Source organism: Nymphaea colorata, chromosome 14 (assembly GCF_008831285.2).
Source record: "Nymphaea colorata isolate Beijing-Zhang1983 chromosome 14, ASM883128v2, whole genome shotgun sequence".
NCBI lineage: Eukaryota > Viridiplantae > Streptophyta > Magnoliopsida > Nymphaeales > Nymphaeaceae > Nymphaea > Nymphaea colorata.
This window is the reverse complement of record NC_045151.1, coordinates 8,769,509-8,841,597: the sequence shown is the minus strand read 5'-3', so window position 1 is coordinate 8,841,597 and position 72,089 is coordinate 8,769,509. Positions and strand designations below refer to the sequence as shown.

At 37.9% G+C, this 72,089-nt stretch overlaps 2 protein-coding genes and 1 long non-coding RNA gene across 17 annotated transcripts; all 3 read left to right on the top strand.

The window, feature by feature from the left end:
- The first annotated feature begins 18,585 nt into the window (after nt 1–18,585).
- Nucleotides 18,586–25,259, top strand: LOC116267398 (uncharacterized). Its single transcript, XM_031649082.2, has 6 exons — nt 18,586–18,998; nt 22,091–22,243; nt 22,607–22,700; nt 23,314–23,396; nt 23,869–24,022; nt 24,872–25,259. Exons 1-6 carry the CDS (start codon nt 18,816–18,818, stop codon nt 25,105–25,107), a joined length of 903 nt encoding a protein of 300 aa, XP_031504942.1. The 5' UTR covers nt 18,586–18,815; the 3' UTR covers nt 25,108–25,259.
- A 6,225-nt stretch (nt 25,260–31,484) lies between these two features.
- Nucleotides 31,485–34,711, top strand: LOC116267766 (uncharacterized). The gene is made up of 4 exons (XM_031649657.1): nt 31,485–31,634; nt 32,043–32,750; nt 32,870–33,111; nt 34,536–34,711. The coding sequence occupies exons 2-3, from the start codon at nt 32,058–32,060 to the stop codon at nt 33,059–33,061; spliced, it is 885 nt and encodes a 294-aa protein (XP_031505517.1). The 5' UTR covers nt 31,485–31,634; nt 32,043–32,057; the 3' UTR covers nt 33,062–33,111; nt 34,536–34,711.
- Nucleotides 34,712–47,870: 13,159 nt separating this feature from the next.
- LOC116267530 (uncharacterized) lies at nt 47,871–67,905 on the top strand. Of its 15 annotated transcripts, none has more exons than XR_007572064.1 (10): nt 47,871–48,278; nt 48,344–48,485; nt 48,589–48,642; nt 53,798–53,952; nt 59,384–59,428; nt 63,265–63,465; nt 64,443–64,491; nt 65,221–65,377; nt 65,755–65,853; nt 67,788–67,905. It is a non-coding gene; the product is annotated as an uncharacterized LOC116267530 (long non-coding RNA). The 15 variants fall into 15 exon arrangements; XR_007572063.1 differs by lacking the exon at nt 67,788–67,905 and adding an exon at nt 67,123–67,508; XR_004175608.2 differs by lacking the exon at nt 67,788–67,905 and adding an exon at nt 66,395–66,576.
- Nucleotides 67,906–72,089: the final 4,184 nt, after the last annotated feature.

Genomic DNA, 72,089 nt, shown 5'->3' with positions numbered 1-72,089 from the left:
TCTCTTGTTTCAGATTCCATACATCCCCCTTCTCTTTTCTATTTGCAACTATTCTACCCTTAACTCTATTTTCTCCATTTTTCTCTTCTTCAACCTCCAGTTCTTCAATCTCCTCTTCCTCACCCTCACTTCTTCTATCCTCTATATTTTGACCATCACATTTTCAATAATCTCTTCTTCAATTCCTTTATTTTCAGCTCCCTTCCAATGGATTTTAATTATTCCTCTTACATAGTCAAAAGTGCACCCCTACCACTATCATGCATATATGGTACATATGTCCGAACGTGATTATGAACCATCTTTTCTAGAGCCATGGGTTCAAGTGGTTGAGCATTTTGAGCCTTCTTAATTAGCGCCATAGTGGATATGCAAAATATAATGTTTTAAATGTCAACCATATGTGTGGATAGTGACATCAAATGGCATGGTGATGCCAGAATGTTCAGTGATTTAACTATGCCTTTACAAAACCATGTTTATATCTAGAGTTCTTCGATTGATTAAGCCAAAGAGGTTGAGTTCCTATTCCAAAGACCAATTGGGCTTCATATTCCAAATTCCATTACAAAACCAATGATATAGTCAGAGATTCCATAGTTCCCATAACAAAACCAAACAAAATGTACAAGACAAAAAAATAAATAAAACTTACCACAACTAACAGAGTATATGAATTTCCAGGACGATGCAACACGCATGGTGCTCATAGGTTCTCCTAAATACCAGCTTGCGTCTTCTAGAGTCAAACATATAAAATGCTCCATAAAAGTTGTGTACCCATAAAAACATTTAGAAATTATATATTTGAATCACATAACTCAAATTAATTACAAAAGGATTGCCATGAATAGAAGCTCCCTAAAACCTCAAAGTCTTTAGCTTTGCCCCCATTTAAAGCATGAAACCACTTTCTTCTAAAATAACACTATGTTTGGATGGAGGAAAAAGAAAGGAAATTAAAAAATGAAAAACAAGAAAAACAATAGATTAACTAGGGAAGGGAAAGAAAAATAAAGAAAAAAGGAAAATTTTGAAGTAAATGTGTGCTTTTATAAGAAGAAAGAAAATGATGGAAATGGTTAAATATCATATAGTTTTAGATACATAAAGCAAAGGAAAGTAAAGAACCTTGATTTATTTATAATGAAACCCTAGTACCCCAAATTTTGATTTTACATCTCTCTCTCTCTCACTAACTTAGAAGTGTTATTATTATATTAAAATGACAAATTAACAAACAAGTCCTTTTTTTGAAAAGTTCACTTAAGTACAAAAAATTGAATTGAAACTTGAGCATGTTTTCTATTATTTTACTAAAATCTATGATCACACATGCACTTTTCAAATATATTCATGTTTTGTCATAAAATGTATAGTTTCCCCAATAATAAGTGATCAATTTTCTTTCCTCTGTGATTAATAGAAAAGCTACAAGTAATATTTGATCATTTTTTTTCCTATGTGATTAATAGAAAAGCTAGTCCACAAGTAATATCTTCCTTTGCATAGAATAAGGACAACTAAACAAGGTCCCAACCTTTTTCACCTTTTGGTAAGATAATGATATAGTTTAGTTTGTATATTTTTTCAAGACCAACAACTTCACACTCTAAAAATCCTTTTTTGAGTATATAATCAGTTGGCTTACTATCTCACATATAATGTTAGCTTCTCCGATTGCAGTAGCAACTTTTTAATCACATATTTTATTGTCTCAACTTCCTAAAATCATATTTTTTTATAGTTATTTTTTTTATTCTTCGAAACTGAATATGTAGAGGGTCCAACTTGGACTTTAAAATCATAATCAAGGTTAACAAAAGTTCTAGTATTGTTTCATTTTGAGAAATCATGCCTCTAATATATTAGACTGTATCACCATCAGTTTTGCTTATTAAAGTCATTTGAGGAGACTTTCTTTTGTGATCATTGATCCTACTCTTGTTGTTCTCATATTTTGGAATACATATGGTCATCTATTTCTCTGAAACTAGATTTATCTATCCAAAGAAACACAAAAAAGGATTAACTACAAGAAAGCACATTTTTAATAGAAAAAAATTATCTCACGGACCAAGATATCCTTAAATGGCTAAAATGAAATTTATTACCTCTCTTATTAGCTCCCATGACAGTCTATATTGTTGCTGAATCAATACTTAATCCACATTTTTATGAAAAGTCCCCTCAACTAAATGATAACTGAAAGGAAAGTGTGTTTCTCTCGTTCTCTTGTTACGAATTCTTAGTCGTCTGCTTTTTTTGCAGTAGTTTCTAGCCCTTTTCAGGTAACCATCTCTCTCTCTCTCTCTCTTTCTCCCCCTCTCTCTCTCTATCTCTCCCCACCTGTTGTTCATTTGCTTTCTCTTCAACCATATTTCCTTATGAATAGACATCTTCATAAAAAGTTTGGATATCTAGTTTTTGGAGTCCACCCTTTCAAAAGATCATTTTATTGCTGGACATCATGTATATTGAAGAAGAAAGGCACTCATACAAGCATTCCACGGTTGGAATGAAACTGTAACATGCGAGGTGTGCTGAGCAAGCCAGGTCTGGATTAGGGTCCAGACCTGGACCCATATTGCATCCATGTGAAGAGGCCCGACATCGAGGGCCCTCTCTCTATCGCTTATTGTTTTGGGTTTGGCACAGAAGAACAAAAGGTAGAAAAGAAGAACAGGCAGAGGTTGACGGTGGTGGAGGGACAGAGGCTGCGGAACGTAGGTAGCCGCCCTCCCTCTTCCCCTTCTTCTTTTTCTCTGCCTCTCCTCTCATCATTCTCTGGTCTTCTCTCTTGCTGCACTCTCCTACCAGTTTTCTCTCTCATCCTCCCCAGTTCCCTCGCGACTTGCCCTCATCATCTCTCACACACACACTCTCTCTCTTCCTCTCTCTCTCTCTCTATGTATACTCTCCCTCACCCACTCACTTGCCTCACTAACTCCCCCTAGTCTCCCGCATGCCCCCCTCTTGTCTACTTTTTTCCCTCGCACTCATTCTCGCCCTTTTGTCTCTCTCAATTTCTCTCTATCATTGCCCCCCTCTCTCTTGCATGTCTCCCTCAGCCAAACCCTCTATTATCCTCTCACCTAATCCCTCATTCTGGCCCAAACTCCCTCTCATGAACTTTGTCTCATACATCTACTCCCTCACTCTTGAACTCAATCACTCTGCTCAGCCGAGCCCTCTCCCTCTCAACCGAATGATCCCTTTCTCTCGACAAATTCGCTTTTTTTCTCTCTCTCTCCCTCTCACACTCTCTTGCTCATTCTCACTCCCTTTACATCTATTTTGGATTTAGCACTTGGAGGAATACGTCTTTCCCCTTATACCAGCAAAATAGGGGGTGTTGGTGGTGACAATAGCGAATAGTCTTTGGCTTTTGGTGATTGGTCGAGTGTTTGGGTTGGCTGCCAAGACACTTACAGCAGTTGGGACTCTATAAGAGAAGTAATCAAGGCCTAATCTAGCTTATTTTCTCTAATGCTCTCCTTAAGTACATGAATAATTATTGTTTAATCATGCTAGATTCAAGATTGAATGATTTAGGGCGCATGCTATAGATTTTATTACATAAGAGAAAGTTTAAGACTGTTTTTGGAGGGGCGCTAACCCATGCTATATTTTATTGGATTTTTCAATGCTCATGGGAATGTTGGGTTGCATGTTAAATTACAATTTGAAAGGACAACAAAACATGTAAATTATTATGATTAAGACATATGCTAGGATAGGACAATGATGATTGTTTCATTTGAATTTGATTAATTTTACGCTCTTACTAGTGAGCTAGTATTGTCGTCATCAAATTGATGAAGGAGAAACATGATTGTCAGGATGATGCTTCAACTAAGAAAGCAAGTTGAGAAACATACTACTGATAGGTGGAATCGAGGTCTTGGAGTTTAAGTTGATCGGTCATAACCTCGAAAAATAGAAAAACTTGTTGGAGGGTTCTGCGGGCCGATTCTACATTTCAGCACCATCTTGGGATGATAACCACGACATGATGATCCTATTTTTTACCTAAATAGATTTTGGAGTGAAATGGACAGAAAAACTCATCACTTTGAATTTTTGTATGTGGAATGGGTACATCGAACAGACCCTCAGTGTCAGGATCTAGAGCTCAAGGCGGTTTTGGGTATTTGTTGAAACATTTAACATCCAGCATGTCGAGCAAGTGGCTTGGGTATTCGAGGTGGAAGAAAGTAGCTGGCTTGGGTATTCGAGGTATAAGAAAGTAGCAAGCTGGCAGCACTTACATGGCCGAATTCAACCGACTTCACTACCTGCGGAGGCCCGGACCTCCCCATGGAATTCCGAAAACAACTACATCTCTTGCTCCACTCCTTTGCCGACATATTTGAAGAGCCCAATAACCTCCCCCCTCTACGTTCTCATGACCACGGGATCACGCTAGTTCCAGGGACATCCCCAGTAGCTATATGCCCTTATCGCATCCCATACCACTAGAAAAAGGAAATAGAAGTTCAAGTGCAACACCTCCTTGATGCTGGGTTTATCCGTCACAGTCGTAGTCCATTCACATCACCCATCTTGCTCATTAAAAAGAAGGATGGTAGCTGGCGAATGTGTGTGGATTATCGACAACTCAACTATTGGACGATCAAAGATCGATATCCAATTCCCATCATCGATGACCTTCTTGATGAACTACATGGCACAAAAGTATTTTCCAAGCTTGACCTCCAAGCAGGGTACCGTCAAATTCGTATGAAGGAGAAGGACATTCCTAAGACAATATTCTGGATACACCAAGGCCATTATGAGTTTCGGGTCCTACCTTTTGGTCTCACTTTTAGGCCTCCACTTCTGCTACAGGGGTATAATGGCCGTAATTGTAAAGGAACAGATGTTATTTACCTCAATTCATCCATCTGTCACTTCATCTCCCTCCTACTCTCCTCTCTTCCTCATCTCTTCCTCAAGGCATTTCCTCTCCCATGACCAGACTCTTACACCAGATTTCCAGAGAGATGAAAAGAAGCAAGAGCGACTAGTATGGTCGTTCCATATGTATCACTGCAATGGAAAAAAAAAACAGCACAGGAAGTAAACACTCCCAATCACAAATGTCCATTAGAACCCATCAAACCATAACATGAAGACTAACAAGCACATGTTGACCCGCATAAACATTAATGAACAATCTCATATCAACTCAAACAAAAAGTCAACACACAGATGAACAGTTCTAGGCAGGGGTAGAGCCAAAAATTGTCCATAAAAGGGGCCAAATTATAGTTTCAAAATTTTGATACGGGCTGAAATATTATTTTTTAAAATTTTTATATACAATAGATAAATTTTTTTAAAATCTACATATGAAATTTTAAAAAAAATTCTAGGTCGAGCCTCTCTTGCGTGCTTTAGTCATTCATATTTTTTTTAGATGATCAAGACTTTTTTGGGAGGAACCATAAAGGTTGTCATATTTAATCTCTTCTTTCACACTTTTTTATACAAAAAACCCTTCACTTGGGATGAGACATAGGCAAGTGTATCCTCAGTAGTACAAAGCTCTTTAATTGAAAACCACTTCAACTTTTACCCAAGTAAGCATGGCAAAGCTCTAACTCACGTGGTGTCAGTTCTTCCTTCTCGTAAATTACATCTTCATAGACTCTAAAATGGAGATTATGATGGATGAGAGAGAGAACTAAGGCCCATCTCCATTCTTCATTCATACTACCATTCCCCTTCTTGAAATCCACATTTTGAAAAAAAAACTAAGGTAGCATTTGTGTCACGGGCTTACTTTCCCGTGCGGCACGATGGTCGCCTATCCGCCATATGTCAAAGGAGGCAAAAGAGTGTGCAGATAACTTGAAACAACAAGTGCGTGTGGAAATTAAAAAATGCAAGGAAATGGAGTTAGACACTTGCAATGATCATAGATTGAATCCATCACAAGGAAAATATAAGCAAAGAGATTTAAAAGAAAGCTCAACTTTACTCACATAGGATGTTGAAGCCACTTACATACGATTCAAACGTTAGCTATTCAAAACACATAATCCTCAACATGCACGGGGGCCAGTGGGAGGGTGCTCCATTACAAGTAAACATAAGCATAAACCAAAGACATTATAATCAAAATGAAAGAAGACAAAATAGACTCAAACACAAAGGGACAAGCTCTCTCCTTCAAAATGTCGTCCTCAGTACTAACTGCTACATAGTAGGCCGAGACTTCCTTCGGTTTGCTGCTTGCTTGGTTGCTGGTGTTGTTTGTAAGATTGACTACTGCTGTGGGGTGCTCATCTCTGGGTCTTCACCATTAGCATCAAAGGGCTTCAAGTTGCAGTCATGGAACATTGAATTCACTTTGAAATCTGGCGGCATATCTAGTTTGTATGCTAGCTTTCTGATCCTCTTGACTACCATGAATGGTCCTTCATATTTTCAAATCAAGGCACAAATAGCTCATGAAAGATTCCTGTGTGCTTTGAGTATAACTTCATGAGGATCTAGTCTTTGATTCTGAACTCCACAGGTCATCGCTGCTTGTCGACCCACTTCTTCATCCTCTTGGCAGCTTTGTGCAAGAATGTTTTACCTAACTCTGTTTGCTCCTAATAGTCTCTTAGAAACTAGTAGGCAAAGGTAGGCATTTCCTTCTTTTAGGCAGCAAAAGTACGTGGCTTCTACTGCTGTTGCCGAGTGGTTATTTCAAATGGATTGTGTCCTAAAGACTCACTCTTCTGTAAGTTGTTGCAGAATAAGATAAAGCTAAAGTTGTATACTTGTAGGAGGCTCACAATGAAGTCAATAGAAAGGCTCTTTTATGGACGTTCAGGAATAAGAAGAGGTTCCAAGAGGCTGGTAGTCTTCTTATTTGTCGCCTTGTCCTGCTAGCAAATGAAGTACCTCCTCACATTCTCTACATCATCCCGTGTTTGTGGCCAATGATAGTCACATTCAAGGAGTGCTAGGGTCTGCTCCTAGCCAGGATGGGCTGCCCACAAGGTGTTATGTCACTCTCTTAATATCTTCCGCGGAAGATTTCCCATCTCGACACGAATGCACATCTGCCTCTAATAAGGAGGAGTCCATCCCATAGTTAGAATCTTCGAGTCTTCCCTGCCTCAGCCAGGGCCACTAGGTGCTTTATGGTGGAGTCCTACTACATGTCTTCATGAAGACGCTTGAGAAGAACACCCTCTAGTTGTGCTTCGGAGGCCTCTTCCTGAGTGGCCACTAGTTTTGCCTTACCACTTAGTACAACGATCATGACATTGGTTCTTCCTATCTTTTACCCCAATACAAAATTGAACTCGGCCAAGAATTCTTGCCAATAGGCTTACTTTAGGGTCAACTTCTTTTGGGTTTGAAAATAGTTCATGGCCACATCGTTTTCACAAATGACTTGAGCTTTTAGCAGATCATGTCTCCAGATGTAGAGGCAATGCACGATAGTTGCCATCTCTTGCTGCTGCACGAAGTAGTGCTGCTCCACATCCTTCAGCTTTCAGCTCTCATAGGAAACAGGGTGCCCTCCTACATTAACACTCCATCGATAAAAAAATTAGAGGCATGAGTATGGACTTCAAGGATTTAAATGGCATAAGGGCCTTCTTCAACCTATCAAAAGCATCTTATGCGGCCTCTGTCCAGACCCACATCTACTTTTCATCACCAAATTAGTGAGGGCTGTAGAAGTCATAGAATAACCCTCGATAAACCACCGATAATAGTTCACCAACCCAAGGAATGACCGCCACTTTTGAACTTTAGTTGATGGGTTCTACTCTTAGATGCCTTCACCTTCTTTGTACCCATCCGCAATTGACCATGCCTGGAAAAGTGACCGAGAAAACTTATTTTCCCTTAGCCGAAGAGGCATTCCTCCCTCTTTATATAGAGATCATTTTGCTTCAACACTTGAAACACCGTCCACAGATGTCTCACATGCTCTTCCAAGTGGTTGTTGAATACCACAATGTCATTGAGATAAACTATCATAAACTTGTTTAAATACGGGTAGAAAATCTTATTCATCAACATTGAGAGGGTGGCAGGAGCATTCATAAACTCGAACGGCATAACTAAGAACTCATACACTCCATAGCGAGTGACGCAGGTGGTTTTTTGTTCATCCCCTTCTACAATCTGAATTTGCCAATTACAATTCAACTTAGATAATAGTCGAGCTCCACCCAACTGATCAAATAGGTCCACGATCAATGGCAAAGGATGCTTATTTTTTACCATCACTTTGTTCAGTGCCTGGTAGTTCATACAGAGTCACTTTGAGTTCATCATGTTTCAATTGAAACAACACGGGTGCATTATAGGGAGCATTGGGGAACCTAATAATCCCTCTTCTAATCATTTCGTCTAGTTGATGTCAAAGCTCCTTCAATTCTATGGGACCCACCTATAAGGCACCATGGCAAGTGTTTTTGCGTTCGGGACCAATTCGATGGCATTGTCCACTTTATGCTAAGGTAGCAGTCATCTAAGGAGTTCCACATGCATCATTTATGTGAATTCTTCCAGACATGCGCAAGCACCTCTAGGACCAAAGCATGGAAATCATCAGACACTTCATTGATTGCCACCAAGTATGTTTTGTCTCCATGCTTTAGGCTCTTTTTCAACTAGATGGCGGACAACATCACAACCTTACCCTTATCTTTCCTTGCTGCAAATGTTGGAATCATACTAGGGGACCTTTCATCTAGAATGCCAATCACTCGTAGATGCGGCATGGGTACCATCTTCGCTAAACTAAGGAGCTCATGCCTAAAATCATCCAATGATGCCACTGAGAAATTAGCTCTCAATCTTCACAGCTACACCGTGGGCCATTCCATGTATGAACATTGCCTTTGAGTTCACCACCTTTATGTGTAACTCTCTATTTCCAAGGGTGAGGCACAATCTCTTCGCCTCTTCTTCTGAAACAAACTTGTGGGTTGTACCTGTGTCTACCATTGTGGTTAAGAACTTCCTGTTTACAATGATGTATGCATACATAAGTCTAGTAATTATCGCCGTTGTCAGCTTTGCTGCCCCCTTCAAAGAATTGAGGAGATGAAGTGCTCCCATCTGCGGGCCTTCAAACCTCTTGAGCCTGTACTGCGGGCCTTCAACCTCCTGAGCCGGTACTAAATAAGCATATTGTTTTGAGAAGCTTGCCTGGTTACACCCAACATTTGGACATTTTGAAGAAAAATGATTTCCACTACAATGTCGGTACTTCAATCTTTGAAGTGGTCGAAGAGGCTTGTAACTATTGCCATCTCGTCCACTTTTGCCACCGCTCTGTTGGATGGTTGTGTTAGTGTTCCTCTTTTCTTGCTGTCTAGTTTTCTTACTATTTACACCGTGGTTGCCATTTCCACCTTTCTTTGAGTTGTAGGACTTATATTTAAACTTCGACCACTTTGATGTGTCAACCAAATGTTCGGCAGCTGCAAGGGCACAACTCAACTCCTTAGGATCTTGCCTTTGAAGTGTAGATCCTCATCAGACATTTTTGAAGTCTCTAACATCTTAGCTATGAATGCCTAAATATAGTCATGAAGTGCACCTGTCTGCTTGAATTCCGTAAGTTGCCACCTTGCCATGTATTCTGTGTCTTTCAGCAAGAAATGCTCACACATTTTGTGCTTGAATTCATCCCAAGAATAAAAAGTTATCAAAATCCTTAGCATCTCGAGTACCGTTGTATATCTTTGTTCAAGGACCTTCATCCAAGGTGCGACACCTATGCCTTAGGCTTCCCCCATCCTAGCTAGCCGATTTTCCAGGGACCTATTTTGTGTCCTAAGGACTTGCAACTTATCCTCTATAGTAGTCAAATGAGTCAAAACATCTCCCAACTAAGAGTTCGTTTGGTCCAAATTCTTGTCAGTCCAATTATTGTAGTCCTTGAAGCTCCGAGCAGCTTTAGTCATCGAATGACTAAGGATGAAATGGTCATCTCGATCGTAGCCAGCTGAGCTTCCATTGTTTCCTTGGTTCCACTCATCACATGCTTCTTTTGCCGATGGGTCTGTGCTCCTTTTGCTAGAGAACTTGTTTTGTCTCCTGCCTTGCTATCGTAGATAGCAGCCAATCGTCTGTTAGCTCGACACCAACTTAACTCCCCACGCCCCTTTGTGCCAGATGTTCAACCTAGCTCTGATACCAGTTGTCACATGCTTACTTTCTTTGACCCGTGTGGCATGACGATCACCTATTCCTTGCAAGCCATAGGGGAAAAAAAGTGTGTAGATAACTTGAAAACAACAAGTACATGCAAAAATCAAAGAATGCAAGAAAATGGAGGGAGACACTTGTAATGAGCATAGATTGTAGTCATCATAAGAGAAATGTAAGCAAGGAGATTTGGATGAAAGCTCAACTTTATTTACATAGGACGGCTGAAGCCACTACATAGGATTCAAATGTCGACCACCCAAAACATAGAATCCTCAACATGCACTGGTGTCGGTCGCAGGGTGCTCTATTACAAGTAAACACAAGCATAAACCAAAGATATTATAAGCAAAAGGGAAAGAAGACAAAACATACTCAGACACAGGGGAACAATTTGAATGTTTGTTATTAAATACCCAGACATTAAAATGATAGATATTTAGTACCGACTACCAATGTGATGGAACAAAAGTTCCACCTTCCATATACCACATGGTTTTTGATTACCTATAACTTTTGTTCCAGGTATTTGGCTTCCATGTTTGTATGTGGATGGAACAAAAATTGTACCGGTTTCAAAGCTTACAAAATCCATTGGAACATTTGAGAGCATAATCTACCTACACAATTGAGGAGACATTTAGGTACTCTTGGCTGCCTTTCTGTGATGCTCCTACTTCTGTGAACTTTGGTAGCAGAGGAATGGAGGGCCATGCAACTTTTGTGAACCAAAATTGGGCTCTCTTGCTTCAAATCCCCAATGTTGTTGAATAGAGAGCCGCAAACAGATACCCGGTTTGTTGTTATCCCTGAGTTATCCATCTTCATTCTGGTCAAAGGCAAAGCTGGATGACTACTACCCTTAATAGACATGGCAAGTTCAAGCTTCGGAGGATCTAACGCTACTGCAGCCCGTCGATTCACCATCTTGACTCCATGAGCCTCGTTGGTGGATCCCCACTGCCAAGCTCCTTGCACCTGGCTTCAACCAATCTCTCCCCCTTTTCTCTAAGACCCTTTATCAGTTCATGTGTTTTGAGCAGAGAGTGCCTCCCAGGAATGGTTTTTGCACCTTTGAGAAGAGGAATAGGCAGTCCAGGCTCCAATATGTCGATATGGATGAACTGCCCCAGCTAATTTTTGTTGCTAAGGACGAGGTCGTCTTGGTCAAGAGGAAGTTATGTATATGGAGTGGGAGAAATCAGAGACCTCTATGTAGAATCCATGCTTGGGCCACGGGTTGTTCTCATCGAGATCAGTGGTAACAATGACAGTGACCTACAAAAGAGCTAATCTATGCTCACCTATGGCCTTCGTGCCCATGTTCATGGCATTCAGAAGTTTCAAGAGGATGCCAGGTGCTAAACTGGCCATGACATCAAGGGGAAGACGAAGTAGAAGAAAAGAGACAGAGGAAGGGAGGAGACAGAGAATTGATTACCAAGTAGCTGCTGCAGTGACTTCCACCTGCTGCAATGACAACCTGTTGTGAAAACGGAGAAGCTGCAAAACGAAGATGGGAAGAACAGTCCTAATAGGTGAAAATGTAACATGCAAAAAAAATTATTTGCCATTTGAGTTCCACCTAGTTAGGTGGAACTTAAATGCTGGTATTAAAGTTCCATATGTATGGTAAACATCTTAGGACTATTGCTTCATGTTTGATTGGAGTTGGAACTTTTGTGAAAATTTGAATTAAAGTTCCACTGCTGCAATGGAGTTCCAACAATTTAAACATGCCCTAAAGGGATAAAAAGAAAAAAGGGCAAATTTTAACTGCAGTTTGTGGGCTATTCGCATTGCCATCTTGCAACACATAGTGTATATTGAATGTGAAGATCGACAAGAAAGAAACAAGAATTTTATTAGCAGTTGATTATGCTGCCCTATATATTGACATATCACCTTACTAGATATTAAACATACTACCATAATGAAAAAGTTAAGAGCCCTATTCCTAACAATGTGAAATCAGAAGTTATTAGATGATAAAAAAGAATTTACTAATAAATTCATAGTTGGTGTTCATTTGCTGCCACTATGTGCAGCAACAAGAAGTACAATTTAAAAAGTTTGCTTTGAATTGCATATGCAAAAGAATTTATATGATCTTGGCCCATAGCTAGATTTCAATTCTTGCTTTATATTGGCACAGTTTAATTTTCGTGAGCATATCTTTTTACATGTAATTCAAATATACAGTTACTCAATATATGATTGCTAGGAGATATTATACATTCCTGGATGATGTAATGCTAACTAAAATTTCTCAACAAAAAACCAATACGATGTTTCAAAAAAATGTCACATTTATAATGCAAACACTTTCCAAAAAATATAATACAATGTATCATAATCCCATCCAAAAATCACATTTACAATGCAAACTTGCAAAAGAATATGTGTTCTATTAATCCAACCCAAATAATCAAATTTACAATAAAATCTTCCAAAATAAATCATATATACAGTTTTGCTCCCAAAACTTTTCACATTTAGTGTCGTCTTTTCTCAATCACAAAGCCTTAATTCGAAAACCATGTCCACATTTTATACAGATAGTGTAGGACTGCAGAGCTGGGTGCCATAAGATCTACCTCACCTACTTGTTGATTTTCTTGCTTTACCACCCCTTGATATATGTACTTTTGAGTGGCAAGTCATTGTATTTGAGTTATTAGTCACTACTGAAAAAAAAGAAATTGTATTAGCAAAATTATGCGCATGAAAAATGAAAGACATGATCTACTACCTTGAGATACTAATTCAACACCATCATGTGAAATGACGTTTTCAAATGATAAAGGATAAATGGTGATGTAGAGCCACTATTTGCAACAATCGTATATATGGTCTCCAACTTCTGCATCTCCATAAGCAATCAATACCTGAGTCTTGTGTTAGGTATGACATACTACTTGAGTAAGAAAGAGTGACATCTGCATTAATAGGTATATATATATATGTATATATTAATTGCATATTGAAGAATAATATATATTGAATAGTCATAAATTAGAACATGTGTATATCCTTACCATAACCACTACCTAACAGCAATGAATGATAGTTGCATATTGAAAAACAATTATCTATCGAATAGTCATAAATTAGAATAGTCATAAATTAGAATATGTGTACATCCTTATCACAACCATAACCTAGCAGCGACAAATGCTTGCATGATTCTTGTAAATTTGAACAAGATGCAGCACTTGTAAGACCACTAGACAGCATATTTTGTTCTGGACGATATGCTCTTGATGGGTCGTCTTGTGCATATTGAAGAGTACCATTTATAGGCTCTTTGATTGTTCTTGAGCTATGTTTAAGATTACTACATCTCTTACACCTGGCCCTGTGTAAGTGAACATGATCCTTTTTTGTGTTGTCTTTGCCCATTAATTTTGTTCTTCTTTTTGTGGGTCACTCAACACTCCCTCATTTCGGGAGGTAAAAATAAGAGATTTTCGTGTGGCCAAAATTATCTATTAGGTAGAACATATATTACTCCTGCATATGCCTTGTGTTGTATGCTACAATTAAAACACATTTGTCTACATATGCCTCAGGATCCCCACCAAAATCTCCAATAACACGTAGAGCATGCTTGCATGGTATTCCACTAAGTTGCTTAGTATAACATATACACTCATGCTCCCTCCAATGCATTGTATTCCTGAAATCATTTTCTACTTCATATTCATTAACATCTGCACATATACACATAATAATACGTGTTTAATTCAAAGGAAAAGAGCTATTTAAGTCAATACTAATAAAAAATGATAAAATTTAACAATTACCGACCAGCAATATAACATTACATAGTTCCACCAGTGATCATGGCATTCAATTAATTTGGCTTTTCCTCTTGGCACAGCTCTACCTTCCCAAGTATTTGCTTTTTAACTCCTCCTCACCAACATCATTATGTGGTATATCTTAATGTGATTCACAATGTCAATACTTAGAAGTGACCTATTTTTTCTCATCACATAATTGAAAGATTCACTAAGACCAATGCCATTGGTGTCAACGTCAGTGCAATCGCCTTTGCAAAAATGGCTCATCACCCAAAAAACATCTCTCTATACCATCCAACCAAATCCATGCTTAAATATTGAATTTTTTTTAAATATTATCCATTGCTTGATCATGTGCTACCTTTTTTGATGTATTTGCTACAAATTTGGAAAGTTTTTGTAGTTGAATACTAGGGAATTCACTTTTAAAATTTCTGAACAAATGGAGGACACAAAACCTATACATAGAGTTACATTGTTAGTTGTCAAAACAAGCCATACATACCATGCAAACAAATATTAAATGCTCAACACCTACTATAATAATTTGTTATAAAATTAAAAAACTAAAAGAATAATGCCTTTGTTATACAAGTGGAAAAACTTCATCTAATGCATGCAACAAACTCTTTTGACAATCACTCATAATAACAGTGTTTTCATTTTTGGCATGCTATGTCTAAAAGTCTATAAAACCATATCCGACTTTCACATTTTTCGGCCCCCACTACACCATATGCCAATGGAAAACTTCCTTCATTTCCAACTTCAACAATACTACTAGTAGTTGACACCTATATTTTTCATATAAGAAGCACTCTACACAAATAAATTTCCATAAAGCATCTATGTATCATTAAGTGCATCCTCCATAACACAAAACATATTCTTGAATCGGTTGTTGTTTGCTCGACATGATGACACTATTTGGATTGGTTTCATATAAAGCTTTACAAAATTTTGGCACACTTCAAAGATTCATCATAATCACATAAAACTTGAGTCAATGCTCGAAATCTTGCTCTCCATGTTTTCATATATTGCATTTCAACACCATGTTTAGATTGAAACTCATTGCTAATATGTTTGATCTTCACTTCATTCTCTTGTCTCACTTGATTTAAAAAAAGTTCAGCAATAAATTCTTCAGAAATCATGTGCTTGCATCATACATGTAGGTAACACAAGTGTGGTATACCTATCTTTTTTACTTCAAATGGATATCCATCTTTACAAACATGAGTATGAATTTGCCACTTGCAGACATGACTTCTTCTAGGAATAGGCTTACACTTTGTAGTAATTTGTGTTGGATTATTATGTATATATTGTAGACCATGTCCCCTGTTAAGAGCATATTTGCACAAACACTTCTAAGTTCTTCTCTATATTCAAAAAGCTCCCTCATTTCAAATTCCTCATACAAAAGTGTTGATACATTATGAGTGTCATCAAACTTGCATCCTTCATGATCATAATCATCATCTGCATCTTCAGGTTGTGTATTGCTCATCATTTGAAAATGATAATGGCTCACTTATTTTAAGTACATCTTCAAACTCATTATCTATTTTGTGCATTTCTATTGCTTTATCTACTTTAATCTAAAATGTGAACAAATGTCCAAATTAGGGCTGTTGATAAGTTGTTCAGGAAGATGTAGTCAAATAAGCACACACACGCACACATATATGTCAAGACACAAAGTGAAGGCAACTAAGAAACACATTAGCTCAAATCCCAAGAAAATGAATCACAATTTCGATTGTTATATAAGTATCTGTAGGAACTTCCCCAACAGGAGCTTGTAGATAAGTACTGTAGAAGTTTTTAGGACCCATTTAGTCCATCTGGACAAGTCTGAAATTGGAAAACTTATCATGTCCTTTTTTGCCTACATATAGAGGTGTATTCATTTTGATGGGTTAACTGTAGGTTTTTTCCAAATTATGCCCATTATCACCTTCTCTTTAGGAAGAGTAAAATGTGTAATTTCATAGGTGGCACATACTATCCAATAACAAAAATAAATACACTCTTCATTTAATGTTTGATTGTAGGATGAGATACTTGTAACAAGAACAAGGAGTTCCATTCTATCAAATAACATACATAGAATGATTTAAATGCAAAACATATTTCAAATATTTCTATCACACCTTGAATTTTTTAACCCCCAATTTTTTTTTGTTCGATATAACACATCGATGTGTGACAACACAAAAATTAAAATAGAGCTATGCAAATCAAATGACAGTGGGGAAAATATTCTTTTATGTACCAAAATCAGTTCATGCAAAATGACTGCACTTCAATGACACACATGATAAAAATTCCTTCAAAACCAAAACATCAATATCTAAAAAAAACAAGACATCAATGAAATAAAACGTGATGCATCGGCATGACTATAGATCCAAAATCTCTTCAGTAGGATGTGACCGAAGCAGTCTGATCAACTTGTTGCTCTAGGACCACCAAAGCTTGAAAAAGATAAACAATAGAAGGCAGAACCTTCGTAGTATGATGACAAACCAAACAAATCCCTAACCCTCTAAGGTAATGGCTCAAATATGGAAGCTGACATATAAAGAAACATAATCACTATGATATCAAGATACACACATGTAGTCATATAACTTGTCATGGCAATCCTTCACATATTACACAATATGTAGGGACCGCTCAATAGCCACAATCAACATACTTATTAGTCATATTCAATTCATGTACATTCACTTCATCCACATTCGTTCTATTTACATTCAATTCATTTACATTTGATTCAGCTGAATTGACAACTCCTATGAGTGCAAAACACAAGTGCGTGCACACCATAGGTGACCTGCAGTCATTAAACAACTTTCGTAGTGGCTTGAAACAATACGGAACTGTTCATGTTGTAAAAGTAGAGCAATCAACCATGGATGTGTAAATTCGAAGGAGAGTTTCTCAGCCTTTCCTAGGACACCTAGGTTGAGAAGGTAGGAATCCAATACTCCAAACACATCACACAACAATATCTTGGGGTCTTGCATCGCTTGCGCACTGAATAGGTGAGACCAATGGCGAGGGCTTGGACTTATCCACAATCTACTCATCATGGTTTGGGGCTGGGTTGACGTCCACGACTTCGCCATCGTCGGAACTGGCCTCATCCAAGACATGAGCTTCGCTGGTCAGACAGGGTTTGTAAGAGTGTCCTCGAAACCACAGGGCGCTGCAGCAGTAGAAAGTGGGGTCCTTCTTGACTGGAGGGGTTTCCCATGGCGGTTTGGCTCCTCTGAAATTCAAATGGGCCTGCGGCCAGCTGTGGAAATTCAGGTGCTTGGCAATGGACTTCAAGGCGGCTTATTGAAACTTGGCCTTTGCCATGGCCTCCCTAATCGTTAGGGGTGTGTGAGCTCGGATGAGGGACTAAAGTGAGTTAGATAGTCCGCCCATAAAACAAGAAATGAAATACTTATCTGAGAGGGTGACGTTCTCACATAACGCATGGCCTTTTAGGTCCTCGAATCGCTTGATATAATCAACAACAGTTCCTGTCTATTTGAGGTGGTTGAATTCTGCAATCACACTATCAGAATCTTGATCTTCAAATCGTTTGTGCAACCAATCCACGAATTGAGCCCAGGTGAGGTCATGGTTTTGGAGTAATTTGTTGTATAGCCAGGTGTCTCCTTCTTCATTGAGATGGAATCGGGCTAACTTCACCTTGCGAGGTTCTTCAATGTCATTAACATCAAAGTACTGCTCACATTTCCGAATCCAATATCTGGGATTAGTAGGAGTGAATTTTGGGAAATTAAGACACAACAGAATGTCAGCGGAACGTCGAACCATTGGTGTGACTGCGGTTGGTGCCAGAGTGGTTGAAGCTGAGGATGCCGCTGTAATAGAAGTTGTTGCCGCTGTTGTGGTGGGGAGGCGATGTACCTAATAGCCCTTTGTCATCAGAATCTTTCCCAACAGTAGGACGTGAAGCAATCGCTTCTTGTAATTCGTTGAACCTCTGGTCGGCATATTGTACCATTCGATGCCAGGATTCCTGAAGGTGATGGCTGAATTCTTGGTGAAAGTCGGCCATGGATGACTCCAGCCTTTGGACGTGCTCATCGGGTGATTTGCTATCTGTGGCTTTGAAGCGTGTAGTCATCGTTGTCTCTGATGCCACTTGTAGGAGTCTTGGTCGTGGGAGAGGAAATATCTTGAGGAAGAGAGGAGAGTAGGAGGGAGGATGAATTGAGGTAAATAACATCCGTTCCTTCACAATTACGGGCCTTATACTCCTCTAGCTGAAGTGGAGGCCTAAAACATGGGTTCGTGGCAAACCCACTAACTAGGATAACTTCTCACTAAAATTGTGGGACAACCCACTTCTTGGAACAACTGCAATTCAACCTTAACTGAGCCCTAACTGTCACTAACTATGATCATAAAGGATCTTTAACTGCTACTAACTATGGCCATGAAGCCACGACAGACCCCTTCGGTTAAGGTCGTGACATCTGGCAGTGCATTTCTCGTCATTAAAATAAAAAGGACACCCTCCACCTTGAGTGGGTGGTCATTTATGAGCATTGGCTAATAGGCTAAAAGATAGAGCGCCTTCTTACTGCAAGCCTTTGAAACTCGACGATTGATTTGTTGGGTGCAATACATGAGTGCCCATTTGCAACTTTTTTCTTCTCTTTCTTCCTTTTCCTTCGCTTCCGGTTTTGTGAATGTCTGTCGTTTCGTTTTTCTCTTCTGTTTCCCTCCGTTGAAACAGATAAAGAGAAAAGGAGGACAAAGGACAACAATAAGGAAAAAAACGAAAAAGGAAGGGGGATGAGGCGCACCCCAAGTGCTCTCATGGCTCTGCTGTTCAACCCTAGCGCCCCATTGCTCTGCGGAGGTTCCAGAACGTTCCAGAAAAACTGCTCGTCCAACTATTCTTCTTCTTTGGTGAAGTGGGGAGATGGTGCGGTCTCCATGGTACAGGGCGCGTCTCGAGGCATTGGCCTCGAATTCGTAAGGGCCTTTCTTCTTTTCTAGCAGCGGGCTCTTCCGGTTCCAGCAGGATTTTTTCCTTGCTAGTCTGTCAAAATTCTAATTTCATATTTGCTTTCCAGTGCTTGCCTTGTTGCTTTTATGGCTTATACGTTGTCCCAAGTAAACTGATACTGCTCTAAATTAGGCTTCTTTGTATAGTGAACGAGCAAGGACCTGCTTCAACAATATTTTGAAAAATATCATGGTCCAGACTGACATTTTTAGGTTCCAATGTAGTCTTTGGAATTATAGTTTTACTATTTTCTATTTGTATTATCCTAGTCTATTCTTATATCTTTCGAATTTTGAAATCTATGAGTATCTTCATCGTGCTTCCTTGGAGATGATCAAGAATGTATTGCGATACATTTTCATCAGTTCTTTCTATAACAACGAAGGTTTGAAAAATGACCTTTGTTTATTTATTTATTTTAACTATTGTTGAGAAGTTGAACAAATATGAAGATTATGTAGATCAATTACGAACCATCTCAACTCGATTGATGGTTAATAAGGTGTCACATGTAAAGTTGTTCTATTAACTCATAAATCAATTCACATAATTTTTTATTTACTTAGCTTATGCTTTTTAAGAATCGCTTGTATAGCCAAAGTAGGAAAGGGTAAAACTTTTTCTTTTCCCTAGAGTCACTAAACTGAACTAATTAAAATTATAGAAGTACATATATATTGTACTTTTGATGGCAAAAACCATTTTATATCTTTACCAAGATCAAGACAGCAATTTCAAAACGGGGTGTACCTACTGTCCTCCTGCTTTAACTTTAATGAAATTATGAAGGCAACCGGTAGATTGAGGTGGCCAGGTGGACATTGTTTGTCATGTGGACCTTCGTTCAATCCCATAAGTTGCTCCTTTGCACAAAGTCCAAACTATACTTTTGGGGTTACAACTTGAAACCAACTTGTTGCAGAAGTAGGTCCAAGGACTTTTTCCTCTATTCCTTTGAGCAGTGTTGTTAGTATCAATATGTCACATCTTATCATTGACACGAATTTCTGGATATTGGCTGATCTGGCTTGTGTTGGTTGATATATAAAGAAAATAATATTATAGTAATTTTAGTTTTTCAATATAGAAAGTTAGCTAAAGGCATTGACATGGGTTGAGTGTCATCTGCCTGTATTGGATACTATATCGTTGAAAAAATTACCAAGGAGCCGAAACCAGTATTTTCATTTTCAGCACTGCTTATGAGGTTTCTGGCCTAGGTTCTGCTTCCCAATGTTGTAAAAAGTGTATCGTAAGCTGTATCGGTCTGGCTTTAAGATACGTCATATCGTAAAATATCGTAACGTATCGTAACTGTATCGTTTTTTCTTAATAAATCAGAAAAAATTAGAAAAAAATTCAAAAAAATCAGTAAAAGTCAAGAATAATATGTTCTTCATAATCCTCATCATATTCATTTTCATCCTCATCTCCATCTTCATCTTCACGATTTAAAAAAACCCCTTTCCTCCCAACGGGAATCAGCCACCATGCACAAATCCATGGTTTAATCGATGATTTTACTTTGAAAATCGATGATTTAGCGATGGAAATCGATGATTTCCCTCCACGGCGACACAATCTCTAGGTTAGAAATGAAGGAGGGGCGGATTTTTATAAAGAAAACTCGAAAAAGGGGGATTCAAGCCTCCCTTTTTTTAAATCAGCCCGTATTGTACGATACGGGGCGCATCGCACCATATTGTACTATACGAGGGCCTTTATCATACGTATTGTATGATATAGACACGATACACCCCTATTTACGATACAGGGGGTGTATCGTATCGTATTTTCTAAACGATACGATACGTATCTTACGATACGGCCCCGTATCGTACGATACATACAACACTGCTGCTTCCAACTTATTTCGAGAATAGGAAAAAAAAAAAGTTAAGGATCCTGGTTCCTTGTGTAGAAAGTTGAGATAAAGTGTGTATGGTTTGGGGTTTCAATTTTTAATCAAAAAATGGGTGCATATCAGGACACTCTTCATTCCCAATTTGAATAAATTGCTGTCAAAATGCAACCTGCAAACTTTTCCTGTATGTCAGCCATGTCAAGTTTAAACCTTCTCTTGTTGCTCCAAAGTTCCATATATTCCCTTTTGTGTATGGACTTGTGTGTGCATTGCTTAAGGTTTTGTGTATCTTCCCTACTTGTGCCCAGCAATTATGCAATCAGTGATAATGGTGTTGCTCATTTGGTAGGAGTAACTTGAAAATGTGACCAAGATGGAAAGATGTCACAGCTTAAGATCTTGTTAGTCCCATGACTTGGTACAACATTTAAGTTTATTATACTCTTTTTGTGAACACACTTCTAAGGTTTTACTTTCATGAGATCAGCTAATTTTCAGCTAGTGCTAGCGTGGGGGGTTTCCCTTGTTTTTTTTTATGAGGAAGAAAGAACAATCAAGTTTCAATTGACGATGACTTTTACTTTATATGCTCAATGTATTACAGCTGAGGCTATGGCATCTTTTCTTTGTGAAGAATAATGCAGTAAAGTAGGGGTGCCCCCATCAAGGAGCTAAAGAACTATGGTCTCTGAATGACTTGTTTTTGTAAGAGAAATATCCTTAGGGTGTCTTTGACAACCAATGATTTAGATCCATGGCGTCCTTTATTTTGTATGCTGAATGAATTACAGCTGAGGCTTTGGCATATGTCTTTGTGAAGAATAATGCAGTAAAGTAGGGGTGCTTCCATCAAGGAGCTAAAGAACTATGGTCTCTGAATGACTTTTTTTATAAGATAAAGATCCTTAGGGTGTCTTTGACAACCAATGATTTAGATCTATGGATCTGATGTGGTATGATTTTGCTGATTTGCAAGAGATTCACACCAATCAATTATTTATCATACTAAGGATCTAGTTAGACGAAGATCCACACTCCAAAACTCTATTTTGCTCTTTACAATGTCAAAAGGTCTGATCTAAGATCTGAGGGATGAGGATCTGATTTTAAATCTATTTTAAAAATCTATTTATCTAAGATCAAGTCAGGCCACAGGTAATTCAAATGCCCCCTTAATGCTTTGACATTTGACAGGTTCGCCAACTGTTACTGAAGCATGACAACGGCCATGTTGTTGCTACCTGTCGCAATCCTGATCAAGCTGTTGGCCTCAGAGAATTGAGGAGAAAGTTTGGAGAACGCCTTGACATACTTCAGTTGGATACTACTATTGAGAACACCATAGAGGTACTCTATTTTTTCTTTTGCTACTTCTTGTGAAAGGTTTTCTATCTTTGTTTACCAACCAACAGAAATTCTAGAATAATATACCTGCACTCTGCTGAGTAGTCCATTTTTTTGGTATTTTATTGGTACTCTGACTGATATTTTCTGTAACATCTAATGCTATTCAGGAAAAAGTTTCTGTATGATATCAATATACTGCATTTGTTTTCTATTCTCTTAAAGCATAATGTTAAAGGATCTAGATACCAAGTTGATGCATTGTGTTTGTTAAACTTTCTGAATATTCACATACATGTGTGTGTTGCTTTTTGCTTTTGTATCCACCTTCTAGTAACATATGCAAGATGCATTATCTTATGGCAGAATGCAGCAAAATCTGTATCAGAGAAATATGGATATTTAAATCTTCTGATCAATACCTCTGGAATTCTTTCTGTCCCAGATGTTTTAACTCCAGGTCTGAACTATTCTGTCAATATTTTTTTGTCATTTTAATGAATCAAACCTTTGAATGTTTTAGTGCCTCAGTTTTTCTTGAAGTTACTGCAGTAAGTTGTTTGGAAACCACAATAATCTGTTGGTACAAAATTTTATGTGTTTCTTTCTTTTTTCCAGCAAAAACATTAGTTGATGATGGATCGTACAGTATGGAATGGTTTTATGGTTTTTATTTATCAATATGCAACCTATCTACATGTACTTAGCTAGGAAGGTGCGACATGGTGTGGATCTGGATTTGCCATGGACACAGTCAATGCTGTGTTTGGTGTGATCCACACAACCATTTCTTTATTTGCTCAAAAATGCTCGAGTCCATTTCCATCTTGGTTTAGGTTGTAATTGAATTAGTTTGCATTAATTTTCATACGTTCATTACTTTGTTTATGAGTTTGTGATTCATAAAATAATTTTTTGTTACTTTTCCTGCTTAAAAATTTACAATCATATTTCTAATTGAGTAAAATCCAGACTATGCAATCTAGGTTCTCTGTTGTTACTGATGAAAATTTCCTATTGCATGATGAGTTTTACATTTCTTATCTGATTTTCCTCTTAAACTTTAAATGCAGAGACCTCATTGAGCAAAGTCCAGAAATCTTCCCTTTTGCTGACATATGAAGTTAATGCAGTTGGTCCTATTCTTGTGGTCAAGGTAAATTGAGCATAAGCTTGTATGCTTACTCTCTTTATATATATAACATTTTTCACTGTTCATTTTCCATGAAACAATTGCTGGTTTTGATATCACTACCAGATTTGTCTGACTCCATTCTCAATAGAGGAGGAAGAACTAAATTCTTTCAAATTTTTGGGCCCTTGTCTTTGTCTGTTTCACCATAGATGGCAAAAGTGTATCTTTTTGCTGCATTACCTGGATTGGATTTCTCTGTGTTCCTCACATACATCAATCAGCATTTGGGTTTCTCTTGGTTGTGAATGTGGTTTCTGGTTTAGTATCTGCTAACAAGTTAAAAGTCGTAGATTGCATTTTCATATCAATGTTGTCTCTTCTTGTTATGTTTTGATCTATTTCACTGACCACCCATCTTCTGTATCGGTAAATAATTATGTAAATCATATCAACACCAACAGGGCACTAACTAATTTGTTATTTACTGGATTAGCATATGTGGCCACTTTTGAAGTTGGGAGGAGGTAATGGAAGTGAAAGAGAAGTTGCTGTTGTGGCAAACTTGAGTGCGAGGGTGGGCTCTATTGGAGATAATGTCCTTGGTGGATGGCACTCATACAGATCTTCAAAGACTGCTCTTAATCAATGTAAACAGCGACTTCTGTGATTCTATGCATTCTTTAATTCGATATTCTAGTCTGACTCCTATATATCTGTCAAATTTGTTCTAGTCTGACTCCTATATATCTGTCAAATTTGCAGTGGATAGTGCTAAAATGCTTGCATATTATCTGCTGTTTGCATCATGAAGGGCAAAAGATACAGACAAAAAACAATCAACTGCAAAATTTTGCGCACCAAGCCTTGTATGATTTACATTAAAGAACATGAATTGGCTAACATAGTCACTTGCCACCAAATCATATGGTTTGTCATCATTCCAGTATGACACATAAGTTGACTTACATACCATTTGGATTTTAACCCAGGTTGTTGGGCTTCTGACTCACTCTAGATGGCTGAGATTTAGACATAAAATGTTGATTTAGTAATGTAGTTTCTGTATATGAGATTATCACGAAACTGAATCATACTTAGTCGACATGCAGATAACGTGAACATGCAAGATCCAGTTCAAGTTATTGACAAAATGCAGTTGGTCCATATGCATTAATATGTCTAGAATCTCTAGATGTAAATATATGTGCAAGCATGGATGTGCATTTTTGTTATTAGTCAAAATGAGCACTTTGTTCTTATGTTGCATCAGTATTATCGTGAACTCCGACAGTGGTACTCATGCACTGCAAATTTGATGATAGTTTCACGCATCAAAGAAGTGTTAACAACGATTTGCATAATGTATAGTTTTCTGAAAGGTGTCATTTAGTTCCTTGCAACCAAATGCTCCATCTGCACATAGATCTGGATCTTTATCTTTCTTGAGTTGTAAAAAGATGAATAGTATGGCAATAATAGCGTTGCTAACGTTGCAGTAACAAAGACAATATCAGTGGAGTTCAGACGGAGGAAGGATCCAATCATCTGTGTTCTGTTACACCCTGGAACTGTCGATACCGACCTCTCGAAACCTTTTCAAAGAAATGTACCTCCAGGGAAGCTTTTCACCAAGGAATTTTCAGTGGAGAAGCTTCTAAGTATAATCAGTAATGCAAAATTAAGCGACAATGGCAAGTTTTTTGCTTGGGATGGTCAGGAAATTCCTTGGTGATTAGGTTTATTCTTAGATGTACATATTCATCCAAAGCTGGCTGTAACTTTTAATTGAATTTTTGACGTTGTTTCTTGTAGACTATTGGCAATGTCGACCGTGTTCAGATTCCAGAATATATACAGATCTACTTCTACTCATTTTTCCTTTTATTTGGTGTACTTAGATTTTCCTCTAACTACATTTGATGTTCATTAGAAGATCCGTTGGTGTCTGGTGAATGAGAGAGACACCCATGCTCAACGCACGTGAGAGAGAGAGAGAGTACAAGGCTTACTGTCCAGCCTTCGAACCAAATAAATGTCAGTTTGTTCTTTGAATATTTTTACTATTCTGCACTTCCCAGAGCTTGAAGAAAAGTTCGAAAGTTAAACTTCGGGAGTTGGATTGAGGACTCCTGTGTTCTCTTCGAACTGATTCTGTCTTGAAGTAGTAGATAAAATGTTACGATGTCCTACCAAAAAAGTGATGATGCAAGTCTCAAGCCTCTAGTTTTGCTTTTTCCTGTTATTAATTAAGTGTTGCCCTCAGCAATCTGCTTTTTAGGCATGCAAAGCATAGTGAGCATATTAAATTGTTAATCATCTAGCACGGCGTTTCCAATAGTTGTCCATGGTAGAGATTATTGATAGTAATTACTAAACACAGTCATTATTATGATGATGATAGCATTGATACTGGTGATGGTAGTGGGTTGGATCATTTCGCTCGTTATTGATAAGAACTTCATTATCTCATTGACATCCTGATGCATCCGTTCGTCATTTAGTCTGCATATGCTGTCTTGATCATGCTTGCTGTTGAAAAGCTTTGTGCTTAGCAGGGCAAACAAACAACATTGGTCTCTCAAGTAGCTTGTTATGGAGAACTGACAAAGCAGGTAGAGATCGAGGTGTTTTCGGTATTCTCGATGAAATTTTCGGAAGTTTTTTTTAAAAAAAAAATCTTTTTCCTAACTTCTCGAAATAAATTTGAACTTCATTCGTGAAATATCTGTAGATGAACAAGTAAAAATAAATAAAAATCTAAAACATAACAGGGTTGCACTGGAATTAAAAAGATAAAATAATAACTATTCGGTATTATGATAAACTGACAAATTTATGATAATTTTTAAGATATCAGAAGTAAATGTTTCGTACGATAAATATGCTAACATCTCCTATATGAGTGGATGGTTATATGGTTCGCCCAATAATTTAAGCAGATCACCAGGATCACTGTACATAATCACACTCACCAATTTGATAGTGCTTCAAAGACTAGTGTCCACAATTCTATATTCCATGAGCAGGGGTAGAGCTAGAAATTTTACATGAAGGAGGCCGAATTAAAGTTTCTAAATTTTGACTTGGACCGAAATATCATTTTTCAAAATTTTTATATAAGACAAGTGAATTTTCTTTTAAATTTTACATGTAAATTTTTTTTTTTTTTTTAAGGTGGGGTCATGGCTCTTGCGGGTCCTACCTTGACTCCACCCCTGCGCATGGGGAGTTCTGTAAAGCATATGCCTCATGGTCATGGTGACCCCACTTATCTCTTGGACGGCCATCTGTTTTATGTTGCAGTGTAAATGAAAATATATTTCTTTTTCATGAAACTAAAAAATATATTTCTGGAAATATATTTCTCAGTTATCACATGCACATCAAAATAGGAATGAGAAAGATTTTTCTCATTTCTTTATTTCAGAAAATATATTTCTGAAAATATATTTTCAATTCCAGATTTTCAATCTATCAAACGGCCCCTAAGACAAAGTTGGGGGTCACTAAGTGGACTAAAGCAAGCATTTCATTTCATATAAGAGAAGAGTCACTTTGTGTATCAACGAGAAGGTGATCATATGCTGTCCCATGTAGCAGGGAGAGGCTCGTCGTGTTAGCTGCAGTTTGTACGGTTTAAAGCAAAACTGGTTATGTGCACACAAAATTATACACAAGAGTGTGTAATAACCAAAATACGCTTAGTAAGTAAAAATGGGAGTCTTTTTATAATGACAAAAAAGAAGTTATAAAAAAAAAGTAAAAAATCTAAAATAGTACATTTCCTTATAAAACAAATACCTCAATCCCTCTTCTTTTTTCCTTTTTCCTTTTTCCTTGAGTGTACATTTGTTGCTTGAACTTGGTTTAACGTGATAGAGGCACGCTGGTTGCCCCACATTTGTGCATTTTCTTTCTTGCGACTGCTTAGCTATTTTAACTAATGCTTCTAGAGAACGTCTACGTTGAGGCTATACGACTGCTCCTATGAGACATCATCCTAATATTTGGCGACGAGATATGAATCATAACTAAAGTCTATATCCCCATCCATGTCGAATTCATCCATCCACACAAAACTCATTTGGTTTATTTGTGCATAACGAAGGGAAAACTGGGGAAAATTTGATATTGGGCAAGTCAATGATCATTTAAGAGATCTTCAAAACCATCATCCGAAGGGAAGGGAAGAGAAAGGGATGGGAAAGGAATGAAATGGAAAGGAATGAAAAAAGTTGATTAAAAAGTTTGTTTGGATAAAAAGGGAAGAAAAGGGAATGGAATGAAAAAAAAGACTAAAAAAATACATGAAGTTAGAAAGAAGGGAAAGAAAAGGAGGGGTAGTGTGGAAATAAAAAACTCTTCCACTTACCTTTTTTTTTTTCCTTCCCAATCCGTCCGATTTGGAAGAGAAGGGATTTACACTAAACAATCTCTCTCTTTCCTTTCCTTTCCCTCCCCTTGCATCCAAACACATTTTGCTCATTTCCCTCATTTCTAATTAGCCAACCAAACAAAGGAGAGATTGTTCAATCCCTCCTTTTCTCTCATACCAAACAGGCCCTAAAGCAAACTAAAGCTCTACCCACTTGATTAATTAATTGGATTTGACTTCTTTACCTTAACTTAACCAAAAAGGTCGTGAGTTCAATATCCAACATGCGCTAGGTTTTGTTGCCGTAATTGAGAAAGACTTCAAACTCCTCGGCCAGCTCGTAAGGCCAAGAAAGTAACGAGCTGATCAGGTCTTTGTGGTTTGGCTGGTCTTCCTGGTGACTAGTGAAATGCTTGCTTGTTCATGATATTTGGGCGTGTTTAATTTTCTAGCAAAACCAATTGAGTCCTTTATATAGATCTAATTTCTGAGCTGCTTTGCTGTAACTTAGCCCATATATGCTATGAATTTGTAGAAACAATTTGCCCTTTTCGGCCTAACCTTTTGCCTATAATTTAAATTAAAAACGAATGGGATCTTTAGCAATTTTCTTAATAATGCCTACGGTTTCTATAAAATTATCGCATAAGGGCTCGTAGTATGCTTTTATTAACCTGAGAAATAAAATTTTAATGCTAATGAACAAAAATATAGAAAAAATAATCTAGTGACCAAAGCCATTTTTTCAAGGGTTTCATACGAACACTACCTAATGGTTTTTTTTTATTCTTAGTTTAACATAATTTTACTTGAGGCACTATATCATAGTTTCATCAGAAGTTCGACCTTTATTAAGGAAATGATCACAAACTGCACGTGGTTTTCTTTTTGAGTCCGAAAGGTACTAAAACTGAAAAAGAAAATTTGCTAGTATACAATTATATATTATAGTACCTTATTTGCGGAGCAAGGGTAGGCTTTTTGCGTACGTAACTTGCGGCTGCGGAAAAGATAAGTAGTTACTGATCCCAAAATTTTCGTTGGTAAATGAAGGAAGAATAGCCGCATCTAGATATATTAATCACTCATTTTTCAGAGGAAAACCTTCAAAATTTTATTTTAATTTGATTTATCAAAGGAGAGAGAGTCTAGGTTTTTGACTGTTGAGTTCATGCTCACCTAGTTTGTGGCAGTGATGAAGTTCAACTCATTTATCCAACGAATGGTTTCGAGTCAAAAGCTATACTTGTCTTTTTTATTGGGTTCAGCTTGAGCTTGAACCAGGTGTGCCCGTCGAGCTCATTTTGGCTTGACTAATGTAATTAAGCTCATTCGTTTACAGCTTACACAATAAACCTTCTGCGGCATGGCACCGTTGGCCCCTCATACTTCCATCTTATGATAAAATATTTATTTTTGGTTCTAGGCTCAGCTATCGAGCTGATTATATGAGCTTGAGTCAGTGAACTCAAAGATTTAATGCAGACAAGACAAGGGTGGAGTTAGAAAATTTTTTACCAAGGAGGCTGAATTGTCAAATTAAAGGTTTTAAAGTTTGATTAGGACCTAAACATTATTTTTTAAAATTTTGATATAAAACAAGTGAAGTTTTTTTTAAATTACATATAATTTTTTTTAAAAAAAAAAAAAATTGAGGTGGGAGCCGAGGCCCAAACGGGCCTACCTTGGCTCCACCCTTCAATAGAGATTGAGTGGCGAGCTACATGTTATTGTTGTGCGCAGTTGTCTTGTTTTTTTATTATTTACATGCCTATGCTTTTAAATATTTATTTATTTACATATACTCATGGCCCTCGAGAAATGAAAACTCCTCAAATTGTGCCCCTTCCCTTAGCCAAAAATTGCTGCTTTTACCATCGTACAGATCGATCAAACTTTGGCTTTAAATGGATCCGGAAGCTTCCATCACAGTTCCATGGCTCAATATCCCACTTGGCTCATTCATAAGGCTTATGAAAGCAGGTTTAATTAATTTCGTCCCTTGAACAAGCTGCGTCGACATGAATGGACATGTGGACATGCGTGTTCCCATTCACTTGGTCTCTTTACCAGTTCGACCTTGCAATAAACCCTTTCATCCGAAGTCGATAGGGATGTTCAAATAGTTGATCTTATGGGGAGATCGAGTTGCATGCATGAGACGCAACAACAAATACGTACCAATTGAAAAAAGTTAGGAGGTTGCCATATTTTAAGTATATTTTATAAAAAATATTGTATTTTTATACTTTTAACTTTTCCATTATCCTTGTTGTTTTTGTAAAAAGGCTCCTCAATTAAAGGTATTTTGATCATTATGCACCCGAAATGTTTGCCTTCATTCCTACACGTAACTAGTGGGCATTTTTGTTTTCATTTTTCAATATGTTTATGCACCCGAAATGTTTGCCTTCATTCCTACACGTAACTAGTGGGCATTTTTGTTTTCATTTTTCAATATGTTTGTTTTATCAATAACAATTTATCTTTTACAAAAAAAGGTTACTTTTCTGTTTTTTTTTTTTCAACTTATCCTTCCAAGCTGTGGTGGGCAAACATGTGGTATAGTGTGGACAATTGCCTACTCAGCCCCACAAAGTACATTTATGTTTACATAGCTGCTGTCAAATATTTAATTATTTAAATATACAAGCATAAAAATTTGGAATTAGTGTACCTCCACCCAAAATTTCTTGCATCGCCACTGCTGCTTTGTCTTTCCTCCTGATCAAGTTCAATCTGGCCGACCGTTGAATCTCTTCTTTATTAATCTCCCATTACAAGGACGTGGATGCTTCGAAGTAGTTTGATAGCAACAGAACATGCAAGAACAAAAAATATGATCGTAACGACAGTATTTCCTTGGTAATTACCAACAATAACAATAACTCATTCATTGTTTTTCATTCCCATTCTGGTACTGTACGTAACAAAGAATACTATGGATCGTAGCTTCTTTATTGATAGTGCCAGTTATAATAACAGCACATTTATCGTAAAAAGGTGCGCAGGATTTCACGACAGCGCCTGCTGTCCTATGAATTCAGGTGCAAGACCAGCTTTTTCGTTTCAATTTCTCAAGACAATGATAATATTCAATAAAATAATATAATAACAATAATATACTACTGCGATGATTATTGCTATTACAACAGTAAATAATTAGAACTTAATTGGACAAGAACACTCGCGAGAGAAGGTAAAATATAAGGTTGCACCCATTGGCTTATGTTATTAACTGTACTCAGTTGTACTTAGATTTGTCAATTAGATTCAGATATCGGCCGGATTTTGATGGAAAATTAGAACTTACGACGAAATGGAATTCAGTCTTGATTTATTTATTTACCAAAAGTGACGAATTAATATGTCTAACTTGATAAATAGCAGCGTGCCTGGATCTTGGCCTTGTTTAATTTGAGGGTTTAAATTGGAAAAAGTGGTGCAGTTTTTCAGGAAAAATGCAACTGTTGACTGAATGTATCTCAGCAAAATGAGAAAACTTTCCGAATAATAAAGACAAAAAAGTTTGCTCTGGATATGAGAGAGAGAGAGAGAGAGAGAGGAGTCTTATCGATGTCCTTGGATGCCACATACAGTTGGTTACTCGCGAACAACCGCCAACCTGATTCCACTCCGCCCACTACCTACATTCCTCTTTCCTCTTCCCTAAAAGAGTGCCAGCGCCCAACCGCTTAAGTTATAACCAGCGCAGCCCATTAGATTTTGTTCAATCCAACTCAAAATTCTTTCTTGGATTCCCTTGCAACAGCAGTAAATTGCAGTGCTGCTGCTGCTCTCTCTCTCTCTCTTTGATTCTCTACAGAATCCGCAGGCAAGTGCAACGAACAACTGACGCTGTACGTACTGTCGTGAACAAAAAGGTTAGCATCTTCTATTTTAGTCGGTTTCTCATGCTTCAAATTCATCATTCTCATGAAGCAATGGCAATTAGTTCCTAACAAGCATCTATTTTCTCTGATTCTAGAGTCTCTTTTTCTTTCTCTCTATCTGGAGATAGCACTTTCACCCTCTTTGCATGTACTGTACTAATGTACTTAATCACATCCATTTACTGCATGTAAGATCAGAGGCGAGAACCTGTAACGCATAAAATAAGGGCCAAACTTCAATCTCATTCGTTATTCCGCAGTTTTTTCCCTGCTAAGGAAGCAACTGCTTTTACAAGAATATCAGCAGCAAATTTCATGCCTTTAAATTGTCCAACAAGGTCAATTAATGGAAGAGCATGCATCGGTACTCATAGTTAAACTGCTTTCTCTTTCTCCCAGATTTTGTTGGCAGCCATGGCAGTCAGGTTCCGCAACAGCTATGGGCCTCTTCAGTTCCTCAACTTTGTGCCTTGCAGTACCTTTGAACAGATGGAGCCATCTCTCGCGGAAGACTTGTCCAGTTATTGGGGTGACTTCGTTCCTCACACCATCGATTCAAATTCACTCTCCAATGCCAACGATGAATATCTCCACCAAGACTACAGTACCCATTTCCCCCCTTCCTTCCCTGAAGTCGCCTACAACATCTCGCCGCTGGAAAACTTTCCGGCGCAAGATGAGCCATTTGCCTGCTATTATGATGAAGCACTTCATGCGAAGCGTTTGAGGACCATTTATGAATGTTCTGCTCCAGATTGCATGCCAAACATATTGCTGGATCCTGGTGAGCACCCGGCCTTTCGAAACCAGTTAGTCTTGCCGGACTTCTTGCCGGTGCTTCCGACTCCAAATATTAATGCGTCCTACGTCGATCCGAATGTGCAAAATCTGGAGGCAGACGCTACAGCATTGTCACCACAGAGCATTGCTGCCAGGCAGAGGAGGAAGAGAATAAGTGAGAAGACTCAGGAGCTTGGAAGGCTCATTCCTGGGGGTGTGAAGATGAACACTGCCGAGATGCTTGCCGCTGCTGCAAAGTATGTCAAATTCCTGCAGGCCCAAGTTGGAATTCTACAGTTTCTCAAGCATTCTTCCCCTGCCCATCAGGCAAGCTCTCTCTCTCTCTCTCTCTCTCTCTCTTGTTGGCATGAGGGAGACAATGCAACGACGGCTGTGTTATATACAGAAGGTTGAAATATTAGAAGAATCTTCTCATGCTTGTGCAGGAAGAGGTCTGTGCTACATCAACAAGCAATATGCAGTTGCACCAGCTTCTTTCGTCCCCAGCCATGCAAGAGAAACTATACGGAGAAGAGACGTGCATCGTGCCTTTTAAGTCTGTAAGATATCTTGCAGAAGATCCCGACCTGCAAAAAAGCGAATCAATTTCCAAGGACCTGAAGAAGATGATACAATAATCTCAGGAGACTCGTCAAACGGTTTCGTTCACGTGAATTCACATACACAGGTATTTAAGCAGATGCCATGCCATCACAAAATTGCTGGCTTGCTACCTATAACTGCGTTCAACCTTTTTTAGTTTGCCTACATGCATTTCTGTCGTATTGCTTCTGTGAATGCTATCCATAATTTAGATGGATCCGAGGGACCAGTTAGTACCGGAGTAACAAATATCAGCATATCCTCGAAATATTGCAATCAAAACGCAAAAAACAAGTGAACGAAAAAAAAGATGAGGAAAGTAATATGATATGTTTAACAATATCACAAAAATGAAAACATTGTGATATTTTCACGAGGTTTTTCGGAAGAACATTTCTAATAGGTTTGAAAATCTTTTTGAGTTTGTTTTAACAATTTATAGTTAATTTGCAAATCTTTTCTAAGAAAATGACTTGAAAATCCAAAATTTAAAATTTTCTATATTGTTTTTATGCATTCTGGAGACTTTTACAGGCAATCAAGCAACTGTGACACATGATGAGCTCAATCCTCATGGTAGTGCGGGCCAAGACAGGATCATGCTTCATGTGCTCCCCTGAAAGTTCCCGGTTTATAGGTTTTAAGGAGCCTCCGGGTGAAGGTTGCTAGGGTGTAAGGGGCTCTCCTTTAATTTTGAATTCTTTATTGATGCACAAACGACGGCAGACATATGTACCTGAGACATCCGGATGGACGGAGGAATCCACTAACATATGATAGCTTATGAATTAACTACATATATTGTCTTTCTTCTAACCTTCTATGCCTGCCATCGTTTCTACATCAATAAAGAATTCCAAATTAAAGGAAAGCTCGAGGGTTTCAGCTTTTCTATGCACCATAGCTGGGTTATAATGGTCCAAATGGACTATTTTTAGTTGGATACGTGATCTCATGAAACTGCTTCACATATATCCAGATTATTAAGCTGATCATTTAAGTCGACCAGTTCTGATCATATATTTGGATTCCATATATTAGATCTAGCTAGTTTGGAACCCGGTGGGATTTGGATAATTTTTAGATCTAGGATGGATCTGGATGAAAGGATTATTTATATGTTTTTCTTTTTGTTATACGCATTTTGTTAGTTTTATTGGATGCTATTCGTCTTTGGTACTTCTAATTGTCAGATGCATGCAGTACTATCAGTCTCTCACATAATTAATTTCCATATTTTTATCAGTTACAATTATTTTTTATTTGTATTTTCACATCTGGATTCAGATAGAAAACACTAGTATTTTGTATTTGGATTTCAGATATAATAACATCCAACCAAACTTGACACTTTTGCACCTCCCTCTGGTTAATCATATTTAATAGATGTTCAGTTCCAAATGCATCATTGAGCACAACTTTAAATTCCTTTTCAGTTTCCACAGCTAATGGGAAAAGGAAATCAGTTTCTTTCCTCTTTGCTAACTGCTAGTTTTTCTTCTCTGACAGTGAAAAGTTCAACGAAAACGCTGAGGTGCAGATTGTGAGAATTACAAGTGGGTGCATTTACTAACTGCAACTGATCATATATCTAACATCATGATTAATTACTATGTACGTGCCGGATGTGAAGATGCAAAATATTCTTTTTCCTTCCATATGAACTTTCTTCCTAGTTAGAGTAAGCTGCGAAAATTTCATGGATTTAAATTATTGTAAGATCCTCTAATGTAAATATTAATATTTACTCGACTTCCTTTTCTTCCATCAATTTCATCAGTTGCGTTGGTCTGCGCCTTTTTTCTTTCTTTCTTTCCGTTTCTTTCTTTTTCTTTTAAGGTTTTCTTATTGCAAATGAGTCGGATCAGGTTCAAAGATTGTACTATTACCCAATCCATTTGCGAACCCAATTCCTGCTAATGGATTTTTATACATCTGTACCGGTATATAACAAACAGCAAAAGCCGAAGCTTGAGGCGCAAGAAAATTAGAATGGTAACTGTCAGTTGGGTTTTTAATTTAATTTATTTTGAATTTGGTGTATAACAAAACAAACAAAAAAAAGGAATCTACATATCGGGTCCCGAAGAGTGAATCATATGACGGGTCAGATCATGATCCGATACCCATGCAGAAGAGTTAAAAGGTAGCGAAAATTATCGTACTTGGTCGCACCCATCTCCAGTCGCTAACTACATATTTGTAAACAATGCGTGGATCGAGTTCCATGCACAACCATAAGATAGTTAATCAAGGTTTCTTGTTTTCTTTAGGGGTGTTTGATAGCATAGGACTTGAGACCTGAGGTGAATTGAGATTACTGAGAATCTCAGGTCTGTAGATTTAAGGAACGGTCCCCTCCCATCCAATCTCAAAGTCCAACGTTTTGACTTTTTTGTTTGTACTGTGGTAAAATCATCTTTTTCATGTAGTGGTAAAATCGGGTGCTTGTTTGTACTGTGGGTCCTATATAAAACGGATCATGAAATTGGAATTTAAAGCTATCAAACAGACCTTTATAGCTTTGGCGGCCTTCCATCTTCAGGATGCAGATCAGACAAGAAACTGTGAAATTTCGATTAAGGGAAAAAATTTAGTGAAATTTGAGGTCTAAATTCAAATTTAATGAGAAAAAAATAATTATTCCTTGAGATTTCAGAATTTCTATAGAAATCGAATGTACATATTGGCTATATGGAACATCGGGATCGTGTACCCTGCAGCCTGTTTTGTTCATTTTTTTAGTCGTCTTCCCAAAAAATTTTCAGATGGGTGCTCCATGACCAATGCATGTGCGCGTGTAACCAGACATAATAACTTTGAAACAGACTTTTTTACTCTTTTTTTTTACATCCGCTCCATTAATTTCAAGATTATTAGATTCTAGATAGAAGTAGAACCCGGAAAACTAGTCCCAAATATATATATATATATAACCGACATTTTCTCTCACCTTTCCACCTAATTTTTCATTCAATTCCAAAATGAAACTGGTGTAAATAATTTCTTTTTATGTATGCATGTGTTTGTGTGTACGCATGCAATCTATAATTTGATCAATTGGTCTAGATATGTCTGGATAACCAAAAACCAATAAATTGATCACTTAGTTTTTTTTGTGAGCCTGTGGCTCAGTCAAATGCTTTTAATTCCATGGTCATTGGTCAAATAGGTAGACGTAATATCTACACATTTTCAATGTCAAAATTTTGATTTTTATGTGACAATAGTTGCATGACTTTACTTTGAAAGCAGACAAAAAATCAAAAGATTAGCTGCCCAATTCAGGTAATTGGACTAAATACAGGTCAAATTTGCTATTGGATAGGAATTTATAAACGAAAATTCATATAAATGCAAGATGGTACAAGTTAAATAAAAATGAAAAAATGGAATTTTACAGCCTCCCCTTTGTCACTGGGCTCTTTCAGAAGAGTCCAGGGAAAGGGAAGGGGCTGTGTTGGCAACATATGGAACAAAGAGGAAAAAAAAAAGGAATAACGGGAGAGAAGAATAGAAGAGGATATTAGAAAACATGAAAAGGAAGCAATATCAAGTGAGCAAGAGCAGATTTATGTGGTTAGGCACTTGGGACTACGTCCACGGAGGAAGAAGGAGACTGGTATTTTATTTATCCTTAATTGCTTACAATCAAAGAGAGAAAGGGGGTTTTTATACATTCTGAATGAGAGGAGGACGGTTATCAAAACTTTCCAAAGAAATAGAGAGGATTTCCTTCCTTCTTTTTTGATCATGCACAATCTCATCATAACAACAGAATGTAGCTGATTTTGATATTTTGGCAACACCAATCCTCTTCCCCAAATCTCGCAACAATCTCCCCCTCAAGTTGGAGGACAGATATCAATCTATGCCAACTTGTTTACAATGCTTTGATGCTTCTCTCGTACTAGGCTCTTGGTGAAAATATCGGCCAACTGATTTTCACTTTTAACATGACAGGTTTCGATAGTTCCATCTTGAATATTTTCTCTAACGAAGTGACAGCCAATTTCAATGTGTTTGGTTCTTTCATGAAAGACCGGATTTGTCCCAATATAGATTGCAGTCATATTGTTGCATATAAGCATTATGGAGTCTTGCACGTCAATATTCATGTCCTTCAAAAGCGCTTTAATCCACACTAGTTCACATGTACATCCAACCATAGCTCTGTATTATGCTTCAGCACTTGATTGAGCAACTACAGATTATTTTTTACTTCTCCAAGTTACAAGATTTCCTCCAACAAAAGTGCAAAAACCAGAAGTAGATCTTCGATCGTTTGGATCCTCTGCCCAGTCTGCATCAGTATAACCCACGACATCTAGTGGCAGATCACATTTCACTAAAATTCCTTTTCCAGGACATTTTTTCAAATACCTCAAGATTCTATGAGCCGCTTCAATGTGAGATGATCTAGGAGAATGCATAAACTGACTTATGAGACTCACACCATAGAATATGTCTGGTCTTGTAACAGTTAAATATATGAGTTTACCGACAAGTTTCTGAAAGCTTTGAATATTCTCAACGAGTTCTCCTTTATCTTTCTTTAATTTACAATTGGCTTCAAGGGGTGTCTCTGCTGGTTTGGCACCCAAGCATCCTGTTTCTTTCAATAGATCTAACGTATACTTCCTTTGGCAAAAGAAGACTCTTTTGTTTGAGTATGCAACTTCAATTCCTAAGAAGAATCTTAGTATTCTCAAATTTTTGATTTCAAACAGCCGATTAAGATCGTCTTTGACACGTGGCATAAAATTAATATCATCACCTGTCATTATTATGTCGTCCACATAGACTAGGAGAATGCAAATTTTAAAGTTTCTCAAAGACGTAAACATAGTATGATTAGCACTGCTTCTTTTGAAACCCAATTTTGCAAGCGCATCATTGAGACGAGAGAACCAAGCTTGCGGTGACTGTTTCAAACCATATAGAGCCTCTTTCAATTTGGATACGTACCTGTGCTCATTTCTTATACCTTTTGGTGCTTCCATATAAACTTCTTCGTTAAGTTCACCATGAAGAAAAGCATTTTTCACATCAAGTTGAGTAAAAGACCATCTCTTGTTTGCTGCTACTGAAATTAACATTCGAACAGAACCCATTTTTGCAACAAGAGCAAAGATTTCAGTATAATCAATACCTTCAGTTTGAGTGAATCCTTTGGCACCCAAGCGAGCTTTGTAGCGCTCTACACTTCCATTATTGTTATACTTTATTCGATATACCCACTTGCATCCAACCAGCTTCTTGCCATCAGGCAGAGGAATTAGATCCCATGTTTGATTTTTTTTCAGTGCCGCAAGCTCTTCTTTCATTGCATTAAGCCACTTTGGATCAGACTTTGCCTCCTCATAAGTTTTTCGTTCATGTTGGTAGTAAGTATTTAGGATATAGGATTTATAGTGAATGGGCAGATTTTCGAATGATAGGTATTGGTCTATGGAATGGAATGATTTTTGTTGGTTGTAAGATAGGTGTCATAGTCACTAAATTTTGTTGGTGGTCTAGTAGGACGGGTAGATTGTCTAGTGAAATTTTCTGGTTGGTTTGAATTGCTGAAATTGAAATTTGGTTCGGTGGAAAGAGTGAGAGGATTGATGCTGGTGTCGGGTTCTTGAGGCGGAATTAAGGACACATCATTTGAAATGATTTTATCTAGCTCAAAATGAGGTTCAACCATAGGCAATACGGGCTGCTTGCTAGCACTAGGAGCTTCATAGCTGGTTTCACCCATTGGCAGAGTGAGTTGTTTGATGGGATTAGCGACATTCATCTCCCCCTATCTTTGGTAATCAAAGAAGGATTCCTGTTCAAAAAACTTCACATCACGAGATATAAATAATCTTCTAGTGACTGGATCATAACATTTATACCCTTTCTTTCTACTGAAATAATCGAGGAAGATGCTTTTGATAGCACGCTTTTCAAATTTGTTCATAAACTTTTCTTGTATATGAACATAGCATTTGCATTCAAAAACTTTAAGATGCTTTATAGAAACCTTTCTATTGAGAAGAAGTTCAATAGGAACTTGATTTTCAATGCTAGAACTTGGTGCCCTATTGATAATATAACAGGTCGTAGCAATCGCATCATTCCGAAAATGAAAAGGAACATGCATGTGAGTCATTAGAGATCGAGCAACATTCAGTAGTTGTCTGTTTTTTCGTTCTACCACTCCGTTTTGTTGCGGGGTATCTGCACAAGAATATTGAGGTTGTGTACCTTCTCCTTTTAGAAAAGTTTCAAGAGCATCATTCACATATTCTTCACTATTGTCAGAGCGAAGTTTTTTAATCTTTACTCCATATTGAGTATGTATCATCTTTAAAAATTCTTTGAAAGTACTAAAAACTTCACTCTTATACTTAAGAAAGAACAACCAAGTCATGCGAGTCTTATCATCAATAAAAGAGACATAATATCTAAATCCAAAATATGACACTTCTGGGGCTGGTCCCCAAGCATAAGAATGAACTAAATCAATGATATCCTTTGATTTTTCAGTAGAAGATTGGAAATGTAATCTCGTGGATTTAGAAAGTTCACAAGCATCACATGATTTATTTTCAACTGTAAGATTTGGAATAAGACGAGTTAAACTCTGATCAGAGATCTGACCAAGTCTGACGTGCCAGGTCCAGTAGTGAGAACGCCGGTCTTGCTGATCATCCACAATGAGGTTGCAACAATTTGCGTCCATAACGTACAGCCCATTCTGCTCATGCCTTCTACCAATCTCCCGGTTCATCACACAATCCTGAAATATCACACTCTTTAAAAAAAAACAGCCAAACAATTATCAGACTTGGTTAATTTGCTTATTGACATTAGATTAGCTGACAGTTTTGGAATATATAAAACTTGAGATTTAAAACCGATCTTTGTTTTGTTTTGTCAAGATTAATCAGTTTGGTTAAGTCGCTAGACATATGATCGGTGGCCCCTGTATCAACAACCCATGCAGAACGATTTAAAGTAGCAGTCAAAGCAAAGTTGTTACCTTCTGAATTGCTGACGGGCTGAGACGATTCTAGATTAGTCTTTGTGAACTTCTGAAAAAAATTCTCAAGGTCGTCTTTGGTGACAAAGTTTGCTAAATCAGGATTGGTGGAAGACGTTGACTTGGTGGAGGACATAGCTTTGTCTCTTGTTGACCAGTCTGCTAGCGGTGGGTGCATCTAATTTTATTTCTCCTTTTCTGATAGCTGAAGTTGACGTTGAAAGATTTGTTAGTGTTTGGGAGTTTTTGATCCCCTTTGACAAAATCAACTTGAGCGACGCACGCCATTCGTTCATGACTTTCTTCAGAAAGTTTAGTTTTGGAATTCATAACTTGTCTTCGTGCAGCCTCCCTTTGTATCATTTGACAAACATCGTTGAAGTTGGGCAGCCGAGTGGTATTGAGGATTTGACTCCTAATTTCTTCATAATTCGCTCCTAAACCTACCAATAGCTTAAAGATTTTGTCTTTCTCAAAACGATTTTTGTATGTATCGGGATCAGTGTTAGCAGGCCTATATTGCAGAAGTTCATCAAATTGGCTTTTGAGCTCTCTTATGTGGAGATTCAATGGCATGTCGCCCTTCATAAGATTGGAAATCTCAACCTGAATTTCATAGATCCGTGCGAGATTATTTTGTTTGAAAAAGAGTTGTTTTAACTCATCCCAAATCTCCTTTGCAGTTTCTTGATACATAAACAGATTTGAAATAAAGGGTTCCATGGAGTTAATAAGCCACGACATCACTATATCATTTTCAGATTGCCAATCATCAAATTTTGGATCTAACCTGTAAGGAGGACTAATCTTCCCATTTATGTATCCAACCTTAGATTGACCACTTAAAAACAGTCGAGCTGCCTTAGCCCACCTTAGGTAGTTGGCGCCATTCAATAGGGTATTGGTGATTTTCAAAGGCTGGCTGCTTTGTTCATTGCTTTTAAGAACCTTATGATTGTTTGCCATGGAATAATAGAATAATACCAAACACCACTTCACAAAGTGCAGGAGGAATTACAGAATACAGCAGTGGTAAGTAAGAGAAAAACGTAGAGATAAATCCTTGTTAAGTCTCGATCATTCAAACCCGCGTTTGTGGTAAGCAAGAGAAAAACGTAGAGATAAATAATCTCAAAAAACAGGGGAGAAGAGAAAACCACCCGATCAAGAAGAAACCTCTGCCTGACCGGCGGTGAAGGCTTTTGGTTTCTCTCCTTAGTCCTTAACAGCAGCTCCCAGCAACCAATTGATGGCAAATCTTTGAGAAAAATAGCTCAGAATAGAGAGGCAGCAAGAAGAAAACTGGTAGAGAGCCTTCACATCCCAACTCGTGAACAGAAATTGGCAAAACAGAGAACCCGATGGTTGTCAGCAACAGGCGTCTCTTCAAAAAATCATACCTCTGTAATGGCTACTCCAAAAAATCTGAAAATTGGTGGGGACGTTCCTCAAAAGTAGACGATTCTGAGGAGCCCTTGCTCGACCCCTGACGTTGCTGGAGATGACAACGCCGGTCAATTTTACGGCAGGTTCCCTGGCGGGCGCAGTTGCAGTCAGTACTTCCAGTAACAAGCGTCTCTTCAAAAAATCATAACTCTGTAATGGCTGCTCCAAAAAATCTAAATTGGTGGGAACGTTCCTCAGAAGTAGACGATTCTGAGGAGCCCTAGCTTGACCCCTGTCGTTGCCGGAGATGACAACGCCAGTCAATTTTGTGGCAGGTTCCCTGGCGGGCGCAGTTGCAGGCAGTCTTCCAGCGACAGAGGTCTCTTCAAAAATTTATAACTTCTTAACTGCTGCGTCTAAAATTCTGAAAATTGGTGGGGACGTTTCTCAGAATTAGACGATTCTGACGAACCCTTGCTAGACCCCTGATGTCGCCGGAGGTGACAACGCCGGCCAATTTTGCGGCATGTTCCCTGGCAGGCGATACTCTGTTTTGTGACTCCTTCAAACGGCTCTGTCGCTGGAAGTTAAGAAGTTATAACAGCAGTAGCTTTATGTAACCTGCTCTGATACCTTATTATATAACACATGAAAAGGAAGCAATATCAAGTGAGCAAGAGCAGATTTACTTGGTTCGGCACTTGGGCCTAATTCTGAAAGAGACGATAACTAGGAGGACGGTTATCAAAACTTTCCAAAGAAATAAAGAAGATTTCCTTCCTTCTTTTTTTTTATCATGTACAATCTCATCGTAACAGCAGAATGTAACTGATTCTGATGTTTTGGGAACACCAATCCTCTTACAAAAATGTCGCAACAGAGGAGTGAGTGAGCTGAAAGAGAAACAAAGTAGTGAGAGAGGAAGACAAAAGAAGAGCAGCAGCGGCCTGCTGCTGTTGACGCATCTATAGAAAGGAAAAATGAAAAAAAACCAAAAAGAGAACAGACAAAATAATCAGCAGAGGGAAGTAAAAGGGAAAAAGTCTCGGCTGAAGAAGAAGAAGATGAGGAAAATAAGAAAGTTGTGAGAGAGGGAGACAAAAGAAGAGCAGCAGCGGCCTGCTGCTGTTGACGCATCTATAGTAAGGAAGAAACAAAAAAACAAAAAGAAAACAGACAAAAAAAACAGCAGCAGGGAAGTAAAAGGGAAAAATTGTCGGCTGGAAGAAGAAGAGGAGGAAAATAAAAATAGTAGCATACTGCAGTGTGAAAAGAGAAGAAAAAGAAAATTGGAAAAGCTCCACAGTTGGGAATAAGGTGTAAGACGGTTTGTTATGCAGCAGAAGACTCTCTATGTAGATGCAGAAGATCTCGAGCGTCCCCTGTTAAGAACAGCAAACAAGAACAAGAGGAAGAGCAAGAGAGAGAAGACAAGTCAGTTTTTCCTTTTTTGGGGTTTTCTTCCAAAGGGCTTCTCACGGATGATTCCTTCTCAAGAGTTATAGCTAGGAATTTAAAGCCTAGCCCCTTAGGTTTTCCCCAAACCCTAGCTGCGGTTAGTTGGGAGATATCTTAGGAGATACTTTAGGAGCACTTCTAGTAACTGCTTTGCAGTTACATATTCGGATAGGGCTCAATGGCCATTATCCAACATCTCCCACTTGGCCATGAGACCGCCAGTTTTCTTCCACTATATGTGGGTTTTCTTTGCTCAGTTTGTTACGTGGTTTTCCTTAATTGGCTTATCCAACGTAATCCAAACCTTTTTCAAAGTTTTTAGCGAGGTTTTCCATTCAATGGTTTTTCCTTCGCAACCTTCAAATATATCTTAGCCCCATATGGGCTACATGCTTTGAAAACAAATCTTCAGATATCCCCTTAGTTAAGGGATCAGCTACCATATCATTGGTAGGCAAATAATCAACCGAGATTTCATTTTTCTCGATCATTTCATGAACATAATGGTATTTCACCATTATATGTTTACTCTTTCAGCTAACAGCTCCATTTTTCATCAGAGATATTGCTGCCTGATTATCACAGTATAGTTGGACCGGTTCATGAGCAAGATCTAATTTCAAGTCTTTCAAGAACCGATTTATCCAGACAGCAAAAGTAGTTGCAATATTGCATGCTACATACTCTGCTTCTTGTGTGTGCTGAGCAATACATCCCTGTTTCTTACAGGACCAGGCTATCGCCCCACCTCCAAAGAGAAAAACATACCCTGAAGTGGATTTACTATCATCTTTACAGCCTGCAAAATCTGCATCAGAATAGCCAACTAAAGTTAGCTCATCTGCTTGATAAGACAATTTCAGTCCTTTTGTTCCTTTAATATACCGAAAAATTCTTTTAACTGCTTGCCAATGAGGCCATCCAGGATTACTTTGATAACGACTTACCAGACCGATAGGAAAACTTATGTCCGGTCTGGTACAAAGCATTAAATACATTAGACTACCAACTGCTTGTGCATATGGAACATTTAATTTTTGTTGTCCTTCATTGGGACAATCATTCCTGCTTAAGTTTGCTCCTTTAGCTATAGGAGTCCCAATTGGTTTGCAGTCTAACATACGAAATTTCTTCAAGATATAATCAATATACTGTTCCTGGCTTAAACTCAGGACTCTTGAGTTTCTATCTCGAGTGATTTTTATTCCTAATATATAGGATGCTTCACCCAAGTCCTTCATTTCGAAGTTTTTATTTAGCCAAGTCTTCGTTTTGTATATCATATCGTTATCATTTCCTGTTAATAATATGTCATCAACATATAATGATAGAATACAAAAAAGACTCCCACTTTTCCAAACGTATACACAGTGGTCTAGTTGGTTTGCTACAAACCTAAGTTTTGTAATTGCTTTGTGAAAAGCAAAATACCACTGTCTTGGAGACTGTTTCAGTCCATATAACGATTTATTCAACTTGTATACTTTGTCTTCTTTTTCTTTGATGACATATCCCTGCGGTTGAGTCATATATATAGTTTCTTTCAACTCACCGTTCAGAAAAGCAGTCTTCACATCCATCTGACAAATATCCAAGTCATAGAATGCCGCGATAGCCAAAATTATTCTGATTGATGCGAACTTTGCAACCGGTGAATAGGTCTCTGAGTAATCAATTCCTTCCTTTTGGGAAAAACCTTTCGCTACCAGTCTGGCTTTGAATTTTTCAACTGATCCGTCTGCTTTATATTTCTTCCTTAGTACCCATTTACATCCAATGGGTTTTCTGTCATTAGGAAGATCTACTAATTCCCAGACTTTATTCTTTTCTATGGATTCAATTTCTTCATCCATAGCATTCACCCAATCTGACGATTCATGTGAGCTTACTGCTTCATCATATGTCAGATTGTCAGACATTTCGTCAATGTCTGCTAGGTAGCATAGCTCCTCTGCCAAATATACATAATAATCATTTAAATATGAAGGAGGAGCTCTAGGTCTTTTATGACCTGATAACGTCTGAGATGATGAAGTATTCATATCAGTTGGTTCATTGCCTAACTGATCTTCAGTCGGTTCATTTCCTGACTGTTCCTCAGACGATTCTTGTTCAGTTGGTTCATTGCCAAACTGAACTCCAGTCGGTTCATTTCCTGACTGACCTCCAGTCGGTTCATTACCAGACTGTTCATCTGAATAAATCAGATCATCCAGTGTATCATTTCGATATTCCACTGGATCATAATCTTTATTATTGAGTTCTTCTATGAACTCTACATCTCTGCTTTCTATAAGTCCCATAGATGAATGATATAATCTGTAGCCCTTGGATCCTTTTGGGTATCCAATAAATATACATCTCACTGATCTATTATCTACTTTATCCAATTTTGGATCTAGAATTTTCACGTGTGCTACAGATCCCCATCTCCTTAAATATCTCAGATCTGGTTTTATACCAGTCCATCTTTCATAAGGAGTGGTTGGGACTGCTTTGCAGGGCACTCGGTTTATTGTATACATAGCTGTCAACACAGCTTCTCCCCAAAAAACTTTTGGTAATTGTGCTCCTGCCAACATGGATCTCACCATGTTCAAGAGGGTTCTATTACACCTCTCAGCCGCACCATTTTGTTGTGGTGTTCTAGGCATTGTCTTTTGTCTATTAATTCCAAGGTCTTTGCAGTATTTGAGGAATTCACTAGAAGTGTATTCTCCTCCTCGATCAGACCTTATAATTTTGATATTCCTTCCAAGTTGTCTCTCGACTTCAGATTTGTATTCCTTGAATTTCTCAAATGCTTCAGATTTATATCTGATTAAGTATATGTAACCAAATCTTGAGAAGTCGTCAATGAAAGTTATGAAATATAACTTGCCACTATGAGTTTGGATCCTAAAAGGTCCACAGATATCTGTATGAATTATCTCTAATAATTCAGTTGCCCAAATTACTTCAGACGGAAATGGTTTCCTGGTCATTTTTCCGTATACACATGATTCGCATTTTGCAAAATCATTTATATTTATGTCAGGTGTTAAACCTTGTTGTGCTAGAGTCTGTATCTTTTTTATGCTTATATGGCTTAATCTTTCATGCCATAAGTTTACATTCACACTCATTGCACAATCGAAATAAGCAGAACTTGAAGCTTCATTCATGTCATTCAGTTTGAACATACCATGTTCTTTTACAAATTTTCCACTAAACATGAGTCTTCCATGTTTTCCCACTGTTACTTTCCCTGGAATAAAACATACTTCAAAACCTTTCCCAGTTAGTGCAGGAACTAACACTAGATTCCTCCTCATGGAAGGGACATACAAAACTTCGTTAAGTACAACACTTGTACCCCCAACATTTAAACGATATGCCCCAATTCCCATGACATCACAATAAGAATTGTTTCCCATATAGACTTTGTGGGTTCCTGGACTCAGATTTTCCATGTGGATCACTCCTTCTTTCGTCTTCGCAATGTGACGAGTTGCTCCTGAATCGACCCACCATCAAGTTAGATCTCCATCTGCAAACAGACATTCTGATACGACACAGATGACTTCTCTATCAGAGTCTCCTTGAGGCTTCCTTCTGTTGTAGTTGCCCCGACCAATGTTGTCTTTCTTACTCGGGAATTTTGTCCTGCAATTCTTCTTTATATGTCCAGACTTCCCGCATCTGTAGCATTTCACTACAGTTCCTTGAGATTTGTTAGTACCTGCATAATTGCTCTTGAACTTGCCATTGTTTCGATTTTTAAATTGTTTTGATTTTATAGGCACATGACAACCAGCAGGTTTTTCCTGGACTGTCATCAACTCTGTTCTATTTTTCTTGGTCAGTCGTTGTTGCTGTAGAGCTAACTGTATAGGAAGCTTTTCTAACGTAAGGGTATCAAATTGAACACTCAAAGCAGTAACTGCCATATCCCAAGAAGGAGGTAGGCTGTTCAGAATTGTGCTGATCTGCATATTGTCAGATATGACATTCCCTACCACAGCTAAATCTTTAGTCATGACCAACATCTTATTGACATGGTCCATTACATTATCTGACTCTTTCATCCTATAAGAATTGTATTGTTCTTGCAGTAGCTGTATGTGCATCGCAGTCATGGTATTGTATTTGGAAGCGATAGTATCAAACATATCCTTGGCAGTTGGACAATCCTCAAAGACTCTGATTTGATCATCTTCCATGAAGGTTAACATAATTGTTTTAGCCATTAAATCATCAGAAGAAAATGACTCATATGCCTTTTTTTCTTCATCTGTGTGTTTGTCTCCTAAAATTGGAAAAGGCTCGTTGATTACATAAACGAGTCTTTCTAAGGTCAAGACCAACATTATTCTACGCTTCCATGCATGGAAATTTGTACCATTCAGTTTCTCAGTCTTAGCTAATTCAGAAGCTCCGACTCTTGATGTCATTTCTAAATTAATTTCCCATGGCAAGTTAAGAACAACAATAGCAAAGGGAAATAAAATTTACAATAAATATCACATCAAGAGGTCTTAAAATAAATATGCATATACATCAATCTCAAACAATATTCTAAAGTAATATTTAGAACAAGAGAATTATAAATTAAATTTAATACGTACATAACTCTTTTTAGAGTTATTTTCATTTTCAGAACCCTCTTTCTCCACTGTTCAACACGCTAGAGGGTGCCTTACGTAATTTCGTATAAGAGCAAGGTTTTTCACTAAAATTGCTAAATAAATTTCCGGAACCCCTTATTGCAATTTATAATAACGCTGAGAGTCCCCATAAGTAATTTCTTATAAAGTTCCAGGTCTTTGACGAGAATAACTTTCGCGAGCCTCTTTTTGAAAAACTTTTCAGCAAAAAATGTTGCGGCTTTAATTTATGAAAAGTGTAACAACTTATTTGAAAATAAAGCATAACTGAAGGACATTTTTGGAATTTTTGAACTTGGAGTATAAAGTTCTTTCCGCCCAAATTTTTTTTCATTTTCGCTTTCGTTTTCTCTCTCCTCCCGAGAGTTCTTCCCTCTCTCGTGAAAATTATCGCAGCTCCTTTCCCTTTGTTGCAGAGAGCCCATTCTTAGTAGAGAGGTATTACTGAATCCTTAATTCCTAAGGAGACAGAGATCAAAGACTGGACAATGAATTGAACCTCTAGACATGAGCGTGAATGCCTGTCGGGTTTTGGGTGGAAGCCCATCTCCCTTTAGCGGAGGATCGTTCTCTGGCTGACTGGTTCGGCCGGGGATGGTCTTGAGGTTGTCTTGAGGACCGCAATTCTTTTGGGTGCCACTCAGAGAGCGGCGGGAGCTCTTCCTTGACAAACAGCGAGCAGGCAAAACCAGTGATCGGAGCTATTCTTGTTGGCATTAAAGAAGACTGGTCACTGTCTGCTCACAGGTGAGTTTTGGTTTTTGGGTTCCCTAACCTATGGCTACATGAGTGACTGTCGTCTGCTGAAACAGGGGTGAACCGACAGAGTGAAAGTTTTCTAGACTTCAGACGAGTCTTCCTCTGTGCTCAAGCCCAAGTCACCTCTCTGCCATCAACAGGAGGAAGACGCTAGGGATCCTAACATTGGGTGTTAGCTGCTCATCGGCAGAGAAGGTAGGAGCAGAGGAGTCGAGATTTACAAAAAAAGTGGATCATTAAAAAAAATGAGAATAACCAGAACCACAAGCCCTAACGAGTTCTGCCCCTTTTTGAGCAGATTTCCGTCACTCAATTTTAAGGGTTTTAAAAGAAAGAAGGAATGCTCAACAAGGTATATGTTTTCCTTTTTTGTTCCTTTTTAGGTTCTCTGCTTTGTGAAGTCGACAATGCTGTCTGAAATTGGCAGCGTTGTCTGATACAGAAGATTTTCTGATCAACGCATCTCAAAGGAACAGAGAACAAATAAACTGAAATACCATGTTCTGGAATAACAGGCACATTAATTTTATGGATCGATTTGCAGTTGTCATGCTTCTTGAATAACATGTACAAAAATAATTGAGCATGCTAATTTGCTTACAGAAAGCCTTAACTTGCTTCATCCACCCAGCATAGTTCTAAAGCCTTAACTTGCGTTCAGAACATGATGCATATTTACGCATTCACAGCATGATACATACTTAGGCATTCACCAAGGGCATCACAGAAGTCTGAAAGAACTTACTTGAGATCGAAGAACCAGGCTCTGATACCACTGTAAGACGGTTTGTTATGCAGCAGAAGACTCTCTATGTAGATGCAGAAGATCTCGAGCGTCCCCTGTTAAGAACAGCAAACAAGAACAAGAGGAAGAGCAAGAGAGAGAAGACAAGTCAGTTTTTCTTTTTTTGGGGTTTTCTTCCAAAGGGCTTCTCACGGATGATTCCTTCTCAAGAGTTATAGCTAGGAATTTAAAGCCTAGCCCCTTAGGTTTTCCCCAAACCCTAGCTGCGGTTAGTTGAGAGATATCTTAGGAGATATTTTAGGAGCACTTCTAGTAACTGCTTTGCTGTTACTAGATATTCGGATAGGGCTCAATGGCCACTATCCAACATAAGGGAGGTAGAGAGAAAGAGAGAGAGGGAGGAAGAAGCTTCAATTAGTAGACACCATTTCTCAAAAAAAAGAAAAAAAAGGAAGAAAAGGGATAAGAGAAAGAGAGAAGAGAAGGTGACGAGGGAGAAAGAGGGATTGCAGCCTCAGCAGAGAAAAATACAGAATAGGAAAAATATATATGTACATATAAAAGTATGGCAGCAAGAGTGTCGTGTAGTAGCAAAAGAAGAAATAGAGGGAGATATGGTGTCGTAACTGTCGTTGTTCCAGCAGCCTTAGAGGAAAAAAAAAATGTAGCAGCAACAACATAAGAGAAAAGGGAAGAGCAACTGGCTGCTGCAAGAGCAGTGAATTGCAGCAATGGAACATTTAATATATATATATATATATATAGATATAGATATATATGTCTTGACTTTACTAAATTTCTGTCTACTGAACAGCCCGTCAAAGCCATCGCCCCTGTTGCTGTTTCTTTTTAGTTGTTTTTTACTTCTGTCTCCCCGTTTGTCTCTCTCCTTCAGATTGTTGTACCCACCAGAGCCCAATGCCAGTGCCACTCTTGATGCCAGTGGGCCTGCCAGCCCTCCACCTCCCTCCCGGCCTACCAACATTGAGTAGAGCTATCGGCAGGGGCGAGAATGCGAGAGAGGAGAGAGCGGGGAGTTGGGAGGGTGGGGGGTGAGAGAAAGCAGAGAATGAGACAGAAAAAGTAAGTTAATTTTGATTGGGTCGGCCCAGGACGGCCCGCAATTTCATGGGCAGAAGAGCAATTCCTTGAACAGAATATATATATCAAAAAATTATGTTTGCTACACAACAGAAAAAAGAAAAAAGGACCACGACAAGCCCGTTACTTATGGATGTTGCAACAGTGGCGGAAGCCATAGTAGCGATGATCAAATGTCACAAACGGAAGTATAGGAAATTTAATATTTTTACCGGGTAAGCAAAGGTATGACAAGTTTCAGTCTAATTCTTACCCTAATGTTGTGTTTTTAGTGAATTGTAGTGATTGACTTGATTGAATGCATTGTGAAATTGGAAAAATAAATTCAAATTTGATATTTGAGGTTAAATTTATATCTATGATCAAACTGTACATTTATGTATGACGATTATGTGATATGTATAGGCAATGTGGATGCTTAATTAAATGAAATGTCAACTTGCATATGAATGTAGTGAAATATTTTGTAGGACAGCTGTAGGCATGCTTCCTTGTGTTGAATGATTCCTCGAAAATGACACATGCATTATACTTTGTGATGAATTGTTAATTGAATGGACAGCTGTTTGCAAGTCATGGATAGAGAATACTCTCTGTAGTTTGGATCGACTGCGTATATTAGTGGTCCATTTAAAATAAAAAACAAATTCCACTAAACTAGACACGTGCATTGAATTGAATTGTTGCATAATGAAGATGCATAGGTTTTAGACAACCTTGTGTGTACATGTGAACCTAGGTCCACATGTCCTGTAGATGTGATTTGATATATTTCTTTGTCAAACAACCCCCCATCTATGAGCAACACTTGAAAATGTTGACATAGGGCATTGCAATATGTGAATGCTTATGATAGACATTCTGATGGATTTTGTCTGATCAATATGATCCATAGTTACCTGTGATTGAAAATATTTAGTGAATGATTGTTAATGAATAGAGGGTAGCTTAGACATATATTGATGAGATTATTTGTCTCGTGTCCAATACTTAAAAATTATAATGTACCAAGTGTTTATTCAGCTGGTTGGACGGGCACTCCATGCAGGCATGCCCTTTTCGTTTTTTCCCATTGGCTAGCATACTCGGAGGGTAAGTGGTGCAAGGCGCCAACCATTGTATTGTCATGTACATGTTTTATCCTTGCGCTCTTTCTTTCCCAACCCTGGTGCCGTAGGAAAGGTTGAGAATCACTACTTGTAGATGGAATCCCAGTAAGTTGCTCCACCACTGCTGAAAATTCAGATGCATAGTGATTTGGGCAGTCACAAGGATTTTCCTAAACCAAGAGTCACGTGTGATGTGCATGCTCTTTTTGTGCCCATAAGATCTATACAATGAAAAATAAAAATATAAAAGAAATCATAATGTGAGTTGGTTAAAGATTTACAAGATCACATAGGTAACAAGCTAAAGTGGATTTTTACCTTGTGGATTGGCATGATCTCTGTGGGTTATGTGAATTTACATTCTAGTGATAAAGTTTATTTCAGAAATCATAAAGATTTATGTGATTAGTGATGTGAGTTGCATATGTGAGACATGTATGACCTAAATTAATGTTTATCGGGTAGTATAGCATCAGAGTACATTGTTTTCACAGACACCCCCTAGGGGCACTTAAAATTTGCTAGTTATCTATCATACTTCAAATGTTCAACCTTTTGTTCAGCAGAAGTGTTCAACGTCGAGGCAGTAAGCTGATCGATGCTAAGCTCACATTCGACTAGGAGAAAGTGTTCAATGTGCCAGTGCATCCTCGACTGTTGAAGTTTTCATTTTTTGGGCAAAATTTGGGTTTTTTCCATCTTGCATAATAAAACGTAAATAGGGTTGTAGTGTTTACTTTGTATAGAAGAGCCTGGGTATACGTCTGTATAAAATTGAAATGCATAGCCCCATTTATGATTCAAAATTTATGTGACTTGTCTGGTGTTTTTAAGAATGTCACATTGCTAAAACTTTGTGATTGTTGTGCATTAAAAAAATGGCTAGAAATTTGGGGTGTGCAGTTTTGTACAAAGCCAAAGCCTGGTTCAAATGTGAGCAAGGGCATGTTTAATCAACTTTGCCTACCCAGATGCTATAAAATTTGAAGCTTGTTCTTGTGTTTTTTCAATTTTAGGAAAATATATCTACATTGATCCTCATGGAAATATATGTTGTATATTATCAATTTTGAACAAATGTGAGGTTATATTTGGTACATTACAAAAATTATAACATATACCACCACATTTGTAGCATGTGTGGCAGTTAGTGTGCGCTTCTCTAATGCATCACTGAAGTGCGTTAGTAAACATACATTTTTTTAATGCAGCACGAGCATGCATTAGGCAAGTCGACAAAAGGTCGCCCTTTAGTAATGAAAGCGTTAACCTGCATTAGTGGATATTATGATTGACTGTTTTCCCTGATGCAAGGAAGAGCTACATTAGAAAAGTGGTGTTCCTACGCCTAAAATACCAAACTTCATTCCAAATGCATGTATTTGATGCATTTGAGAAAACCCTAATAGACTCTTTTTTTTTTAATAATGAAAGTGCTAGTGTGTTGGGAAAGCCTACCCTTTCTATTTTCTAATAAAAAAATGGGCAGCATGTTCTATTTTAAGAAGTTCACGAGTGCTTTTCCCATTTTCTAATGAAGTATATTCTTGCGTTAGGAAACAAGCCCGCTGGCCTCTTATTCATGCGGATTTTGCATTCTTTTTTTCTTTATTTCTCTCTTGATCTCCTGTGAAGTTTTGTGCATCCTCGATTTGTTGTCATTGTTTTATGAAAATCCATTGCCGGTGCATCACAAAAGTCGTCCATTGGAACCACTACATTCTTCATCTACCATGGATCATGAGGTTGACTATCATTCGCAAGGGTGTCGTCACTGCTGGATGTTGCTGATTAACCCTTACAGTTGATTTTCACTCTTTTGTCCCTTTCCATAGATAAGAAAATATATTCAACATTTTTAGTTTAGAGTTGGTCGACCTAATCAGCTTTTTCAGTTATAGGTAACAAGGAAATGATATTCAAACCTTTCTTATACAGCTCACTATCTTGTTTATCTCTTTCCATTGAATAAATTGTGAAAAAGGATGCATTCCTTGTTGTGTATGGTTTGGTGCCCTAACTAGGCTTTTTGACAGTAGATTGGTTTGATATGATTAGGCATTCCATCTATTAAGTATTAGCTGTAATTTCATTGAGAATTCTTGCTTTGTAGCTCTTCTTGTGATTTGATTTTCTTTTCTCAAATGACATGTACTTTCTAACTCATGCACGTTGTCTTCCAAGTAATCCACTTTTAAACAAATAGAACGAATTTATGAGGCTTGATTGTTAGCCCAATAGCATATTGATAGAATTGCAACGATCAAAAGGAAATCAATATGGCAACGATCAACAAGGAAAGAAAGCTGAGCAATGGTCATCAATTAACGAATACATTGTTTATGGAAATTTCTCAAAATTCCCTTCCTTTTTCAATATTCTCTTGATGTATAAAGACATAAACAAGTGTATCGGCTGATAACAATAATATCATAATATTGGTCTCTCTTGCTCGTGGATGTAGGCTGCAAGGCTGAACCACGTAAATCGTGTGCCACCTTTTCTCTCCACCTCCTTCTCTTCTAATCATTCTCGGTCTACCATGGTATCAGAGCATAAGAAGATCATATGAGGCAAAAACCATCAAGCTTCAAGCAGTGAGTCATTATAGAGCAAGAAAGGGAAACCAGGAATGACAACGATGAAGCCACCACCATCATACAAACCAGCGATGGGTCAACGCATATGATTGTCGTTCATGAACAAGGTAACCCCAATCTCAAAATTACTCATACCTTGCTTGATGGTTTCAACTATTTGCCATGGTCTAAGGCAGTTACATGATTTCTTAATGGAAAATCTAAGTTGGATTATATTGATGGTAGTATAAAAAAACCTGCCATTAATGATCCAAAATACAAGGAATGGAGGTCCACCAACGACACTTTAGCATCTTGGCTCATAAATTCTATGGAGCCCAAGATCGCAGCGAGTTTTACCTTCTTAGAAACTGCTGAAGAAGTTTGGCAAGGTGCCAAAGACCTTTACGGAGAGCAGTACAACACTGCCCATATGTATCAATTAGCACAAAAGAAGGGCTGCTTGAAAAAAGGAACGTCATCTATTAGTGAATATCTTGGTACATTTAAAGCAATATGGGATGAGATGGATATATATACACCTCTGACTACGGACCTTACTAAGGCCAAAGGCAACGCGAACAAGATCGCATCTTTGAAATTTTAGCCGGTCTGCCTAATGATTATGAACAACTACATAGTTAAATACTTATGGCTCATGATTTGCCATCTCTAGCATCAGTTTTCTCCTTGCTTATGCGTGAAGAGTCTAGGCGTAAGGCTATGGGAATGCTGGCTGACGGTTGTCAAGAAATACCTAATAAAGAAAAAAATGGCTTTTGCAACAAGCAATAATGCTTATTCTACCACCGGTGAGAGGCCATTCAAATACAAACGTGCGAACTCTAGGAAAGTTAAGTGCACTCACTGCAAGAGGAATGGGCACTCTCGAGATTCCTGTTGGTTCCTTCATGGGAAACCTGAAAAAGGGCAGAATTCTTCCATTAGAAGCATTGCTCGCAATCAAGAAAAAAGCGAGAACAACTCCAATCAAGCAAATCATGCCACGTCTTCATTGGAAAATCAGATCACTTTGGACAAATTGGCTGAAATGAGTAAAGAACTTCAAGTCCAAAGGACCGCTGGCATCGCAACCAACTCAGGGGACAAAGGTACAATCAAAACAGGTATGGCTCTTACTTTTGTTAATAACATTGATGGTCAAGACTTACAATGGATAGTTGACTCGGGAGCAACAGATCACATGACCAATAAATCTTCTCTCTTAAGTTCCTATTGTTATTCTAGAGATATTGGTCCTATAGCTGCTGCCAACGGGGCTCCTATAGCTGTCAATGGATTGGGTAAAATAGATTTTTTTAACAAAAATTACTTGAGCAATGTGCTTGTCATGCCAAAGCTCACTAACAATCTTCTATCAGTTGCTAAAATTATAAAGGAATTAAATTGCAATGTAGTATTTTCTGCTACTAATGTTATTTTTCAGGATCAACAACTCAGAAGACGATTGGTGAAGGGCAACTCATCAATGGACTCTATCAAATAAGAACTATAAATCATGCATTGAAAGTAAATCATGCCAACAATGGAGAAATCTGGCACCAAAGGATGGGTCATCCATCTTTTAGAATTTTAGATTATTTATTTCCTAATCTTTGTTGCAATTGTAGAGAGTGTGAAATATGCAAATTTGCTAGAATGACTAGACCTAAATTTTCTTTATCTGATTCCATTAGCCAAAAACCATTTGATTTAATACACTCTAATGTTTGGGGCCCTGCGCCTATTGATTCTATGGATAGATTGCGTTACGATGTGCTTTTTATTGATGATTTCTCCAGGACTACATGGGTCTATTTTCTGAAAAATAAGTCTGAAGTGCTCTCTCACTTTAAAACTTTTTACAAAATGATTGAAACTCAATATGGACTGAATAAAAATTATTAGATCCGACAATGGCACTGAATATAAAAATCATGATTTCAAACTTCTTCTTGGCGAACATGGTATTAGACATGAGACGTATTGTGTGGATACACCTCAACAAAATGGTATATCTGAAAGGAAAAATAAACATTTACTCGAAGTTGCAAGAAGTTTCTTGTTTCAGATGAATGTACCAAAAAATTATTGGAAATATGCTATTTCTACAGCATGCTATGTTATTAATAGGACTCCGAGCAAATTGTTGAACTACCATAGTCCTATCAAGCAAATGACGGGATCGCAACCTAAGCTCGATCATCTTCGGGTGTTTGGATGTGTTGCTTACGTATGACAACATCCATCAAAAAGAGACAAGTTAAGTCCTCGATCTATTAAATGCATTTTTGTGGGCTATGATATGGAAAGTAAAGGGTACGTTTGTTATAACCCTATCTCTAGAAAAACTTTTATTTCTCGTGATGTGCAATTCAATGAATCTCTCCCTTATTTTAACGTCAATCTGGATGGACAAAGTCAAGGGGAGCCCACAAGCTCAACTTTGCATGATTATGATGACTTGTTTATTACTGTGGTTGATGTACAGGGAGCCAATAATGAGATTCATGCTGAGAATGAAAGCCCCACAAATGATCAAGAACTTGCAATTGCTACCGAAGATGTAGAGAACAACTCAACACTTCTTAGAAGATCAGAGAGAATTAGGCGTGCCCCTTCACACCTAGTAGATTATGTAACCTACCCAATCAACAAGTATGTGACCTACAATCAAATTTCTAACAATCATGCCAAGTTTGTTAGAAATCTTGATAACATTCAAGAGCCTAAGTCATTCCAAGAGGCTCAAGAAGATCCTAATTGGAGCAAGGCTATGGATGAAGAACTACAAGCTCTAAGGCGAAACAGAACATGAGAGGTTGTCATCGCACCAAAGAACACAAACATAGTGGGGTGCAAATGGCATTATAGAGTAAAATACAAAAGCGATGGATCCTTAGAAAGATACAAGGCCCGTCTAGTGGCTAAAGGGTTCACACAGACTAAAGGGATGGATTATGAAGAAACATTTGCGTTTTTCGCAAAGATGAACACCTTGAGAATATTGCTCTCTACTGCTTGCAACTTGAATTGGAGTCTACATCAACTAGATGTCAAAAACACTTTTTTACAAGGAAAGCTCAATGAAGAAATTTATATGTCATTACCATCAGGTCACCTAGATGAAAGGAAAGGAAGAGTCTGCAAACTCAATAAGGCCATATATGGCTTAAAACAATCTCCTAGAGCTTGGTACGTAAAGTTGAGTCAGGCACTGGAAAAATCAGGGTACCACAAGTGTCACTCAGACAATAGCTTATTTGTCAAAAAATGTGAAGAGAACATCACTATGGTCTTAGTTTACGTAGACGACATAGTTGTGGCTGGAAATGATACAAAAGGCATTCAGATTCTAAAAGAGTATTTAAAGAAAACCTTTGACATAAAGGATTTGGGAAAACTTAAATATTTTCTTGGTATTGAAGTTACTCAATCGTACAAAGGTATTATGCTATGTCAGAGAAAGTATGCATTAGATATTTTAAAGGAGACTAAAAAGTTAAATGCTCGACCGGCAGACACTCCTATTGAACCAAACCTCAAAATTGGACCTTGCGACGATGAACCTAAAGTTGAAAAAAAAGTTCCAACGACTTGTGGGTAAGTTAATATATCTATTAGTTACTTGTCCTGACATTTCTTATGTTGTGAATGTCATTAGTAGATATATGCAAAGTCCAAGAGAATCTCACGTGAACGCAGTTGATCGCATCCTCAGATATGTGAAGGGTACTCCAGGGCAGGGACTCTGGTATAAAAGAAACAAAAACATTGACATTGTTGGTTTTACTAATGTTGATTGGGCATGTGACATTAGTGACAGAAGATCTACCACAGGATACTGTGTTTTTGTCAGAAAAAATCTAGTATCTTGGAAAAGCAAGAAACAGAGAGTGGTGGTTAAGTCTAGTGCAGAAGCAAAAGACCGCGCAATGGCATGTGGCAGTGAGCTCACATGGACTAAGAACCTTGTTGAAGAAATGAGTTTTAGTATTACCAAGCCAATGGATATGTTCTGTGACAACATGGCTGCAATACACATATCTACAAACCATGTATTTCATGAGAGAACCAAACATATTGAGATCGATTGTCATTACATCAGAGAGAAAGTCATATATGGAGAAATTAGAACTCCTTACATTAAAACCACCGATCAAGTTGTCGATGCCTTGACTAAAGAAGTCAGCAAACTGAAATTGAAGATAGCCACCAGCAAGTGGGGATGTCACAAAATGTACGCCCCACTTGAGGGGGAGTGATAGAATTGCAACGATCAAAAGGAGATCAATATGGCAACGATCAGCATGGAAAGAAAGCTGAGCAATGGTCATCAATTAACGAATACATTGTTTATGAAAATTTCTCAAAATTCCCTTCCTTTTTCAATATTCTCTTGATGTATAAAGACATAAACAAGTGTATCGGCTGATAACAATAATATCATAATATTGGTCTCTCTTGCTCGTGGGTGTAGGCTGCAAGGGTGAACCACGTAAATCGTGTGCCACTTTTTCTCTCCACCTCTTCTCTTCTAATCATTATCTCAGTCTATCACATATGGTACAAAATATCAATGAGTTTCATATGGTTGATGATACCTTTCCAGGGAAAGGAGACTACAATATTAGTTAGTATGTGTCTGCATCTTCTTGAGTAACCACATGCTGATAATTTAGATCGTGTACCAAAGCATCACCATTAAAAAAAGAGTCAATTTCTGCATGTTTGGCCTTGATTCAGTGCTCTATGAACATAGCATGTTAGCTTCAGCCCAAGCTTAGGTTCCTCAACGATGTAGCTATTCCCGAGCCTTTTGTCCATGGAGTGTCCAACATTCATCCAGCCTTCCATAGCAAGTTGACCAATTCCATGGGAATAACATCCTCAATGGGCCTCTTTTCATAAGCCACCATGAGAGGTCGTTTGAATGCCTTGGAACACTACGGAACCGGACAGACGCGTTATGTTTAGGAAAAATTTACACAAACGTTGGACAAAGAATTAACGAGACTCTTAGGACGGAGAACAGTCGGTATAAAAGGGCGAAGCGTTCCAATGTGGTTTACCCGGAACAGGCGTGGACGAACATCTAGTTGTCTCTCTCCCGACCCGGAGCTGCCCCCCTTTCTCTTTCTCTCCTCTCCTCTGTCTCCGCCTCCGCCTCCGAGCTGCCCTCGCCTTTTCTCTCCTTCTCCTCCGTCCTCCTGCCCACAGGTCACAGTCGCTGCCCGCAGGTGACGTTCGCCGCCCTAGTTGCCACTGTATTTGCACCTCTCGCCGGGAAACACCCACATCACTCGTCTCTACCCTGCTACTTTTTCCTGACATCTGTCGCCCTCCCATCAAATTAAGTCAAGCATGAGCGACCAGAAACACCATCATCTCCGCTGCACTCACCTCCCTCACCCAATTCCCCCTTTTCCCCAACCCTAGAGTGGCGCACGCTCGCCCAAGAGTTTTTCCCCAAAAATCAGGTTTTCATTTCTTCACCTCTCACTCTATTTCTCTCTCTTGACTAGCATCGCTTCCCTGGCACTGATTTCCTTTGTGCAGTCCATTGCAGAAACCTGACGACTGGGCATCAACAAACTACACTTGGTATGTTGTTCCTTTCCCCTTAAACTCATGAATCATGCCCTGTGTCTGCTGTTTTTCTTTCGTTACCATAATTTTTTTTTCAATATTTTTCAATATTGAATAAATGGATCACATATTGTGCAGCATTGAGCTTGTTGCAGAGCCATACGTTTTTATAGGTTTTGACCATGACAATCGTTGGATTCTTGCTTCGACTGCTGTTGCTTAGTCTATTTCCAGGCTGATTCAGATTTTCACTAACCGGAGCTTATACGTTTCGTTTAAAGTGTTAAGTGGACCAATTTTTTTCTATCTACAAGCCAGCATTGTCGTGGCCTAGAACCCCGTTGAACTACAATCAGTAGATTCTTCGTTACAGAAGGCTTCTGTCCTTCTTCTGGCTTTTTCCACTTTTCTGATCTTGGTTTTCCTTGTTACACGTTGACATGGATAAATGAAGTGCCATAAGATTAGAAGTGAACTCAGCAGTAAATATTTCACTGCGACAAGCAACAATAGAAGCATCAGAGTATGAAAATGCCACTCTGATCTCTGATATAGGTCAAGAAATTGCTAGAAACTTGTTTATTAATACATAACGAATGGGTGAAATGCCAGCTTCAAAAATAGCATGAAGCTCTTCTCCTATCCCATGAAAAATAAATAAAAGGGACCAAACAAGGACAAAATATAGATAGAATGTGGAGGAGAGATAAAATGGACACACATACAGGTAGCTTGGTCGGAAGGGGCTACTTCTAAGGGAAAAAAACTACTACTTTTGTCTTTCTCATTCATTCTGATTCAATCCTTTTTTTTTGGTTAATTGTGAATCTTTATTATTGTTCCCCTGATTTTGAATCTAATAAGTACAGTAAATCTGGAAAACAAGAAAACTGTGTTTAGATTCAAATAAGGTGTAGAAGAAATTAAAAAAAGACAAGAGAAAGTGAATAATTTTGTCAAGTTGTCAATAGGAGGTTGGTCCTATGTGAGGTACGATATTTAGTGATGTGATGATGATCGAAGAAAGTCCACCATTACACCTCAGGCCTCACTGGCCTATAACTTCTTCCAACTGTTAAATCTTAGGTAATACTACAGAGGTCTTGTTCCAAGTTGTTCTTCTAGCACGATGAATGTTGGCCTCCCTAGAACTTCAATCACTGCCTTTTGTTCTTGCTTGACCATTGGCCACCAATAGTTTGATGAAAGTAAGGCAGAATCGGTCATGTCGTCAATTACCAGACGAGGAATATGATACTTTGTAGGTCAAGATTGATCTTGGTGGACGACATTCTGCATTATAGTCTTTCTGATTCTATGCATTCTACATTTATCTTTCAAATCCATATACAACATTATTATTATTATTATTATTTTGATCTAAAGCATTTAGCAGCACTCCACATCTTAAGAAATTTGAGAAAATTTGTTCATGGACGCTTTAAAAGGTTGGTTGTGGTGTACACCATGGGTCTAGCTGTTTGATGTTTTTCTTCTACCTACGGAGATTCCCTGCCATCATTCAATGAATTTCAAAGATCTTCCAAAAAATGTGCAAGAGGATCTCCCTATATGTTGCTACGGTTTCTGATATGGAAAATCACATGGTCTGTCTTAGTGTCCGAGGCAGTTGGACCTGAAGAATACATCCAATGAACCATTGAATAATCAAAGAACTCTTGAAACCCCTACGCTTTCACTGCCTAGAGATCAGGAAAATCTGGTGGGAGAGAGAGAGCAAAACTTGTTTACTGGGAAGGCATAGGCCATGATATATATTTGAATGGTCCTTCTAATGATCACACAGGAAACTAGTAACTTCAGCAACATCCATGAATTCAAAGAAGAAAAGGATTAGCATAGCATAATCACAGGTTATGTCATTATGTGCAAGCATATCTATTTTGAGCAAATGCAAAAATGATGCCACTAAAATTTACCTGTCCACCTTTCTCTAGCTTGTTCCTTCTCTTTTCAAAATCTGCAGAACCACCAAAATTTGCAGAACCATTAGTTGTCCACCTTTTTCTAGCTTGCTACCTATTCTGGCCACATCATACACGCTCTGTATTCCATTGACATTCATTAAAATGCATTTTAGTTTTAGTTGTAGTTGAAATTTCTATTGCTAAATCTTCTTTTATATCTAAAATGAAATGATCCCTCACATGCAAAACATGCACGCATGGCTTAGCCTCTCCGTACCAACTTCTTAACATTTGAGTATGAGTAGTTTTCATAGTATGGACCCGAACACGGGACTCTGTTGATGTTGGAAATCGATTATAATGGCCCTACTGCTAAAATTGAAGCATGCGCCTGATAACATGATGCAGCGTAGCTTTGTTTTATTTGATGGATAGAAACGTCTGAAACATTTGAGTGATCCTTTAGCTTTGCTTGGAGTTGGACATCCGCATCTTTTGGTGGATTTCATGGTCAAAAGTTCTTTTAATCAAGTACTTTTGTCTGTAAAGTTCTTCCGGCTTTCAGTAATCTGAGAATGCTTAATTTTTATGGTTCGCAGGAAGCAAATACATAGCCCAAATCAAGTTTAAAAGATGAACGGAAATGATGAGCAGACTCTTGATGACCATTGTACAATACTTATTATAGAAAGAAAGAGTATAGAAATGGGGAGACCACTATTGAGTGTATAGGGAAGTAGCTAGAAGGTTGTTTATACTTATACATGCAATTATGAAGAAGAGTTCATGATTCATGAACAATGTAATTGTTTTTATACAATACTTATTTTCTCTCTCTCTCTCTCTCTCTCTCTATATATATATATATATATATATATATATATATATATATATATAGAGAGAGAGAGAGAGAGAGAGAGAATAAGTAGAGAGAGGGAGAAAACTATTCCTTCATCTTGGCTATTCAAGCACTTCCTTTGAGCATTGTTATAATGGAACAAGAGACTCCAAGAAACAAACATTTGACTGGACGAACAAGACAGACAATACAAGTAGAGATAAAACAAACGCTGAACATAAGGAACATGATGTTTGTTCTTAAAACTGTCAAACAATGGACAGAGAACAACATTGATAGGATGGATAGAATAGCAGTGTGATAGACTGGACGTCCTGTCTGTTCTGTCTTATTGTACAACTATCAAACGACCTCTAAGAGTACACATCAGAGGTCATCATTGACTTATTGGTGCAAGAGAGCTCTGGTGCCATGTATTCTACACTCCCAAGTATGTGGGTTGTCTTGGGGTTGGTCCCATGGTCATAGAGCCTAACAAGCCCAAAATCACCCAAACCTTCCATTTAGATCACCATTCAACAAGACATTACTTGCTTTGACATCTTTGTGCAACACCACTTGCTCCCACTCTTCGTGCATATACATCAGGTTATTTTGAACCAAGGAATATGACCCCAAGGAGTACAGGGAAGGCATGAGACGTCCAATTTCTCATCTATTTTGCATAAGTATGTTGTGATTTGAACTATATAAATTTTTATTCATTGTTTTATATACAAATATTTTCTTTGTTGGGTCATTTTTCATTAAAAATATAGTTTACCTATGATAACTAGAAATCTTTTTAGGCTAATATTGAGGTGACCTGTTTGCATTTAAGTACCCATAAATTTTCTTTGTGTCATTATATGTATGCAGGAGGAAAGTTCTTGTTGATCGAAGGTTGCCACCATCCATTTATTGATTTGCTTGTGTTTGTAGCCATCTTGCTTTTGTCACCCGTTTGTGCTTTGATTGTTCTTAAGATTGTATTTTTCAATTCTATATTGTTTGAGTATGGGTATTAATTTGAACTGATTTGAGTGTTTAGATGAACTGACTGGCTCATCTGATGATGAATTTAGTGGGGAAGTGGAAACCCAAGATTAAAATTCATGCGGTCAAGATCATGACCTGGAAGAGAAACTTCTTCATAAATATAATGGTTACTTGATTAGCTAGAAACAAGATTTCTCCAAGAAGAAGAAGAAAAGGAAGCTGCCAAAAGAAGCCAGTTAGATGCTCTTGACTAACACAATTTTCACTACAAGTGGCCATATCCAATAGTATGTTCATTTTATTACATTCTTACTAATAAAGTTTTATGGTCCACTGTTAAACATGAAAAAGCAATTGGGTAACATGTCACACCAATTGCTTCAATACAAAAGTGGTTAGCTATTTAGTTTTGCTGTTTAGTCCTTGCTTGCTCGATATTCAAGTGTCTTCCCTCCTTTATTATCCTTTTCTAGTTTTGTTCACCATTTGTATTTTTATTGGTTGCACTGCTTCAATTTTCATAATTTTTTGTCCAAGAATAGTATTAGTGCAAGAATGCAAAATGACTGCCTGAAGAACTTAGTAATGAGCTCACAGGATAGTTGCCTTTTACCAAGTATTAAGTTATCAGTCCATCAGTTCAATGTGTATACCTCTATATATTGTTTATGAATGGATGTTTTACATCATGCTCGAGTTTATAATGCCTAAGCTCCAGCCCCATCTCATGCTGCACTCCTCGGGCTGTTGTGGTTCAAAGTGGAGTGGAAAGATAGACAAAAAAATAACCTAAAAATCTAACTAAGGTTTGCAAAAAGGGTTACCGATTCACTGTGAGGGTGCAAATTAATTAATGGGTTATATCTGAAATAGGATTTTACTCTAATGATTTCAACTTGGATATCAGAATATGCAGCTGCTAAATAAAATTGGTATAGGGCAGATAGACTTTTAGTGGGTGAGTGTGTGTGTTAGTTGAGCACCACACCAAAAGCATCAACCTCAAAAGCTGCACCTATGTTTGTGAAAAGGATGGTGTTGCTGCCTCCCCTTTGAGTCGCATATAGATGAACTTGGTATGTTGGAATATCATGATTATCTTAATGAGATCCCACAAGTACTAAGGATTCATATTTGCATGCAACACTTAATGGAGCAACTTTTACTGCCAAAAAATGTATATATAAACTCATACATGGAAAAACCCTATATATTGGAAAAAGACAAAGTCATGAATACACTAATGAGTATTTTTTTATTGTAGGTTATATTAGATCAAGAACTTAAGTGAAGGCATTTGGGAGACCTACAAGGTGTAGTGTTCCGTGATGCTTTCAAAATTCCTATAAAAGCATATGATATATTTTCTTCATTGAGGACTGATCTTGAGATTCTTATAAGTCTTGTAATTTAACTTCATCCATGAATATGTCATTTCTCTATCTAACTCTAGCAGCACAGTTTGTTTCATTTTACACCAAAAAATGATTACTAAAGCTGATACTTTCACACACTATGCTTATTTTAGAGTTATACATTTACTTGTAGTGTTGAGGTTTCCATGGAAAAGAATGTCCATGGATATAATTAACAACTTCAATTCAATGCAAATTCTATTTTCCTGTTTTTAGATGGGCACCAACCTTTTGGTATTTAGCGTGGCTTTTATTTGAAACTCTACCATGTAGTGATGACTAACTATGTTTATCATCATGACAATCATGTGAAAAAGATAGTAACATTAGTAAAAGGGTAGTTGACATAGGAAGAAGAAAACTTGAGTTTGATACTGCACTTTTCTTAGTTTAGGAAAAGAGATAGATTTTGTTATGTTGCATAAATTGCATTATCTATGCACTAGATTTACATTTTTCAGAAAATTAGAATTTGAAGATGCCATCCCAAGAACAAAAAATCTATATTCTGCTTCCACCCTATTTTAGAGGACAAAGAAAATATCCAATTATTGGGTTATTTGAATTATGAGAATTGTTCTAGTCAATGAAAATAAATATATAAGATTTGCTTTAATGTGTTTTTAGGATGAAAATGATGAACCAGATTAGCTGTCTTCTCCAAAGGATTTTCCACACAATGGCCCTTCCTTCTATCGCATAGTGTTTATGCTCGGCATTTGACAAAAGTAGCATATGAGCAAAAATTTATCAGCCTTGGAGAGGATTTCAAGTGATCATTTAGGTAAGAATGCCCTACAAAACATATTAGTAAAGTTTATCCCCTTCCATGACCTATATGCTCTATAAAAGTGTTTCTTGATATATAAATCGGTAGAGAATTGTATGAAACAATGGAGGAACTTGATTTGCCAATTTGAAACTAGATAATCTTAGGCCAGCTTATTCTTGTAATCCTTTACAATTTCTAATTTTAATAGTTTGTTGAAGAGCAAAGTGGAAAAAATAAAAGGAACCAAGCAATGCACAAGTCTCCCCATACTATGGGCACAAAAAGTTTTCCTGATTTTGAGCAGAAAATATGACTTACTAATTAAAATGTTCTTATTATCATTATTGACTTGTTTATTATAAATATCAAATATCTTCTATGTTATGCAGGTACTGAACTGAAACCTTGCCATGTTGGGGTCTTCGTTATGTTGTAGATGAGTAGAAGGGATTATCATAACCAAGTGACGACTGATGAGTGACACAATTGTAAGTCATAGTATTTCATTATTATTGATAACGATTATAATTAAAATTTCTTAAGTACACATATATTTGAAATGTTACATTGATTTGCAAGTTCAACTCAATGAAGCAGTACCCAACTGCCTGGTGTTAGAGATGACCCATCTCCGAATAATGTCTTGTCACAGCTGAAAGGGCTAGACAAATTTGAACGAGTGAAAACTTATGGAATGGGAGTAAAGCCATCATGATTTTTTGATGTAACTCCTAGTCGAAGTGAACTAATGGTGCAAAATATGATATTGTGTAAAGAGTTGGATGACCTATGCAATAAGATGCATAAAGTAGAAAGCAACCTTGCTAACCAAATGTGCAAATTAATCTAGACAAGATGAAAACATACATGAGTTTGAAGCTAGACATGCTGAACAAATACATGAGTTATAAGCCCAAGTTAAGACGTTGATGATAATATTGAAAAAAGAAAAACTAATTGGTAAATATTCAACAAAATATGATACTCTTTTTAGGGCTGACATTACTCTTCTCTTGTTTTTTTTCATAGGTTTGAAGATGGCTTTAGATGTCATATGTATCTCAGCTAAGGAAATATTTTGCGCAAAAAAAAAAAAAGTTTGGTATTAACTCATTTTAACTTTACATGTTGATTGTAATTTGTAAGAATGTTTTATGGAAATACATTTCATCTTTTGAGATATAAAGGCCATGTGCTTACTTTTTTGAGTTTATGGCTGAGTTTTGGTTTGAATGTTACTGAAGGAAGATTTGTCATATATGCATTCTTGGAATCATGATTGGTACTAAAGAAAAATGTTTTTTATACTTTCTTGTGTTTTTAGTAGTGAATTTGGCTTGAATGGGTAAGTTTCTATCCTTGCCTTTTATTTATGTTGCCTCCCTAAATTTTTGAGAATAGCTGATAACGACTAAGGCCAGTTTGAAGTGATTCAAAGTAAACTAAAATATTTTCAATACTGAGGCATGAAATGTTCCTACGCAAAGCAAGAGCATATCCTTTTAAGGTTTAGTTTAGAAGTGCTTGATCCCAATGGATTCCTCTTTATAAATGAAAAGAAAGAGGAAGCCACTAGTATCTAGTTCTTGGAAATCTTGCCTATATTTTTCGTTTTCGAGTCTATGCTTCAAATGATAAAATTGCTGATTCAAAGTTTTTTTTTTTTTTTTTTTTTTGAATTCAATGTTTAGCTTCATTATATAGCCATACATTTGTTACAATTGAGTTATGCATATGAACATTAATCTGAAAAACAGAAACGACTGTGAGCACAAAGATTGAGTTGGTTCATCTCAACAAAAGGTCTACTAATAGCGATCTAATAAAGAGATTGAGATGGAGCAGCGACCTCATTCACATTGCCCGGCATGAGAAGATTGTATGGCTCCATAGATTTTGCCACCCAAATGTTTTATCATTTCAAGGGGCAGATTCTTTCCTCTTAATTTGTCTATCATTGTTTACTTACTAAATGTTTGCATTTGCTAAGTTTATCTGCAAAATTTGGTGTTCTTGTAATTTAGTTTTTGGTGACAGAGCTATGATCAGTCAGTTCTTTCAAAAAAGTGTTTGCATCTAAAGCATGTTTTCTACCATATGAACTATAGAATTATAGTGTCTTGTTCTTGATACTTTCTGATAAGATGGTTTGACTGTTATGTCCTTTATAAGCCCACACCTATAAATATGTCTGAAATTACTTTGTCATTAACCTGACTTTGGGGCAAATCAATCGAATGCAATGGTTACTGTTTCATCAAGCTTTTCTATAATTTTGATGGGGGGAAATTGATGAAGGCCACTAAACTTTTCTCTCCTTGTATAGGAGATATTTGATCTCTTTTCTTGCCTTATATTTGTTTCCCTAAATCACATAGCTGTGACCTAATTGTTGCATGTTTTACTTGTCCCAAACTTTCAGTTTATGATTTGATGGGAAAGCTGCATTGCTGAATGGTACCAGTTCAAAAGAATAGTTGTTTCTAAGCCCGAGTCATACTACATGTTTCTATGTTGTTGGATCTTTATAAGCCGAGAAAGCATACGCTTCAATCTCAGAGATGCTGAGAGTGAATGCATTGTTTCCATTTACGTTAGTTCTCCTAGTTCCAATTGGATTATCATAATAGAAAGATTCCAATAATCTTTGTCTTCCCCTGTTCATTAGACTTGAAGGTGGATCCTTCTTGGCTAAGATCCTTCCCTTGTTCAAATAGTAGTTTAATATTGAAGAGGCTGCCCAGGCAATTCAACCATATTTAGGCAGGTTCACGCACACAAAACAGTTGCATTTGTTTTTTTTTTTTTTGTTCAATAAATGGGGGTTTTTCCCCAATAGGTTGTATTGAAAATAGGGGCACCCATTTGATAAGTTCCAATTTAAAAAATAAATAAAAATAATTAGTAAAACACTCCATGCATTAGTAATAGATAACTACTAACACAGAAGATAGTTACTAGTAACTATAAAATTTTGTTCCTAATAATGAATACCAACGCATGGCACTTTCATAACAGAAGGCTTTTTGTGCCCATAGTAATTAGTATCGGGGGAGCACATTGAATACCGTATCTAGTGCATTAGTAAAACGGATTTTTCTTGCAGTGGTAGGAGAGTAGCCCTTCTCTATGAAGAGGGTAGTGAATTTTTCATAAATTCCAGTGATAATACTTCACCAACATTTGAATAGTGTAAAGCCCTTGCATAGGTGAGCACTCAAATGTAGTTTTGGGACTGCTGATTTTGTACTTGCTTGGACATCACCAATGGCAGGCGTTTTTGTGTTAAGGGCCAATGGTCGAGGGCGTAACTTTACATCCTGGAATGAAAAAACCCAAGGGCTGGGAAGGGACTAGATGGAAATGCTGTTGGGTTACATGCAGCAGAATGGCACCCGTTCTCTGATGCACTTTCCAGGTGAGCAACAAAGCAGCAGCAATAACCATGCAGCAACAACCACAGTCACGGGAAGAAGAAAAAGAAACATAAGCTAGGTTATTCATGGGTTTGCTTTTAGGAGGTGTTTGCTTTTAGGAAGTGCCGGCTTAGGTAATCTCTCGAGATTAACCCTAAGTATAAGATAAGCTGAGACAACCTCTAGGGTTTTCCGATGCCCAGCAACGGTTATGGCCAGAGAGATTTGGCTAACGAAATTAGCATTATGAAATTATCAACATCCAATAGAAGGAGGCAGAGGCTTATAGAAGGAGGCAGAGGCTTATAGAGCAAAATGACAACCAAATGTCTGACAGAAATCAAGGGGCAGCTTTAGCCCCTTGGAGCACAAATGCACCTGAAACTGCTTCTCAGAAACCATAGAGAAATAGACCAGGCCAAGCAATGCCTCTGCGCTCATGTTGCTGCCCATCCCACCACCATTTTGTTCCAGCGATGGATCACCACAGGTTACCAGTGGAAATCAAGAAGGGCCATCTGCCCCACCTTGTCCCTCGTTTAGGTAAGTAAAGAAGGGGAGGCCCTCAGACCCTCCTTCGCAACAATAGAGAAAGTGACCCCTTGGGGTCCCTCGTTCCTTTTCAGTCGACAGAGGCAAGGAGGGTCGTGACCCTCCCTGTCGATGGAAAACAAGGGAAGGGCCATTGGGCCCTTTCCCCTGGTCGCAGCGGCGGGTGTGGCAAGCTGCTGTCTATTGGATAGAAGAGAGAGAGGCAGATAGGCCATCAGGCCTCTTTGCTGGAAGCAACACAGGAGGAAGGCCGTAGTGCAGCGATCAGACAGGGGGGGACCCATCGGGGTTGTTTTTTTTTCCCTGGTGGTGATTGAAGGTAGGGACAGCCCTCCCAGCAAGCTGCATGGGAATTGTTTGATGCCTGCATGGTTGCAGTAGCAGCGGAGCTGCTAAAACACCTGGGGCCCTCCTCCCCGGCGATAGCAGAGGGAGGTCAGTGGCCTCCTCAATGACTTGCATGGTCACCGTTTGGTGCTTGCATGGTTGCAACAGTTACGACAGCATACCATTGCCACTGGAGGGAAGGGGGTGAGCCACCCTCTTGGTGGTGATTGCAGTCGCGTGGCTACTGCCATCACTGTTTATTATTATTGTTGTTAATCGAAACTTATTAAATTATTCATGATCCATATAATGTCTGGATATTTCGTGTCTCATTTTGAATTGGGCATGATTTGAATCTATATAGAATTGTTTTTTATATTTGTAGTTGGATTCAAGTACCTGTAATTTAGATTTGGATCTTGTTGTTTAGCATGATTACTAATTGGATATGGAATTAAATCAACAATTTGTCGTGTTTCGGATCCATGTTAAATTAATCTCTGAATTTTTGTAATTTGGAATGATTAGATCCTTATCTATTGTTCTAGATTTATGTACTGGATCCATTTAGTTAGGTTACCCATTTGGATTTGGATCCAAGGTCATGGTCTGGACTATTTGGTTTAGATCCTAATCAATGATATGGACCCATTGGGTTTGGATCCAAAATAATGAATTGGATCTATTGTTTTGGATCTAAAATCATGATCTGAACCTGTTTGATCTAGATCCTAAGTCATGGTTTGGATCTATTTGAATTGAATCAAGGAAATGATTTGGATCCAAGCTCATGAACTTAATCCATTTGATTTGGATCTAAGATCATGAAATAGAACCATTAGTTTTGTATATGCAAGACTTGTTATATTGGGATTTAAATTAAAATATTGTTTGTGTCAGATATTCTAAAGATGAATCGACTGAAAGATCATGCTACCAAAGTAGCCTCTCTTATTGAACTTAGTTCATTTTGGAATATTAAAATGTTTGTGTGCTTGTCCTTCATGCATACAGTGACTAGCCCAAATGGAGGTTACTGTCTGATAGAATTACAAACATATTTGTCTCAATAAATATGCGATTATTTATAAGGTTTTCATGTGGACAACAAGTCGGTCAAAAAACATTGTGTTAAATGCATAGATGGGATACCAGCAAAGGAATAAGGAACATAATAGACCGGCTAGCAATGTGTATTTGAGGGTCAGTCCTGCTCCTCTTGAAACCGATGACCCATGTTCAGAAGATCAAACCACCGGGGTAGAGGTCGGGATCCATTCATAGTCTGTCAAACTCCACCAGAAAATCAATCAACACATCATATTGCTCATTGCTCTCCAAACTTTAACTATATTAGTACAAACGTTGGTGGATGACCGAAGGAATCTAACATGACCCCCAGGTGAGACTAGCACACCCCTAAGGCCGAACAACCACCTGCAACATACAAGCATTTCATAAAATGGTTCTACCATCATTTATAGGACGATGTAATGTAGATAGTGTGGCCATTTGAGTTTGTGAGGTGGAACACATTTTTAAACTGCTTAGGATGGTAGAAGAAAATAAAGTAAATTATGACACTTATCTACTAAAGGATGATGCTGAAAGGTGGTGACAGTAACTTTCTACCATCTAATTTGCAAATCAACAACAAATTACATGGCCACTATTAGAGAGGTTTTCTTTGACACTTACTTTCCCACCCATGCCAGACAGAAGGTGGTGCAAAACTTAGTCTGTATCAGAACAATATGAGTTTTGAGGAACACATAGCCCGATTTCATCATCTCGAGGTGTATTCCCAAATACATACACCATAGAATTGGTTTGGGAAAATAAATTTATTCACTAAGGGAAGGACTAAGAGATAGAGTAATATGCAACGGACCCAACAATCTTAATGGAACTATAACAATAGCATCATGAATCGAGTAAGATTGGGCTCGACCACAAAAGGAAGGTCGGCAATGACCTGCACCAGTCAATGCTAAACCTTCCTATGCCGGCAGGATGAAGTGTATTTTCTGGAAAGAGAAAGCCTCTGGGAAAATGAAATGGTAGGTCATTCAAACTGGCCAGTGCATTTTGTCACCATGACTAGCACCATGATGACTAGTGCCTCCCGCTAAATGCCCAACATGCTCATGCATGCATCCAAGGAGACCTTGTTATCGAGAAACACATACTTGCACTATGGCAAGATGGGACATTTTAGAACTATCCTGACTTATGCAAGAAAAATTTAAAGAAACCAGATGTCGGTCCTCTGGGAGTAGAAAATTTTTTGGTAGAGTGCACATGGCCATCATAGAGGAGCTGCAGACACGATCTCATAGATGGTGTTCTCCTTGTCGGGTCTCATATTTTATTTGATTTTTGGGGCAATACATTCTCTTATTATTAGTCAATTTGCATGTTTGCTAAAG

Bases quoted from the DNA above. Each gene is read 5' to 3' on its own strand.
- LOC116267398 (XM_031649082.2), top strand. From the start codon at position 18,816: ATGAGGCGCACCCCAAGTGCTCTCATGGCTCTGCTGTTCAACCCTAGC. The intron at 22,701-23,313 runs GTCTGAACTATT...CTTTAAATGCAG, and splicing joins CCCAGATGTTTTAACTCCAG to AGACCTCATTGAGCAAAGTC. The intron at 24,023-24,871 runs GTAAACAGCGAC...CTAACGTTGCAG, and splicing joins AAAGACTGCTCTTAATCAAT to TAACAAAGACAATATCAGTG.
- LOC116267766 (XM_031649657.1), top strand. From the start codon at position 32,058: ATGGCAGTCAGGTTCCGCAACAGCTATGGGCCTCTTCAGTTCCTCAAC. The intron at 32,751-32,869 runs GCAAGCTCTCTC...ATGCTTGTGCAG, and splicing joins ATTCTTCCCCTGCCCATCAG to GAAGAGGTCTGTGCTACATC.